This window comes from Cricetulus griseus, assembly GCF_003668045.3.
Source record: "Cricetulus griseus strain 17A/GY chromosome 1 unlocalized genomic scaffold, alternate assembly CriGri-PICRH-1.0 chr1_1, whole genome shotgun sequence".
NCBI classification, from domain to species: domain Eukaryota; kingdom Metazoa; phylum Chordata; class Mammalia; order Rodentia; family Cricetidae; genus Cricetulus; species Cricetulus griseus.
Genome location: NW_023276807.1, coordinates 32,548,295 through 32,620,383, shown reverse-complemented (window position 1 = coordinate 32,620,383; position 72,089 = coordinate 32,548,295). Strand labels below are relative to the sequence as shown.

General features: G+C 36.6%; 3 protein-coding genes across 3 annotated transcripts in view; 1 reads left to right on the top strand and 2 right to left on the bottom strand.

The window, feature by feature from the left end:
- Positions 1 to 949, bottom strand: part of LOC118239613 (MLV-related proviral Env polyprotein-like) — a 2,136-nt gene extending 1,187 nt beyond the window's left edge. The window contains exon 1 of the mRNA XM_035452161.1: positions 1 to 949. This exon is cut by the window's left edge and continues 1,187 nt beyond it. Within this exon, the coding sequence (XP_035308052.1) occupies positions 1 to 813 (813 nt within the window). The 5' untranslated portion in view covers positions 814 to 949.
- A 3,185-nt stretch (positions 950 to 4,134) lies between these two features.
- On the bottom strand, positions 4,135 to 6,478 carry LOC113832785 (bromodomain-containing protein 4-like). The gene has a single exon (XM_027391033.2). It carries the CDS (start codon positions 6,195 to 6,197, stop codon positions 4,347 to 4,349), a length of 1,851 nt encoding a protein of 616 aa, XP_027246834.1. The 5' UTR covers positions 6,198 to 6,478; the 3' UTR covers positions 4,135 to 4,346.
- Positions 6,479 to 37,623: 31,145 nt separating this feature from the next.
- Gpm6a (glycoprotein M6A) lies at positions 37,624 to 63,835 on the top strand. Its single transcript, XM_027391035.2, has 7 exons — positions 37,624 to 37,726; positions 40,708 to 40,900; positions 49,484 to 49,640; positions 55,006 to 55,159; positions 59,284 to 59,360; positions 59,973 to 60,038; positions 63,683 to 63,835. The coding sequence occupies exons 1-7, from the start codon at positions 37,624 to 37,626 to the stop codon at positions 63,833 to 63,835; spliced, it is 903 nt and encodes a 300-aa protein (XP_027246836.1).
- Positions 63,836 to 72,089: the final 8,254 nt, after the last annotated feature.

The following is a 72,089-nucleotide window of genomic DNA, read 5'->3' as shown; positions in this document are numbered from 1 at the left end:
AGCTTTAGGAACGGTAGGGGGTTTAGGGACTTGAAAATGGGTTGGGGATCTCTGGTCCGCTATTACTATGTTTGGCCCGACTGATTGTTGGCTTAGGGGAGTAATTTGTCTGTACAGGGAGAATAAAGTCACCGGATCTTTCCCTGCTCGGTGCAGCCTGAGTCCCCAGACCTTAGGACTATCCCAAGTAGTTCTTTTTCCAGCATCTGTGAACCTTAGGATGAGAGGGTTGCATTTTCCTCCGGGGGTGGCGCCTTGAAAACCTCCCCCTCCGGCACTATCATAACAAGGTCCGCAGGCTCTTTGCCCACATCTCCATGGTCCTTTCCCTGCGTACCCTGGGATCTCCCTCCGTTTGAGAGTGATGAAATCCCAAGAGGAAGAGGGTTTCCAGTAAGCCTCCCCTGTGGTTTCACATCCCCATCTTGCACAGTACCCTTCCTGCGGCCCCCCGCAGCCATGAGTTGGTTTATGGCCGGGGCAAACATAAAAATCCTTGCTTCTTGTTCCTATCCTTCCCCCAGGGTGGTGGCATCCGTACCCTGGGAATGGTTCCTGGTCAGAGGGATCCCAATCAGACCCTACTAAGTCACATAGGTCGACATAGAGAGGAGGGAACCCATCATGTAGAGTCCCTATATAAGTGCTGAGGTTGGCTATTTCCCCGGTCCCTAGATTGGCTATTTTCCAGGTGATATTATAAACCCTGTGGGGGTTAGTTGCTACATGGGGGGTAAACAGACAACCAATCAACAGGAGGGTGTACGAGAGAGTCTTATCTTTAAAGGATTTTGAGTGCGGTGTGCGGTCCATTCTGATGCAGTGGCTGAATCGGTGGGTCGGGCTGGCTTTACATGTGAAGCATGTATCCAAGCTGCAATGCCGTCTACCTTGAGTGCGGTGGGAGTGGTAAGCAAAACGATGTAGGGTCCCTTCCAGCGGGGTTCAAGGTTCTTGGCCTGGTGACGCCGGACCCAAACAGTGTCCCCGATCTGGTAGGAATGGGGGATGGTGGGATGGTCCCTCTGGTCTTTATAAGCTTGAGCAAGGGGTTTCCAGACCTCCCGTTGTACTAGTTGGAGGGCCTGTAAATGAGCTTGGAGAGAAGGGGAGTTAGCAAAATCTGAGACATCTTGATCAAGAAAGTTAATGATAGGAGTAGGTACTCCATACAGGATCTCAAAGGGTGTGAGCCCATGTGGTCCAGGGGTATTACGAGCGCGGTAGAGTGCTAGGGGGAGTAGGAGGACCCAGTCTCTAGTGCCAGTTGCAAGCGACAATTTTGTTAAAGTCTCCTTGATTGTTCTATTCATCCTTTCTACCTGTCCTGAACTTTGGGGTCTATAAGCACAATGTAATTTCCAATCAATCCCCAACAAGGTGGCCACTGACTGACTTACCTGGGAGACGAAGGCGGGCCCATTGTCTGTTCCCAATACCTGAGGCATCCCATAACGGGGAAAGATTTCTTCAAGCAATTTCTTAGTAACGATCTTGGCTGTTTCATGTTTAGTAGGGAAGGCTTCAACCCATCCTGAAAAGGTGTCTACAAAAATTAATAGATACTTGTATCCATATTTTCCTGGTTTAATCTCAGTGAAATCTATCTCCCAATGTGTTCCGGGCCGGTAGCCTCTGACCCGGTTCCCGGGAGGAAGCTTCAGTCTGGATGCGTTGACTCGGGCGCACGCATCACATTGCTCAGTTACCTGTTTTAGAATATCGTTCTTCCCCAAAAGGAAATTGAATTCCTCTTCTCGTTCGAGGAGCTCCCGCATCTTCTTGGAGCTCAGATGTGTCATCTTATGTAAAAATGTCACTAGGTACTTGGTTACCCGGTAGGGGATGACAGTCTTTCCTTCATAAGTCCAATCCCCGTTTGGTTCCTTTGCGGCTCCCAATTTCTCTAGGGTTTGGATGTCTCTTTGTTCATAGTCCCATGAGGGGAAGGGATGGTCGTTGGTGGGCTCTAGAGCCAGGAGGTTAGTGGTGTCTGTGGTCAGGGCCGCCTCTCGGGCAGCCAAGTCTGCCCTTCGATTGCCCCTTGCTTCGAAAGAATCCCCTTTTTGGTGTCCAGGGCAATGTATGATACTTAAGGCAGCGGGCAGATGAAGAGCCCTTAAGAGAGCGAGGATTTCCTCCTTATTTTTAATGTCTTTCCCTTCGGAGGTAAGCAGCCCCCTCCGTCTGTAAATTTCTCCATGTATATGGGCAGTGGCGAAGGCATAACGACTGTCTGTATACACGGTGAGCCTCTTACCTTCTGCCAATTTTAGAGCCTGCGTGAGTGCTATGAGTTCTGCCCTCTGTGCGGAAGTTCCAGGGGGGAGTGCCTGGGCCCAGACGACCTGATTCTCTGTGGTGACTGCCGCGCCCGCCTTTCGTTCTCCTTGATGCAAAAAGCTGCTTCCATCCGTGAACCAGATGTGGTCCGGGCTAGGTAGAGGCTGGTCAGTCAGGTCGGATCTCGCTCCATGGGCCTCGGCCAATACCTGTAAGCAATCATGAGCCTCGGGCTCCCCAGGGAGGGGGAGCAGGGTGGCTGGGTTCAGAGTCACCAAAGGCCCGAAGTGGACCCGGTCTTTGTCTAACAGCATAGTCTGGTAATGAGTCATTCGGGCATTAGTAAGCCATCTGTCTGGAGGCTGTCTGATGACTGCCTCTACTGCATGAGGGGCATGTATGGTCAAAGGCTGCCCCAAGGTTAGCTTGTGAGAATCTTTTACCAGCAGGGCTATAGCAGCAATCATTCGAAGGCAGGGTGGCCATCCCGATGCCACAGGATCCAATTTCTTGGAGAGGTATGCAGTGGGCCTTCTCCAAGGCCCCAGTTTTTGGGTGAGGACTCCCTTAGCATAGCCCTCCTTCTCATCTATAAAAAGTTCAAATGGCTTAGCTAAGTCCGGTAGACCCAGGGCTGGTGATTCAAGGAGAGCCTTTTTGATGTCGGTGAAGGCTTTCTTTTGGGGCTCTTCCCATTTAAAAGCAACCCCTGGCCGAGTGAGGGGGTAGAGGGGAGCCGCCATTTCGGCAAACCCAGGGATCCATAGGCGGCAGAAGCCTGCCGTTCCCAAGAATTCTCTCAGTTGGCGGGGATTTTGTGGGGTGGGAATGTCTAAGATGGCTCGCATACGGGCTTCCGTTAGCCATCGACGTCCATCCTTTATCTTGTATCCTAAATAGGTCACCTGTTTCTGACATATCTGGGCCTTCTTGGCGGATGCCCGGTACCCTAGGCTCCCAAGAGTCTGGAGGAGGGCTTGAGTGCCTTCCTTGCATTCCCCTTTGGTTTTGGCTGCCAGGAGAATGTCATCTACATATTGTAAGAGGATTAGAGCGGGGTACCTAACCCGGAATTCTGCCAGGTCCTGATGTAAAGCTTCATCAAAAAGGGTAGGGCTGTTCTTAAACCCTTGAGGTAGCCTAGTCCAAGTCAGCTGCCCAGAGATTCCAAGGGCCGCATCCTGCCATTCAAAGGCAAATATAGGCTGGCTGGTGGGATGCAGGCGGAGGCAGAAGAAAGCGTCTTTAAGATCTAAGACTGTGTACCAGGTATAGTTAGGTGGCAATCCACTCAGCAAATTGTAAGGGTTGGGGACAGTAGGGTGTATGTCCTCTATCCTTTTATTGACTTCTCTCAGGTCCTGCACTGGCCGGTAGTCATTAGTTCCCGGCTTCCTAACGGGTAGCAAGGGTGTATTCCAAGGAGATTTACAGGGCACCAGAATCCCTTGTTCAAGTAACCTTTTAATATGTGGCCGAATTCCTTCGCGGGCTTCTTTAGGCATTGGATACTGTCTGACGGATGCAGGAAGGATGGCAGCTTTTAAGGTTACTATAATTGGGGCCTGGTTAATGGCAAGGCCCATTCCTCCTGTTTCAGCCCAGGCTTGGGGAAATTCCGCAAGCCAGTGATCAAGGGTTTCCTGATTGTTCGAATTAGTCCTCTTTTCATGGAGTCTATATTCATCTTCTATGGACATTGTCAAGATGGTAAGGGGAATTCCCTCTGGCCCTGTGACTTTGACTTCTGACCTCTCAAAGTGTATTTGAGCTTTTAATTTGGTCAATAGGTCCCGTCCTAGTAAGGGGTAGGGGCAATCTGGCACATGGAGGAAAGAATGCATAACCTTACCGGTCGCGAGCTGGAGCTGCCGATTTGTAGTCCAATGGTACTGCTTTCCGCCTGTAGCTCCCTGTACCCATGCAGTCCGGTGACTCAGGGGTCCGGGTGACCGATTCAGAACGGAATGTTGTGCCCCTGTATCGACTAGGAAGGTGACCGGATGCCCCCCGACTTGCAGTGTTATCCTGGGCTCAGGGGGGGGCTCCTGGCCCCGACTCCTCTAATCTTCTAGGTTCAGGAGGTCAGAAACCCTTGGCGGTGGAAGCTTGGCCCGGGGGTTCTTAGGGCATTCTCTTGCCCAATGTCCTTTTTCTTTACAGTAAGCACATTGGTCCCTGTCCAGGTGGGGCCCCCTTCTGTCATCCCTCTGTCTATTCTGTCTCTGGCCTGTCACTACTGTGGCCAATAACCTGCTCATTTCTTTATTCCGCTTACGGTCTCTCGCAACCTCTTTTTCCTCAGCTTCCTGTCTTAGTCTTTCCTCTCTCTCCTGAGTTTCCTTCCTCCAACGTTCTTCTCTTTCTATCTGTGTTTCCCTCTTATTAAAAATACGTTCTGCTTCCTTCAACAAATCTTGGAGTGTATATCCCTGTAGATTTTCTAGCCTTTGAAGCTTGTTTCTTATGTCCGGGGCTGATTGCCAAATAAAGGACATAGAAACGTTGGTGGCCTGACCTGGATCTTCCGGATTATAGGGAGTATACATCCTGTACGCTTCTTTCAATCTCTCTAGAAAAGCGGCAGGTGATTCCTCCGCACCCTGTATTATCTGCTTCACCTGGGCCAAATTAGTGGGTCTGCGTCCTGCCCCCCGGAGTCCCGCTACCAGCAACTGGCGATAGAGACGCAGGTGGGTCCTACCTGCTTCGGTGGTAAAATCCCATTCAGGTCTTTCAAGAGGGCAAGCCGCATCAATTTCATTGGGCAGCTGGGTGGGCTGCCCGTTTACTCCTGGGACATTTTTTCGTGCTTCTAGTAGCACGCGCTGTTTCTCTTCCGAGGTTAAAAGGACCTGCAAAAGCTGCTGACAATCATCCCAGGTGGGTTGGTGAGTCGTGAGTACCGACTCTATGAGAGATGTCAGCCTCACGGGGTCTGCAGAAAAAGAAGGATTATTATTTTTCCAGTTATAGAGGTCCGATGCTGAGAATGGCCAATACTGAGGTTGGCCGTTCAGCCCAGTTCGGAGGGGCAGAGTGGTTGAATCTGGAACGGGCTGCTCCCTACGACCTCTTAGTCGATAAGCCATTGGTGAAGGGTCAGGGGCCGCTTCCGCCAAGGCAGCGGCGGAGTCCGCTTCTGCCTCTGGTGGGGGCGGCAGTGGCGGATATGGCGGGGGCTCCTCCGTTAATAGATCAACCAACTGGTCTTCTCCCGGAGGGAGTACCTTAGGTGTCTTCTTTTCTTTAGCCTTAGTGTCTTTCACCACGGTAGGGTAAAGGTTGGAATGGGAAGGGGGGTTGGGAGGAATCAAAGGAGTGGGAGGTGTAGGGGCCGAAGGAATGGGTCGGTTGGAGCGGTTAGAGGGGGGGAGGAGAGAGGGGCCCTTGGGATGTAAGAAAGGACGTACCCAGGGAGGGGGGTCCTGAACCAAAGCCTCCCAAGTGACGATATAAGCCACTTGATCGGGATGCCCGTGTGGTCCAGGATCCATAATCTTCTCTTTTATCTGGAATATAGTCTGGGGGTTAAAGGTACCATCTCGCGGCCAGCCTACGTCAAAGGTCGGCCATTCTGAAGAACAAAGAGTAATCCATTTGCGTTTACGCACATTAACAGATTGGTTATGAGCATATTCCTGTACATCTTTCCAGTGGGAGAGTGTTAGGGACAAAGGAGTGGTGACAGTTTGCCCCATAGTTTCTAGGCTTAGGAGGGCACAAATGACAGCTACAAGACAAAGACCGAATAACACAGAACAGACTTTCGCAGCGCGGTTTCGACAGAGAGTCGACAGAAGGAATTGAGAGAGAGTCGAGGAAGGGGGCCCTCCTTCCTCGTCCCCAGTAAAGATTGCAAATCCCTCAAGCCGAGGGCCTTCTCCAAAGAGACTGGGAAAATGTCCAGTCATAGATCTAAGTTCAAAGTACAAATCTCTCACCCTGAGGGCTTCCCAAGTTCAAAATACAAATCCCTCTTCCTGAGGGCTTCCCAAGTTCAAAATACAAATCCCTCTTCCTGAGGGCTTCAAACGCTACCAGGACGTCTCCTGGAGCCGCGGTCGGGAGTTCGGACCCGTCAGTCCCTCCTCGGATCCGCCTACAAATGTACACAGCTGTATACTACAAACGCAAGCGCAATTTCACAAGACAGACTCAGACCAGACAAGACAAAACAGCGGATCCGCACAACACTTACCTCCCAGACGTGGGTCGGTGGTCCCTGGGCGGGTCTCGATCCCGGACCGAGCCCCCAAATGAAAGACCCCGCAGGGATACTTTCGTAGAGGGAGACCCACACACCCAGGAATCAGCGAGGCCACGAACTGGATGCAAAAAAACAAGAGGCTTTATTGGAGATACGGGTACCCGGGCGACTTAGCTTCTGTGTGGCTAAGCGCCCCGAGCCAAGGGAAAAGGGGTCCTTATATAGGAAAAAGGCGCAAGCTAGGAGCAGGGATTCTATTGGATAATTCTAATGAGGCATTATACAGAGCTATTCCCATTGGTCAATGTATATGAGGCGCTATACAGGGTTATTCAAATGAGGCAAAGTACAGAGTTATTCAAATGAGGTGAAACACAGAGTCTTTCAAATGAGGCGAAATACAGAATTATTTCTATTGGATGGTTCAAATGAGACACAGAGCCATTCCAGATCAGCATATTCTCAAGGTCTGGTGTCTGGTACAGCAGACTCAATTCCCCCCCCCTTCCTGATGGCTGACCTTGGGGGCGGAGACCTTGGGACGGAGTGTTTCTCTTCGGGCGGGGCGGGGGCTCAGGGGCAGAGCTCCAGGCCGGCTCACTCGGTGTTTGTTCTCGTGCTGACCCACCTGGTGCTCGCCCTCGTGCCAGCCCACCCGGTGCTCGTTCTCGGGCTGGCCCACCTGGTGCTCATTCTCGGGCCGGCCCCACCCGGTGCTTGTTCTCGGGCCGGCCCCACCCGGTGCTTGTTCTCGGGCCGGGCGGGGAAAGGCCACCGGGGGTGGGGATCGGGGAAGCCGCCGACAGGAGGAAGAGGAGACAAACTTGAGAAAGAAAGGGCTAAAGGACAGGGGTCTTTCAGCCTTATCCCAGCTTAAGTCCATCAATTACAGTATAAGCAGTGAGGTCTCTCTCAAATATGAATTTATGGCAGTCTCTGCAGAAATAAAACTGAAATTCATCTCATGAAGAAGCCTTCCCAACCTAAACTTACACTTATCAAATCTCAGTTAACTTCTGTCTTGCCTTTAGGCTGTATACTCTGGTGATAATAGTGAATATGGTGTTTCCACCCATCACCATCTCCCTGGGTGTTTTATGTATTTGGTCATTTTTACACTGTATTCATCTCATGTATCTTGTGCTTATATAATTCCTATGTAGTCTAGAAATAATAAAGATCAAGTGAGTGTCCCCTCTTTAAGGGATTTCTGTGAACCAAGAATCCTCTCATTTTAAAGAGACTCTGTGGAGCCTCTTAGCACAGAAACACACTCTTGCTTTGCTTACTTCTACACAAGTCTGTAAAAGTGAAAATGAAATGTTTTATGTACATTTGGGATGTAAATGATCAATCATGGTGTGATGGATAGTTTTCTATCAGTTTGACACTAGCTAAAGTCATCTGAGAGGAGAAATAAAACTGAATTTCACCTCATGAAGAAGCCTTCCCAACCTAAACTTAGAAGTCGGTTCTACCTTTGTTTAACCATCCATTATTTCATGAACTGTATTCTCTGATGACATCATTTATATTTCAAAAAACACCTTTTGTTTATTTCTTGGCCTTATTTCAAATGCAACCTGTTCAGCTCTTTTTGGAAGCCATTTGAGCTTTGGATGTGTAAGAGCAAATTCTTCTAAAAGCAAAATATGGTAACATCAATTATAATGAATGAATTTTAAAGGAGCAAGAGATTTTCTAATATAATAGCTTCCCTGCCCCCCCCCTCTCTCTCTCTCTCTCTCTCTCTCTCTCTATATATATATATATATATAATATATATATATATATATATATATGTATTCCTCTTAGCTCTTAGCAAACTGTGGATCTTAGAGGATTTACCATTTGAAAGGCAGTTTCAAAGTTCTTTTAAATTTTCTGCTTCCTGGAATATATTTATTAACTAAGATTTAATGGAGAAATAAAATTATAGCAACAGAGTCTTCACTTTCCTTGGAGGAAATAGGATTAATTTCATTGTTTCTAAAATATCATTTACATAGTGTTGAATTTATAAGTTCAGGGAAATTCTTTTTTTAATAATTTTTCCTATACAATGTACTCTGATAAGTTTTCCCTCTCACAATCAATTGCCCACCCACCCAAATCCATACCCTTTCTCTCTCTGTCTCTGTCTCTGTCTCTCATTAGCATACAAACAGGCATCTAAATATAGTCATAAAATAAGATAAAATCAAAACAAACAAACCAGAATGGAATGAAGCAAGCAAACTAACAAAATAAAAGAGCAAGAAACACATACAGACACAGAGACACATCTGTTCAGACACACAGAACACGTGGCTGTTGAACATCTTCAAAATAGTATATGACTTAGACTTCTAATAGTTTAAAATAGTTTTCACATGAACCACTTTCTCAATCTTTTTGTTTTGTTTTGTTTTGTTTTTCGAGACAGGGTTTCTCTGTGTAGCTTTGGAGCCTATCCTGGCACTCTCTCTGGAGACCAGGCTGGCCTTGAACTCACAGAGATCGGCCTGCCTCTGCCTCCCGAGTGCTAGGATTAAAGGTGTGCGACACCATCGCCCGGCTCACCTTCTCAATCTTAACAATTAAACTTTAATGTTTTAGATGTTTAATAGCAAACTATACCTTAGGGAGACACCAAATAATAATAGATAAACAAAAATGAGTATGGTGGCATACACCTTTAATCCCAGGACCGCATTTAAATTTAGGAGGCAGAGGCAGGTGGATTCAGTTAAAAACCAGCTTGGTCTGCATAGTGAATCTCAAGTCATGAAAGGTTACAGACACTGTGTCAAATAAAGAAACAAAAATAACAGGTTAGCACATATTTTGCATAGTCCCTCGAAGAAGGGGATGGGGACAAGAACCCCTGACCAAATTGGAGCCCTGGGGGCAAGGAGAGGAAGGAGAGTCTTCATCCAATTGCTGTTTGAAGCAGAAACAGACACCCACAGCTAAGCACGGAACCATACTACTGGAATTCAGTTGTGGAGAGGGAGGAGGGTTGAGCAAAGGAGCCAAGATGAGGATGGAGAGACCTGCAGAAACAGTGGACCTGACCTACTGATAGAATGGAGACCCTATTCATAAGGCTGGGGAAACAACGTTGGACCAAACCAAACACTCTGAATGTGGGTACCAGCTAGGAGCCCAAGACAGTCAATGGGTCCTCTAGTCTTTATCCCTATAGCACAAATGGACTTTGGGAGCTCATTCCTTATGGAGGGTTACTATTGCAGCCCAGATACAGCAAGGAGGGTCTAGACCCTCCCCCAAACAGTATGACAGATTTTGAAGGTCCTTGGTAGAGGGCCTCACTATCTCTGGGGAGGAGTCAGGGTGTTGGTTGGGTGGGGAACATGGGAGGATGGGAGGGTGAGGGGATGGGGAGTGGATATGTTAATATGAATAATTAAAAATAACTTAAAAATAAATAAAAAATACTGGGGAATGCAACTAACAATCTAAGCAATAGTGGAGAGGCTACCTTAAAAGCCCTTCTCTGATAATGAGATTGATGGCTACCTTATATGCCATCCTAGTAACTTCATCTAGTAACTGATAGAAGCAGAAGCAGACACCCACAGCTAAACACTGAGCTGAACTCTGGAATCCAGTTGCAGAGTGGAAGGAATGATGAGGAAAGGGGTCAAGACCAGGCTGGAGAAACCTACTGAAACAGCTGACCTGAACAAGGGGTTGCTTATGGACCACAGACTGATAGCTGGGAAACCAGCATAGAACTGTCCCAGACCCCCTGAAAGAGGAAGTCATTTCTGAGGTCTGGACAATCTATGTGGCCATTGGTAGTGGATCAGTATTTACCCCTAGTACACAAATGAACTTTGGGAGCCCACTTCTCATAGAGGGATACTGTATAAGCCTAGACACACTGGGGAAGGTCTAGGCCCTGCTCCAAATGATATGACAGACTTTGAAGATCCTCCAAGGAAGGCCTCACCCTCCCTGGGGAGCAGAAATGGGTTGGGATTTGTGGGCCGGTGGGGGGCAGGGAAGGAGGGGAGGGATAGGGAACTGAGATTGACATGTAAAAGAAGCTTGTTTCTAATTTAAATAAATAAAAACATCGGGGGTGGTTTAAGAAACATTAAAATGGGGCTTTGGTGGCACACACCTTTAATACCAGCACTCGGGAGGCAGATCTCTGTGAGTTCGAAGCCAGCCTGGTCTCCAGAGTGAGTGACAGGATAGGCTCCAAAGCTACACAGAGAAACACTGTCTCTAAAAACCAAAATAAAGAAAGAAAGAAAGTAAGAAAGAAAAGAAAAGAAAAGAAACATTAAAATTACTTGTTTAAAACATGGTTTTACATTTTCAGCAGATTCCCACACTCAGACCTTTCAGGAAACAATGCCAGTGAGTGATAAGTTGAGATTATATGGTTGATGTGATTAAAAATAGTCAACAGAAGATTTTTCTAGAGCAATCTAGGCAGTTTCCAGGATAAGAAAATAGGTTTGATCCTATTCTGCTTCTTCCAAGAAAAGAAGAGAAAAAGAAAACACACACACACACACACACACACACACACACACACACACACACACACACACACACATTCTCCCAGGCTTAAATACAGAAAAAAATAAGACAGAATAGATCCAACGGATCAAGATTCTATGCTGGCCTATTTAGGATTTTATAAGTGCTTCTTCCATTAGTCCTTTTTGTGACAAGATGTTCTTTTTGTTTGAGGAATGTGAGTGAAACCATGAATTGAATTCAGAAAGAGGAATAATTGCCTGTGTATTTTCATGTGTGTCTATTTTAAATGACTATACAAACTAGATCTATTTGTGTTTTCAAGTATATAAGTACGGCTATTAGGATTAATCAATGATAATTTGTTCTGCTTTTGACTAATGCTTTTATTTATGGAATAGAAGCAGTGGTGTCATAGTTGCATTCATATAGTCAAGGCTTGATTTGTGTATTTGTCTTAAGAACCAAAGAAGGAACATCAAAAACCAATACTGAGAACTAATATTTGTTTCTGTTTTGTGGATTAGTAAGAATTTTGGACAAGGTGTAGCACAAGTGTAAAGTGCTTGTCTAGTATGTGCAAGGATTTGCGCACCAGAAAAAGGAAAGCATGGATGTTAGGATCAAGGATAAATGTAAGTATAGTCAGTTCCTGACTTTGAATTTCTAAAGTCTATGCTTATTTTAAACTTCTAAAATCTGCCCAATTGTTTTTTCTGCAAATTCACTCTTACCTGTGTGGGAGCAAAGTACACACACAAAGACACACACTAAATGTTTTTTAAAGCAAAAATATTATAATTATTTGTGCCAACATTTTAACGTTCCAAATTAAATAATTTGCATAAACTATTTTATTATTTTATACTTAATTTTAAAATGAAAATTACTCGTATTATACACCCTCAACTCTGATATATGATTGAGCTGAAAACTTGCACACATACAAAACTTCCATTCTTTCATCTGCATTTTGGGGTTCTGTTGTCTTCATAGCCTCTCAGCGGTAGAGTAAGTTATATTGATAAGCACTACATGGCAACTTTAAAATATGAGAGTGGATTAAGTGAGCAAATCTCCATCAGAGGATATTCTTCACTGTGGAGGTAGAACAACAGCAACTCAAAGAAAGTTGAATTTCATTTTAGCAATATTTTAAACAGTTTTATTAACTTTATTTCTTTTTGTTTTATCTTATAAGCAGCTTCATTTTTGTACAGAAGACTGTTGTACAGTAACAAAAGAACATTTTGTCACAGGACCATAAGCATCCTGAGAGATGAAACACATCAACTTCACTTATCTGTGTACTGTGACATGGGTCTGATACATAATTCATCTGGGTTATAACTTCCCTCTGCAAGCTGAGAGCTTAGGCCTTAGGCAAAGCAATTCATTTTTTCTGTATCTCAGTTTTCCTGGTTGTAAAACACAGATAATAGTACAAAAATCTTGCCTGGCAGTTGGTTTAATAGATGTTATCTTGTCAAAATTCAAACTCAATATAAATGTAAATCTGAGTATTATTTTGTAATATTCCTCTGAGACACATGACAGTAACTATCAATTCCACAAAGCAATATTATACAGAAACTACAAGTTTTTGTAGTGTCTGATAATGCAAGGTATAAAATATTGTATTATGGATTTGAGCTAGTTATAAGAGGGCCATAGATTGAGATCAGAGTATTTTCCTTATTTTTATATTATTAAAAAACATAGCATATCATGGATCTCAGTTGTTCTTGACAGAAACTTTCATCAAGTCTCCAACTCCTTTGCTTCCAATCATATGGGACAAAGGAAGTAATGAAAAATGCATGCTGGGAGCTCTTGGCAATTGATAGCTCCTAGGAAAGAAAGAGGCAAGTTTCATTATGAGTGAAGCTCCTGGTTAGTACACTATGCTCCAATGGAAGGCCATGCATTCAAAATCCCCCATGGAAGGCCTCACCCTCCTTGGGGAGCAGAAAGGGGATGGAATAGTAGGGGGTTGATGGGGAACAGGGGAGGAGGGGAGGAAGAAGGAACTGGGATTGACATATAAAACAAGCTTGTTTCTAATTTTAAAAATAAAAAAGTGAAAAAAGGACACAAAATTAGCTGAGAGAACAGATCTGGGAGGAGTTGAAGAGGGAGATGAATAAGATCAAAATATTAAATTCTCAAAGAACTAAAGTTAGAGTGAAAAAGAAAAATATGTAAAAATTATGAATTAAATAAGAAAAGTAAATCAAGGAACGAAGAAAAGAAAAGAAAGAAAGGAAGGAAGGAAGAGAGGAAGAAAGAAGGATCCACCATAGGCGAGTTGTTTAGGATGTTGAGGAGGTGCACCCTAGCTGAAGGAAGTGTGTCACTGCAGATGAGCTTTGAGAGTTCATAGCCTCACCCTACTTTCAGTTTATGCTGTCAACATTGTGCTAGATATGTGATTTCTTGCTTCCTCCTGCTCCTGCTGCCCGCTGCCATGCTGTCCCTGCCATAAGCCCCATAAGCCCAAATAAACTCTTTCTTCTATAAGTTGCCTTGGTCATGGTATTTTATCATAGAAACAGAAAAGTAGCTGATAGACACATTTACATAAACATGATTGTCTACACATTAGAGAAGGCATGGGAATTGTAGAATTTGAAAATTAAGGGAGAATCTTAGAATCATGCAGATATTTTGTTAGTCACTGGATGTAATCTGCACCTTTAAAAATATGTGGAGAATACATGAGCAGAGCAAGATTTTCCAAAATGTGTCATTTAATTGAAATGAACATATGTCCTAGATCTGGGGACAGTGTAAACTTGTCAAAAATATTATAATTCCTTGGATCTTTCTCTGTCTTAATTATTAATAAAAATCCCATATTCTTAAAGTGTTATGAAATTTGAAGATAAAATTTGCCATGATCTCATACTTATGAAAAGTTTAAAGAGAATGTTATATGTAAGAAAAATAGGAGTTTTAGATGGGGCAAATAGCTGGTTCAAATTCAGTTAACAAGTGAACGGCTAACCTAGGATTCTGACCAATGTGTTTGAATTTCTATATCCACTTTGCTTCCACTCTTCTCCTGCCTAGTCGTATACTAGCCAATGTACAACATGATATATTATTACACCTGAAAGAAAACTAAAAGAGCTTACTTATATAACCAGATTTGCCAAGACTCCAAGCCAGATTATTAATTATTGAAGTTCATTAATTTTGGTTATTAATTATTAAAATTTACATGTCCTAAATTTATTATTAATGTCCTAAAATTATTAAAATTTATATGCCCTAAATTTCCTTTGTGTTTAATTTTCATATAAAAATGACTGTGGATTCCCAAATCTATGTTTTCTTCTATTTATTTGTAAGTTTATATGCCAATGATGTTTTTGCTCCTCCTTTTGGGTTATTTTTGTTTCTTCTTGTAGAGAGGACATATACATTTGATTTACTTATCTAAAATGTAACAGCTTCACAATTATAACAAGAAAATAAATCAATGTTATTTCCTATAAATATACATTTCATCCATGTGTTACTGATTAGTTAAGATCCCTCACTATAGTAGTCAAGAGAGAAGAAATGGATTAAGTAGTAACTTTTTTTAATGAATCAACAAGGATTTACTGAATATGTATTTTGGACCACATACATTTCTAGGATCCAGAGATACTGTGCTGAAATTAAGAAAGCAAGAATTCTTTATGAATTTGAGGTCACAGACATACATGAACATGGAACTAAAAAACAAAACAACTCTAGAAACAATAGGGAAATTGTGGAATAATGAATATCAGAGGGTTTTGAAGAAGATACATACTACCATAGAAATAGCACTTATGTAAACCCTTGAAGGAAGAAGTCATATAGATATCTGAGGAAAGAGTATTACAAGTATGTGCAGTGAGCAACGCAAACTCTTGAGACCAGAATGTACCTGTTGTCTTTGAGCAGAAATAAGGCAAGTGAGGTGAGTTTCATATCAGTAAATGATAATGTCAGGGAGGTATCATGTGTTGAAATTGGAAAGGTCTTAGTTTACCAGATCCTATACTGTTTCTCTTCAATAGGCTAAAGAGACATTGGAAAATTCATGAAAATATAATAACTCACATTGTTTTGAAAATAAAAATAACTTGTAATTACGAACATGTATCTTCTAGAATACTTTTCAGATTCTTGCTAATTCAGCCAATACATTTTGAACATCTGACATAAGCCAAGCCTTACTCCTGACACTGCATAGAACATACTGGGCATAAGTCCTGTTGTGCCTTAATAAGAAGTAGCATTGTTTTTAAAAATCAGTGATCTTACCTTTCCATGAATCCTATAAACCAAAAACCCACCTACATGACAAGATATTCCCGCAAGTTTAGTAGTGCTGCATTAGCTGTAGAGGCAGGAATCTACCCTCTGCCTGGGTATTAGCCCCTGCTTTTCCAAAAGGAGCCAAGACTGGTACTATACATTTAGTAAAGAGCCTATGTGTTAGGCAGCTATAGGCCAATGGGGAGAAGGCGTTTAACTAAATTGACAATAATCTATTTCTAAATATGTATGATTATACCTATACACAAAACTACTTTCAAACCTTAATCATAGAATGCTTTATTTTTCAATGAATTCCAAGGCTAATGGCTGTCCAAATGCAGAGAATAATGATTGGGGGCTCAGGCTTAAGGAAAGCATGTAGACTATCATCTCAAAGTCTCAGAGAACCTGGGAGAAAAATGAGTGCAGGAAGAGAAAAAGAATGAAGGCTTTGAAATGTGAATCTCTAGACTAGATGCAACCATTACATTCATTAGCTTCCAGCAACAGCAATTAATTGAAATTAGTTGACACAAGACTGGAACTATAAAAAGTCAATGATGAAAAGGTAAGGGCCTCTTCCTTTTACTGTAGAAAAATTGGCTCTGATAGACTCTGGCAGATGGCTAATCATTGTCTTTGGCTGTGTATCCACCGCTGATCCTACCAAACTCCAATGGATAGCTCTAAATCTATGGTCATACAGATTCATCTAGTTAAATTTAGTGGGTCACAAGACACAATAAATAGACATGAATGTGAGAAAAAGTCGTGTGAAGAATGGGTCAGGTAGAAAGGGAAAATAGAGAATGGAAGATGGTAGTGAGGGAAAGTCATTGGTACATTATTTATGTGTGTGAAATGGTTAAAGAACTAAATTTAATTTAAAAATAACTTAAAAACAAATCAAACAAGCTTTAAAAATATTACATAATGAAATGAGCTATTGAGCAACATGAGAAAGTTGTCTCATTAAGATAATGCTAACTTTAGAAATCATAAGGATGGCTAAATAGATGAAAGTGGAAGTATATTCTACATGAGCATTCTATGAGGTATGACAGTGTTCAATAGGCCCTTGATCTTGGGAGAACTCAGGTAAGCTTAATATTGACTCCAACAATGGAAGTAACTCTTTACAAGCAGTGGTCTGAGAATGAACAGTTCTTGAAGCCAACTTTGCCTTTATTCACACATCAAGAATGCTCTGAACTATTCTAATGTAGGGTATTGCTATACCATTAGTTGAGAGAATGGGATAATATTTATGTTAAAAGCAAAGAATTAAAATATGATGATAAAGTTGCAGTCATACCTGTTAAACAGGCTTTTAGTAGACTAACAAAAAGGATTAGAGGATGGACTTCCAGTCATTCTTAGAAGTTAAGAGACAAAAGAGTAGAAGAACATGTCCTACAGCAAAAAATAAACAAGATACCAAGTAATTATTGGGTCTTTTGGTTCAAATTGAAACACATTGAAGAAGGAAGGAAGAGATAACCAGTGTGAGAACTGAAGCATGTAAATTTATGAATACAGGAAAGCATAAGACATTTCCAGGTCAAGTGGCAGATCTGGGAATCAAACTAGAAAAGTGGCTTGTAGAGTGAGACAGAAAAGACAAAGAAGTTAAACATAGAATGATCAATGAAGCAATTTTGCTATGAAACAGATTTATGATACTAGCTCCATTTCAGCTACCAGTGGGACATGCAGAAATTTTTAAAGTATTTCTTTTAAAAATAAAATGCTTTAATAATATTTGGAAAACCATGTGGAAAATCCATTGAGAAAAAAAGAGAAATCATGAGAGACACTGGTGGTCTAAGGGTTCAAAAAGTCTAAAGTAATAGAATTCACTTTAAATAGGCATAGAAACACACCACCAGAGTCTAGGGATTCTACACCAGCAAGACCTGAACATCCCAGTGCAGATGAAGCAGAAGAGAATGACCTTAAAAACAACATTATGAGGATGACAGAGGCCCTCAAAAAGGAAATGGGAGTCAGTGAGGAGGCCTCTGAAATCTATGGGGCCTCTTGTAGTAGATCAGTACTTATCCCTAGCATAGGAATGGACTTTGTGAGTCCATTCCACATAGAGGGATACTCCCTGAGCCTAGACACACAGGGGAGCCTAGGCCCTATCCCAAAGGATATGCTAGACTCTGAAGACCCCCATGGAAAGCCTCACCCTCCCTGGGGAGCAGAGAGGGTATGGGATAGGTATGGTGTTAGTGGGGGGGGGGCAGGGGAGGAGAGGAGGGAGAAGGAACTGGGATTGACATATAATCAATCTTGTTTCTAGTTTAAATAAAAAATGGAGGGAAAAAGATATTTGCTAAAGCACATGTTCATCTAAGACTGTAAGTAAATGAATCTGCTCGATGAACTTACTATGATTAAATGAAACTACAACCATAAAGAAAGAAAGAAAAAGAAACAAAAAATGCAAGAAATGGAGGAAAAGACAAACCAAAAAAATACAAGAAAAAATAAATTGCTTGAAGAAAGCAAGGAAAGCCAAGAAAAAACAAACAGGTGATGGAAACAATTCAAACAGTTCAATACACAAAAGCTGAATAGAGACAATGAAGCAAACACAGACTGAGGGAATGCTGACATTTTCACTTGTCACTAGCAAGAGGACTCTGACTTCTGAAGTGTAAGAGTCTAAAAACATCTCAACACTGCAGGGTTTGGCAGATCTTCATGTTTATCATCAGATAGAAGATTCCAGTGTGATGATTCCCATGTTTCATAACAGGGATAACTATACTTGAAAATAGTAAGAAATTAATTTGAGAAATTAATTGAATTAAGATAGGATGATTTTAGCTAACTGGAACTGACATCTAGTCTCAAGCTGAATTCTCCCATCGACAATGGGAGAGGCTGTTGACAGCTCCTATTGAGACCCATTAATTCTGATGCATATTTTGAGCTTATATGGTCATATTTAACAGGTAAAGGAAATATCAATAGGAAGTATAGAGAAGTAATAAATTTTTGAAAAAGGAAACAGATAGGGTATGCATTACAAAGTCATCCCTCAGCTAACTAGTGCTTACCCAGGTGACAAAGCATACAGAGTGAATATAAGCTATGAAGTAATATTAACTTCACTCTTTCAGAGATGCTGAGTCATTTATATTTAATACTTAATTTATATTTATATTTAATACTTGCTAATTGCTTGGAAGAGAGAGTTGGTTCTTAAGGGAGAACCAACTGCCCTATGCTTTCATAGTAACAAATTATTTGGGGGATTGAAGAGATTACCCAACAAGTAAGTCCAAATCAAGTAGCTATCATCAAAATAAGTGATGGAATAGGGGAGGTGGGAGAGTCACTAAAGTTTTGAGAATTGGTTTTGACATCTGGGGCCAGGATGATATTTGAGAATTAGGAGACAGCTGAAAATTTGAAAACAGTAATTTGGGAGATACTGAGGCCTCTGGAACACAACGAATAAACTTTAGTTAGTTGGTAGAAATGGATTAGTTTAGTCTTTACTAAAATTTGAAAGAGGAGGAGATACCAATGTGACAAACTAAACATTTATAAACCAATTATTAAAATGTCTGAGTTTTGTAGTCTTATTAAAAGATCGACTGCCAAAGCACTCTCCAGTTCTACAATGAAGAGTTTTAAATATTTTTAACATTTGTTTTATATTTTTGTTAGTTGGTGCTGTAATCTAAATATATATTTCCTTTCCTTTTTACTGAATTTTTTATGTGTGTCAGTTTATGCCACTTGTATACAGTACTCATGCAGGCCAGAAGGGGATGTCTGATCTCCTAGAGCTGGAGATACAGGTAGTTATGAACCACTGAAAATTGTGCTCTGTGCTCCCATCCTCTAGTAGAGCAACACAAGCCCTTAACTACTGAGTGATCTCTACCTCTAGCTGGAACATTCATAATTTGTCATTTTAAAGGGAAAATGATTTGACTGGAAAATAATTTTCTTATCAAATCATTTTAATATACTTGCATATGTGTGTAGTTTACAACCAAAAGCTATTTCTAAATACTTAAGTCATAATTTAATATTATAATCCTTTTGACAGCAATAATAAATAAATTTAATGGGTGAATGTTTGTTTTATTATTATTAGAAGTATTTAAGAAAGGAATGACCTGAAATTGTTGTTGATTCCTTTTAAAAATGTGGTTGAAAGGCTCTATAATATATTAATAGAAATGTTGACAAGGAGACATTATATAACTGACTAATGGGTTTTCTAATCAATTAAACATTAGGCAAAATCCATAATAAACCAGACTGTGTTAGTTAAACATTTTCCCCATAGATTGCTCAATACTCTGGTAAAGAGGTATTTAATTTAAAAGGCCAGAAATTGGCCTCCACACTCTCATATTTGTGAAAGGTTAATGATAGTGAGGGGAAACAGGCAAGAGTAATTTGCTACTTTCTTTTTATTATCATTATCCATGAAATTAAGTATTTTACTTTGTGTCTAACGTAAGTGATTCTTTGAGGGCATGTTTCAGCTTGTTTCAATCAAGTTATCTTTCAGTTAACAGCAACTGAAAATATTTCATGCTGTTTTCCTGTGTTTCAGAAAGTACAGGATTGGAACATTCTAATCAAACTTTTTGCAGGGGAGAACATTGGAACGAGGAGTGACAGCAGATTTTTTTCTTACATAAAATTAAACTAACATTTTTCTCTAATGTTTGATCTGTACAAGTCCCTCTATCATGAATTAGAAGATGCATTGGAATTTCTTATGTAGGAGCAAAATTTTAAAGTCTATCCTTGAATACATGTATCTAACAAAGAGTAAATATTAAGATATATACATCTCCAAGATGCTGTCTTAGTAAATTAACTACTTAAATATACAGTTCACTAAATACATTTCAGAAAAAAATCACACAACTGTTTACTGGGATACAGTCTTGTTTAGTTTTCTACCATATAGTTTTCTCTCATATAATCCTGGGAAATGGAAATATAATTCCCTACACATTTAGGAACTTTTAGCAGAATTTTTATTTAGATAAAGAGAGTAAATTAAACTGAGTCAACTAGAGATACATATAGCTTTGAATAACCAATGGTATGTTAGTTACCTTAAAAAGTATGAGATATTTTAAAAGTGTAATGTGATACATGAAGATAAATTTAGCATCTTCTGTTGCTGTAAAAGTTAATTATTTTCAATTATGTGTTTTATATTAACAAATCCAATTATCATTTGGAGGTTTATAGGTAATCTAATTATTTCATGGATTTTGTTTTATTTAAGTAATGAAAATAGAGAAGAAATATCAATTTGTTATATATATTGACTCAAACCTTAGAGTAGCCCAAATACCAAAAGGTTTATAAATTACCTTGTAATCATACCATGTTCACTGATAGCATTTTACTGGCTTTAATTATGAATTTGATCACTTAAGTATGAATGCTAGTATGATGGAGAACAAAATATACAATATAACACTTTATTTGGATAATAAAAATGAGCTTGCACATTAAAAATAACATAAACATGTTATTTGACAGATTATGTACTTTACATTCAAACCACTTCCTTAGTTCCTTCTTCACTGCTGTGATAAAATTCCTGATAGATATCCAATACCAAATGATCAGTTCTGAAAACATACACAGAGAAGTAACATTACATGGACTGAACAGATTATATTTATACATTGAGGTATGCATACATATACACAAAATATATGTAACAATAATTAGAGAAAAAGAGGCTGTGAATCTGAAAGAAAGGAAGGTACATAGGAGTGTGTGGAGAGGAGAAGGGAAAATAGAAATGAAGCATTTATGTTATAATCTTTTAAATTAAAATAAAATTTTAAAAAGAAGGAAAACAATTGAAACTTAGGAAGAATTTATTTGTATTATGGATATATATATATATATATATATATATATATATATATATATATATTGCTCCCTTTTAGAGGAGAAGTTGTGCTGGTGGTAACATTGCTATTTATTTATATCCTGTCCATGGGCAGGAGGAGGCTGATACTCATTTTCCTCTTTTTATTCAGTCTGAGATAACAATCCATGTGGACCAGGTTCTGTTTTCTAGATGATTCTGAATATAATCCACTTGACTGTCAAGACCAACCATCATAATGATGTTTCCAACTTCTAAAAATTTAGATAATTTCATTATATCTCAGATTTGCCCTGTGACCAGAACATTGCCTTTGGAGTATGCTGAGCAAGATTTCATATTAGTGGTAAACATTTTAACATTCTTATTTTTATTTGTGCCTTTCCTTCAAGATTTTTTATTATTATTTTTAAAGAGTTTTCCAGAAAGAAAATCCCTGAATGGATTTCCAGATATCAGTGGTTGGCAAAGCTGAGTGAAATGAGGTCAATAGTCCTGAGGTCTGGGTTGGTAAATGAAGCTTGTTTCTAATTTGAATTAAAAAAGTAAAAAAAAAAACAGTAGGCCAATGTTGGACAGACAAACAGTTATATAAAGACTTATTCAAAGCTGGGCATTGGTGATGCACGCCTTTAATCCCAGCACTCGGGAGGCAGAGGCAGGCAGATCTCTGTGAGTTCGAGACCAGCCTGGTCTACAAGAGCTAGTTCCAGGACAGTCTCCAAAGCCACAGAGAAACCCTGTCTCAAAAAACAAGAAAAAGAAAAGAAAAAGACTTACTCAAATTTAACTTTAAGATCTTACTTTTAAAATCCTTCCTAAGAAAACATACTGTCAAGTAAAGAGAAAGGAAGTAGTAACAACAGTTTAACATTGATTCAAATCCATTTCCAACAATAATATGTGCTTTTTCTTTTTTCTATTTTTACCATATTATCACCATTTTCCAACAAGAAAACCATGGGAGTCTATATCAATTCCTTTATTTTTCAGCCTAATACTATTTTGTGTCTTTTTTCTACCATTATTTTCTCTAAACTCATTCTTGTATTTCTTCTATTGCTATCAATTTAGACATTTTAAAATTTACATGTTTAATAATCATAACACTTTTTTACCTTTACCTCTGTTCTGTTTTCCTTAAGTACATTGTGTACCACCCAACTATATTAACAACCTCTCACATGTCAAACACCCCATGCTTTGAAGGACTAGCAAGTGCACAGATTATTAGAAAACAGTGACACACACACAATGTTTGTTCCACTTCTGATCAGATCTCTTCTCCATTGCCCTATTGCCACATGTGTGCTTCACAATTCACTTTAGTTTACCTTACATCCTTTAGAACATCAACCCTATTCTCTTTTTTTATAAGTACCAAAAATATATACAAGAAAGCACTTTGAGATTTTGTTCAGTCCATTTGAATCATTAACTGTTCAATGGAGGTTCAGAGACTAGCCTATCAACACAAAAGGTTGTTCTAACACTCCCCAAGTGACAGCTGGGTCCCTGCCTTTCACTTCACTCTTCAGCTATCATTCTTAAGTAGCTCTTGATTTGCTACCTACATATTAATTGAGTTCATAGTTCATTTATTCTTATAACCCATTATGAAAATGTTCTACAAAGAGAGAATGAAAATGTAGAAAATTATGCTTACTCTTCTGTATTAAGTCAGTAGCCATATCAATTAAATTTCATGACTGAAAAGCAGAAATAGAATCTTCCCACATGGACACCATTACCAATGCTGTCACCGTCTCCAGCAATTGATGCAATTTCCCTTTCCAGGGATTTTGTGATCATTCTTGTAATTTTTTTTGAAAATCAGAATCCAAGTGGCTTTGCCTTCTTTTCTTTGTGGTTATGTCACACCTCTTAATGTGAAATTATTGTTTATTTTATGATTTTTTTTCATAATTGAAATTTCAATTGATGTGTTTAGTTTGATTTTACATTGAATATAGTTATTATCCATAAAATCAAGAAGTGTGTTAATACCAAGAATCCACGAACAATGGGTATTACATAAACTTAATATATTTAGCTACTTCATTTTGATGTCTTTTTTGGTGACTGTGAACTATAAAGTTTAATTGTCAATACTTTGATCAGTTCTTTATAGACAAAATATAACATTATTCACAAAATATGAGTTGAGAACCAATTGTGTATTTTTCATACATAGCGTCCTGGTAAACTATATCAGTGAAGAATTTAGAATCAAAAGGTACTGAAAAGCTAAATCTTTTGCTAGTCACCACAAAAAAAAAATCAAAAAGTACAAGACAGTTCTGCTACTACTTTCTTCAAGGTTTTTTCAACACTACTCTCATGAAACTATGGAGCTTATTACCCAATGGAGTAAACAGATAAATACATAAACAATCAGTAAGACAGAGTGTCAAGAATATGGTGTGCTGTGACTGGAGAGATGTCTTAGCAGTTAAGAACACTTGATAGTTTTAAAGAGGACCGGAATTCTGTTCTCAGTACACACATGGTGACTGACACCTTTTTGGAATTCCAGTTCCAGGCATCTGCATGTGAGATACACACACACACACACACACACACACACACACACACACACACACACACTCACACACACACTCACACACAGGTGTGTGTGTGTATACATTTGTCATATGAACACATACACCTAATCCCCACACAAAATATATCTTGTAAATAAGAATGCAGAGTGTTATATTTAAACACTTTAAAGAAAGTACTGTGTGATGTAGAATTTTTAAAAAACCAGAGAAGTGCAGTATGTGTACAGTGGGTTGAATTTGCTAATGGGATACTTGATAAAATTTTAACAAAAGCATCTAAGAAGTAAAAGAGTTTAATGGATAGTAGATTTGTAATATGTTTTTTTTTCAATATTTGAATTTTAAACATACCAGAACCATTGCCCAGCCCCATGTGATATTCTATTCTTTTTTTTTACTTTTATTGATTCTTTGTGAGTTTCATATCTTCAAGTTTGATTCCACTTAAATCTCCATCTCCTCCATCCACCCTCTTCTCTTGCCAACCTCCCCTGCAAAATAAAACCAAATCTAAACAAAAAACCAAAATTAAAGCAAAATGAAACAAAACAGGAGAGGAGAGAGAGTGGAGGGAGGGACACACACACACACACACACACACACACACACACACACAGAGAGAGAGAGAGAGAGAGAGACAGAGACAGAGACAGAGACAGAGACAGAGAGACAGAGAGAGTAATCTTGTCATGGAAGAAGCTGTAGTGTGGTCTATTGAGTTACACTGTTTACTCTTTAGTCCATTCTTCTTTACTTTCAAGTGTTCATTGCTACAAGTCATTGGTGTGGTTTGAGGCCTCTGGCTTCTGCTACACCACTGATAATGGGCTGTCTCTGGGGCTCCTCTTAGATATTCTGTTGTTTTCCTGTGTTGTGGGGATCCTGCTTGTTGGATTTAAGAAAAGTGGTGCATGAGAGAAAGACACTATGGGACAGGGTTCAAGCAGAGGGTTTTTTTTAATTAGGGGAAGGGATCATAAAAAGAGGAAAGGGAAGGAGGGATACTGGCCTCTGGAAACAGGAGCAGAAGGAGAGTGGAGAGAGGAAAAAGGGGTAGAAAGAGAGAGGAACAGACAGAGAGAGGGACAGAGAGAGAGAGAGAGAGAGAGAGAGAGAGAGAGAGAGGATGGAGGTGGGCATCCACCTTTTAAAGGGAACATAGTGAATATGCACAGGTGTTGTTGTTAGTGGCTGCAGCTGAAGATGTATTCTGTCAGAACCCCAAGGACAGACCAGTGCAGATGACTGAGTACTAACACTGCTGTTTTGGATCTATAGGCTCGTCCCCTTCCCCAACTCCAACAACTCATAGATGAGGTGGATGTTAGTGTGGGCCAACTCATAGCCTTAGGCCTGGGTAGTAGCTAGGTTGGTCAGCCTGCCAACTTTCCCTCATCGGCACTACCCAGATGAACTCCCTAAGTGCTGCTTTGGCTAGCTCATCCACTGAAGGTTGCAGCAAGAAGGGGGAGTGTGATATTCTTTTTATTCATTAGCAGACTCAACATTTATAGTTAATATATCTTTAAATAAAAAAGGTCACCATGTCTTCACTATAGAAGGATATTCATTATAGAAGAACATTACATGAATATCTCTTAGTTAATTTTAAGATGATTAAAGTACAACAAGTTTTAAAGGTCAAATTCTGAGACTTCAGTTAAATACCATATTCTAGCAAACTTTCTGCAACATAAACATCAGCATCCATTAAACTTTCAAGAAAATATATCTCTGATTAATCAGCTACATCTATATAGTTTATCAAGTAATAGTTGAGACTGAAGTCATGATAACAGAAGAGAAAGGAATTTTGACACTGGCTTTTGCTTTCATTGTTTTTCTGAGATGATCCACAGCACCCATATTCTTGAGTTGTATGCTTCCAAGTCATAAGAGGACGAAGGTCAGTTCTGCTCCATATTTGCCCTGGGTTTTCCTAAATCTGTTCTGGTTGTGAAATACTTTAAATACTGAAACCTCTCGTGTGAAAATAAAAAAATCTTATCTGCATATGTATGTATGTCGGGAAAGCTCAACCCTATACAAAGAACTAATGGCAGCTAAGGAATGCTGAAAGCAAGAAAAATAGTCTTCCTAGAGAAGAGCACAATTGTTTATCCACTACCCAATATTCACGTATAAAAAACACATACAAGTTACATTATGTAGAGTAAGGAGGCTGTATTTATGTGTTTAGAAATTTGATTATATAAGTATACATATGTTTTATGAATATACAGTATATATGTATGTGTATATGTATATCAACAATTAATGAAAAAAGAGGCCATGAATTTGAAAAAGAAAAGAAGGGCATATGAAAGCATTGGGAGAGAAGAAATGGAAGGGGAAAATGATGTCATTATATCATGTTCTCAAAAAATAATATAAATGATTTTAAAAGAGAAATGGAAAAATTAAAGTATTACCTGATGCAAGACTCTCCCTATTTTTGTACAAGAACTCTATAGAGAATAAAACCAGCCCTGTATCCTTAAAAATTATTGGTATTTTTAAACTCGGTTTTGCTTTTTTTTCATTTAAAACAGGAAAAAAATGCTAAGGCATTTTAAATGGCTGCTAGTTGTTGGAAGAGGCAAACATGCAATATAGTCCTGCTATTTTCTATGAGTTCTTTTATCCTAGGTCAGCAACAAACCATGACTAAAGGCAAAAATGACCTATTTTATGAGACCTATACTTTAAAGATTTGGTTCAATTTCCGTGACATCAATCTTCTTTAATCCCACTGTGATTTGGGTGGACATGCTGTCCTTGATGGGCAGACATTTTGATGTTCCTTTCTACTTACCAGATAACCAAAGGAACAACAACAAAACAAATGCTGGACATTATCATGGGAGCCAGTCAGGTTTCCCAGCTTTCTGAGGAAATGTGTTTGAAATGCTGCATATAAAAGGCTGTGTAAAGCATGGCTGCTGGTCTCAGGAACATCAATCAAACCAAAGTGTGTCTGTTAGAGGTTATAAGGAATGAATATCTTATTTAATATTTTCACTTTGTCACATATTCTGTAGACATTCTTCTGCCAGCCTTACAGCAATTCTTGTTATTACTTTGCCATCACCAGAGGTGACTGGAAGGATCTCAAAATAAGCTTTGTGTGTATTCATGAAATTCTGGGGATTAGTAACTCGAATAAAAAGAACTATGTGGAGAGCAGATTTCCTCCATTTCTTAAAGATGTGCCCCTTGGAGAGCAGAACACAGAAACAGCTACAAGGCATGCTCGGCTGTGCCGTGTTCACAGGCTGCTTTGTAGTGCTCTCGTCTCTCTAAACCTTTCCTTTTCCGCCCACAGTGTCTAAGGGACACAAGGAATATGATCAAAAGAAGGAACCGACATCAAGCATTTAGGGTATGAGAGAAATTATGGGTAATTTCAGTATAAGAAAGCAGTAATAAGAAAGCGTACATCTGTCTTTTGTAATCACAAAACTCATTCAAATTTTGACAGAAGCAACAAAATGACAGTCTGAGGCTCGGCTCAGATAAAACCACCGTTTTCTTCAAACCTTAAAAAAGATAATGTATTGAATGCATTTTAAACATGGAGGCATCTGGCAAAAGAGTCTTTAGTGAGCGAAGGGAGAGGGGTGTTTTGGAGAGAGTACAAAAATATTATTCTGTTGATTCAAAATGCTATTTAGCTTTTGAGATGCTCTGATTCCTGAGAGAAGATAGTGTTTGCCACGGTACCTCTACCTTTAAGGGCTGCCATCAGCCTCTTTCAGGCTTCAGATGAACAGAGATTATTGTCAGGCTCTCAAGCAGGGCTTCAGTTAAGAGGAAAGGAGCTTGCCTCTTAACACAGATTGTGACGATTTCATTTTAATTGCACTAGCCCAGTTACTATGTCTGCAATATAATGTTGTTATAGCGCACCATAAATAATGGTCATCAGGCAAAATTATTTTCTTTGCTGTGTACTTGAAGTAATATTTGAAAAATTTAAATATAAGAAATACTTGAAAATGTAGGCTACATTTTTACCTGGTAGCCAGTTTGGATATATTGTAGTAACTATGAAAGAAAAAATCAACTACCTGCTTCCTTGAAAGTAATGGCCTTTTAGATTTGGTATAAATGTAAAAGTTCAAAAATTCCAGATTACATTAAAGGCATATTTGAGAAAAAATGGTTACAGTGAATCCCCTGTGCTATGTTAAAGCAACAAATTCTCTACAAGTTACTTATGCATTTAAAAGATATTCCATATTTTTAATTTAAAATTTTTCTTTTACAGCTTTAATGCATAGTCAGGAATCATTATGTTGCTGTTTAAAACACTAGATTCAAAATTTGTATTTTTATTTTTAAGAATAACTTCACAATATGCAGTGAAATTTTAGCCATACTCCAATAATTTAAACATGTTTACATTTCATTATTTAATGAGATAGTTTAACCTATAATTCTTATTTTGCATGTTAACAGTGTAATGTGGTAGAAAACTGATCCACAGATTTTGATCTCTCTCTCTCTCTCTCTCTCTCTCTCTCTCTCTCTCTCTCTCTCTCTCTCTCTCTCTCCTTTGTGTTGTGTTATATGGCTTAAACAATGACCAAGTCTGGTTTTAAGAATTTAAAGATTTTCTTAGGGTTAAGATGACTATGCTTCTAAGCAACTCTTGGGAACTAAAAAACTAAAACAACTAAAAAAAATGCCTTCTTTCACTGTTTGAAAGTCACTGTATGGGACCTCTGAGTTGAGGATAGAGGCACTCTCTGAGAGTAAACCTGAGTGTCTGAGTCTCAAACACAGAGAAGATAGAACCCACTTGCACGAGTTGTTCTCTGACCTACACACACACACACACACAAAGGATCATTGTTATTGATAAGTTCTGCTAACTTTCTAAGGTTCCTTGCGAAACATATATGCCAAAATATACATAGTGATCAATTGCTTTAATTAATCATGTATATGTAAATGTATGGGAATTAAATTTAAAGCCACTACTTCTCTAAAATATCATAAAATTGATTCAAAGAAACATTTTCTAAATCTATGGAAGCCCGCCCATACTGTAGAACAGAGTTAATAACTTAGAGTTTAATTTATATTAGTAAGTAATACATTGTAAGATGTATGGTAGTATGATCATGAGACGTCTAACTTACTACCAATGAAGACAAGGCTTCTGCTAGACTTTTATATAATAGAATGGTTGAAATTGTTCCTCCAGTGGCTGAATTGGTGCCATGTGGGATTAGACGAAGGACAACCATTTCTACAACGTATCTGAGTCCAAGAGACTCATCCCCCAGACGGCACAGTAATCTGGATCAATATTTATTAAGGGATTTCAGAATTATATAAAATTGTATTTAATACTAAAACATAACATTGCAGTAATAAATTCCTTTAGGTAAAAAATAAAAGATTTTTCCTAAATTAGCTATCTTATGAGGCAAATGTTCTTGGCTTTTATTGACACTTTTCTCATTTGGAGTTTAATCATTATAAGTCTTCAGGTCCTTTGGGGTGCTTTCTGTTGTCTTGGTGTGCAATTTTGTGCTTTAAGTTTAGTTTTGTGCATTAATACTAAAAATCCTCACTATGGTATAATTATCAAAGCGGCATTGTGAAAGCAAATGTATCCCAAAGAGGTTGAAATATTGACGGATACAAAGTATCTTATCTCCAATTTTTTTCTCCTATAAATTTAAGATAATGACATATTACAAGAAAGCTTTCGAACCATTTCTTCAGCACACTGGAACAATTATTACTGACAAGTCAGTTGAGGTTAAGTAACTATGAGGTAAATAAGTGAAAACTGGTATTTAAACTAAACAACAACAGCCAAAGTTTCTCATCTTTGGTTCCAAAGTAAGACACTGTCAGGATTCTGTTATCTCTCCGCAGAATGACAGGTTTGAGGCAATTATTTTTGAAATAAAATTTACAATTAATTTACTCAACAATATTAATTGATCACCTATTATATACATGATACCAGAATAGGAATTGAATGTACAGAAATTGACAACATACAAATTTTTGACCTTGACGCCCGTTGGTGGCGCATGGCTTTAATCCCAGCACTCGGGAGACAGAAGCAGGCGGAAATCTGTGAGTTCGAGGCCAGCCTGGTTAGGCTCCAGGGTAAGCTCCAAAACTACACAAAGAAACCCTGTCTCGAAAAACCAAGAGAGAGAGAGAGAGAGAGAGAGAGAGAGAGAGAGAGAGAGAGAGAGAGAGAAATTCTTGACCTCATGGGCTTTTATAATCAATAAACAAAATAAGTAATATATTGAATAATAATTAGTGTTGTGTAGAAAAAGCAAGTGACTTTGGAGAAGAGTTCAGTTTTGTTTTGTTTTTTCCTAATTTAACTTTTTATTGACTTTTGGTGGATTTCACATCATGCATTTTAATCCTCCTCATCTCCCTGTCCCTCTGTATCTCCCCTTTGCCCTTGCAACATCACTTACCCAAAGATAAAACAAAATAAAGTTTAAAAGAAAACAAATATGTCCTCGTGGAAACTGTGGTGTGTCACAGTGAGTCACACAGTTTACCATTTGATCCATACATTTTACTTGTAAGTGTTCATTGCAAAGTCATTGGTCTGATTTGAGGTATCTAACTGGTTTCTGCGACACTATCCATATACTAGGTCCTCACTAGGACTCCTCTCGGATATCCTGTTGTTGTCCTGTGTTATGGAGATCCTGCAGCTTTGGATCTGCAGGACTGGCCCCTGCATGTGCTCCAGCAGTTCATAGATGAAGTGGATGTTGGGGTGATGATTCTCCATCTGGGTGGTTTCGGGGTTTGGTCAGCCTGCCAGCACTTCCTCTTCCTCACCACCAGGGTGAGCTCTCGGGTACCATCCTTGCTAGCTCACCCTATGCAGTAAGCTACAAGAGGTGGGGCCAGTTCCTCTGCGTGTAGGCTCTCTGGGCCAGTTCACCTACACCTACAGCACCAGGGCCAGCTCTACTGTATTTCTCAGGTGAGATGCAGGGGCCACTCTACTGAGTTTTACTGCTGGTGAGATGGTGAGAGGCAGGGCCAGCTTTCTCGCTCTCGTGAACTCAGGGACTGCTTTCCTATCCACCATAGGTGTGTATGTGTGGTGGTGGTGGGGAGGCATTTTCTCTCCCTTTCCCATGTCACTGTAATATGGCAGATGAGGGGGCAGGACCATATCTCTCACTCTCTCATTCTCCGGTCCATCTCATCTGAACCCAGTCAACAGTGTCAGCTCTACTGTGCTGCCCAGATGAGGTACCAGGCTTGATCTCTCTAGTATTGCAGTTAATAATGGACAAGGCCAACTCTGCAACCCTATCCTCTTGACCATCAGTTATAACATGAGTCACTGATATCAAAACAGAGCATGGCTACTTCAGGGCCACAGACCCAGACATCATCACTGTGGCCCTTGGTAGCAAGCAGGTCACTCACCTTAGTCTACTCCTCACAGCCTTCACCTCTTCAGATCTACTTCTCTACACAGGAAATGAACCATTCAGTCTTTCTCTCTTCTATACCCCGCCATATATTTGCTCTTCTTAATAGAGGCTGTCTGCTCATTGCCCCCAGGCACTGGGTGGGACATGTTTTCTCCTTTCAGGCCCAAGGAAAAGATGGCTGGGTGGCCATGCGGATCTTTGTCTCCTGCTCAGTCTTTTCTAGAGTTCAGTTTTAAATGGGATAAACTCTCATCAGACTGAAGATAACTGCACACTCAACCACCCCTTACACATGGTGTTAATGCAAGTTGTTTGAGAAGCTCATACAAACACCTGCGTCTCCTTTGATAATAACAGGTGGCAGAGTTTTGCTCTGCCATTCCAGGGCTCAGTCTTTAAGTAGATTGGGAAGCTGTGTGGTCTCTTACTGTGTCGTAATTCATCTGTCTATCACAATGTGTCTTGCATTTCACATTGCAAGAGTGACAACTAGCCTTTTGTTTAAAAGGACCACAGGAAGAAGGAAGACCTCAAATTTTTAAGACAAAAAATTAAAGACCCAGAGACAGATGATGGGATTCAAGCTTCAAGCTGAAGATCAGAAAAGTGAAGCAGCCCAGCCAGTAGATCTTACCTCTACCTCAGCTCAGACCAAAAGAGGTGATCCTCAGACTGCTCCCTACTTCACTGCCCCTCAGCTTTACTCAGACTGCTATGCTTTCCTAAACATGGCTAGAGACTAACTCTCAGACTGAATGTCTCTCCCTTTTATACCTCTCAAATCCTGGGATTAAAGGCGAGAGCTCTGATTCAATCTCCAGTAGCCCAGGGTGGTCTTGGACTCAGAGATCCATCTGACTTTCTCCTGAGTCCTGGGATTAAAGGTGTGTACCACAGTTGCCTGATCTCTATAGCTTGAGGGTAGCTTTGCTTTCTGAATCCTCAGGCAAGCTTTAATAAATCATGATATATCACCACACTCAGACTTGCCACACATGCTAGCTCTGGTTTCATGACTATGGTGAAGATTTTCACATACATTCAGCTTAAGCTACTACACTCAAATGACTCAAAGACTGAGCACCCCCTAGCCACAGTGGTATGCAGAGAAAGCTGGCCTGTTGAGTTTAGTAACTCAAACTCTGAGACAATAGTAAATTGTTATTTTTAGCTAAGACATGTTTAAAAGAATGTTTAGTCAGTGGATGTTGTAACAAGCAAGCAAATATGTATGTACATGAATGAGCAATATTTTGAGGTCATGAGGGAGCAAGTCATTCAATTTAGGCAGTTTATATCAAGAATGAATCCATTCCAGGAGGAGATGAGAATTTTGACCCCATCTCCAGACACCATAAGCAATCTGTGACCTACCGAAACCTTACATAATGTTTGGTAGTAAGAACAGAGTTAATATGCTCCAAACATTTTCCTCCCCCAAAATTTTTTGTTTTGCTGTTGTTTTTCTGATTCTGAAACATGTCTCCACCTGATTGTTCCTTTACCCTTGGGGCTTATTTATCACAGCTAGAAGTGTATAGTCTAATCATTAATGAAGCAATTAGCTTTCTGCCTTGAGGAAACAAGCTAATTAATCAAAACATTTTTGCTAAGTCATGTTGACCAGTACAGAAAGTTCCATAATTTGTAATTCTAGAAAACTATCTGTATCTTAAATATTAATAGTGTTACCAAATAAAAAGGAAATGTTTTCTGAAAAAAATACACAGTAAACAGGTTTTGAAATACACTTCTTTGTGTACTCTCAATAACCATTTAACTTTTGTACAACTCTTATGGAGCTGAGAGGTTTCACATGTCAATGCACTGGTAGTCTTGGCCATGTTTCTGTGACATAAAAGGTATTCACAGAAAATTCGGTTGTATCTTTAGTTGTACGATGTCTATTCCAATCATCAAATTTTAAAAATTTCTCATAGTGATATTTGTTTAATCACTGTACTACAAATGTCTCATAGTATGCATACAAGTGTTAAAACATTGTGACAATTATATACAATGATCCGTTGCGTTCATGGGCTGCCATATCTGCACATCAGAATCAGCTAAAACGTTAGATAAAAATCTTGGGATCACAACAGTGGGAACCTTGGGTCTCTAACTGCGACATAATTCCTGGTGATTTTGGTAACTACAATGTTGAGAGGACAATAATTCCTGGTGATTTTGGTAACTACAAAGTTGAGAGGACAAGAGAAAATCCTGAAATTTGGAAGATACTTTTCAAGGTTTTTTTTTTTTTTTTAAGTAGTTTAAATGTAGTATTGTAGCAGTAACTAAAATTTTTAAGATCAAAGCCTATCATTGTAGCATGCTATTTTGTTAATGCCATGTACAGTCTTGGTATTATGAAATATCCATCGGGGAAGGCTGATTGTGCATAGGTTTAAGGCAATAGAAAATCTTCATTAGCCAGCCAGTCTTTATTAGTCTATTACTACCCCAGCATAGTTCTGAGCCATTTCTTTCTCATGGTAAGCTTTTAAGCACAAAAACCACATCCTTGGTTGACATATCATGGTTATCATGAACAGTTAACCAGGAGCAGAACTACAGAAGCTAAAAAACAATGTTAGTACTTTTAGACACTTTCCCAGAATTATGGTTTTGTGAATTAGGCTTTGTCTCATTGTGGTAGGCATTGTTGCCTATGACCTGGTTTCTAAGACCTAGTACTTTCTTCATGGAGTCAGTTGTGCTAAAGTCTGGAAACCTGTTACTAATGTGATGGCAGACGACAGATTTGGATTTATGAAAATGCTGACTTCTGTATATGATTTAAGGACACAAATATTTTTAAAATGTTAATAAAGACTTAATATTTTGAATTTTAGTTATTTGATTAAATATAGATTAATATATAATCTAGTATACTGTAAAACATGAGTTATCTCCTTAATTATAGTCATTAGAAAACATGAATGCTAACAATAAAGTGTTTGATAAGCATTTCCAGTGAAATTACTTTTCATAAGTTTAATTTTGAAAAATTATTGCTCATATTTCAATTATTCTATACTGTATAAATTTTAAGCCTACTACCAGTGATTGTGATTTGCTAAATAATATTGTGGCCACTATATATCATATTAAATAATACAGATTTTGATACGATGTTTTTTGACATTTCTGAAAAAGCATTAAATTTTAAAATTGTTATGTTATTAATATGTAGGAACAAGTAACATCCAAGTAATAGTTTCAATCCATTCTATATAAAAAGTATATAGAACTAATAGACACTCAAGAAATCTTTCACTGACTATTGAAATAATGATTCTCCCTGCTGTTAGGCCAAGTACAGAAAAGGGGTGAGCATATGAAATAAGCTTAGCCCAGTCAAGTCTTGTCATTGTTCTTGCACTCCTACCCAGAAGGTAGGTTTCCAACTATAATATGATAGGGGAAAATCAGATGGGCTCTACTCCATTAAAATTTCCAGAATTGACCCAAAAACTGAATTGGAAACTGGGGTGACATTTGTAAAATGGGCTGAAGGATGTAAATGTTTATTAATATTTTGACTTTAGCTGGTAATATCTCATTTCCCTTTTCCAAAGACGATTCTAAGACCCTTATTGATTACTGAGATTTGTCTAATACCGAAATTGATTTCTGGAGTCTTCCTTTTGAAATTGCATGAACCCTTGAAGCAGCATAAGCCAGCAGGTAGTTTCAAGGCCTTCTAGGTTTTAGCGTACTGCCCAGCAGCACTAGTGAATGGCTTCCGACCACCTGGGAAGCAATCATCAAAAGGAATTTTAATGATCCCTGCCTAGCTGGATGGAGGCTTATACTGTCAACTGCTAGCAAACTGTCTGTACTCACTATTCTATGAAATTCCCACTTCTGCCTTTTCCCTTGTAGAGCAATGAATGTTGATCTTTGGCCTTAAATCTCTTCAATTTCCATCTTTGACTTGGTATTCTACCATTGATCTTCTTATTTTGCCTTTTAGTCTTCTATTAAATGGAAGAATTGTGTTATGATGCTTTATTTAGTATACTGTCACATCTTTCAGATATTTTATAGGTGCAGCCTCATTTAGTCTTTCCCTGGCCTCTTTATCAAAATCTGACATCAGTACTTCAATATTCCTAATCTGTTTTCTCTGCCTAAGTTTTCTTCACACTTTTCACAATCTCACAAATACTATTTTAACTTGTTCATTATCTGTCTCCCACTTGTTTAATATTGATCACGCTAAATTCTGCATCTCCAGCAATTAGCATAATCCCTGGCTTCTCTAACAGGATTCTATAATTATATTCTTAATGGACTAAGAATAAGAATTCAATAATTATGTACTTAATGGACTAATGAAAACAAGTGTTCAATAAAATGCTAAGGTGAAATTTTCAGCTGCATACTAAATAATCAGCATGACTAATGTTTTGGTAATAAAAGTTTTATTTGGAAAAATTTGAAATGGCTGGTAAAAGTAGCATCAACTAATTTTGCATATGATACAGAGGCATGTCACAGAATTCAAAACAAAACAGACCCATTTAAATAAATAAGCCAACATTAAATTAATAATGAAACATATTTTCTCCCTTAGTATCAGAAACACAATGATACTTTGTCTCTTTACATTTCACTAATTTTGGAATAGAATAAGATACCAAAATTATAAATGAAAAGGCACAAATATTAAAAAGTCAGAGATAACACTTAAATTTTCATAGATACTATAATTATCAACAAAATAATTCAAACTTGCAAAATAATTCTTAAAATATAGAAAAGATTTTAAGGCTTATAGTTCTCCTTTTGCTTTTTATATTTATCTTTTTTTATTTTCGATATAAGAAGATACACATAATAGAATACTTGGAGAACACATGAAAACATTACTAATATGTTACATTTATGAATCTTCTGGTATTTTCACATACACACATTCATTTGTGAGGGCTTTTTTTCTGGAAAATGATTGAGAGGGTATCATTTATAGGGATGACTGAAGTTGTAGGGATTCTCTGCACAGTCTGCTAAGACCAACAAAATACACAGAACCTCTGCATGGAGACAAACTAAAAGCTAGCCTTAAGGTTTATAGTTCTAAAATAAGTAAGAAGATAGCTACAGAATTAATTTATGTAATCAAATGCTTTCTAAAATGGATATGACAAAGCAAGTGAGCAATAAATGGTACACATGAGGAAAATTAATATGTTGGAGCTGTTTTCTCTGCAACAAAACAAGACTGGGATTTGATATGGTAATTGATGTGTCGTGAGATGTGGTGGTATTGACAAGAGAGACAATGACTAATGGGGAGAATAGACGGTCCATAAACCAATGTAGCTCTCTGCCTACCTGAATATGACTAAGGCAGGACTTGTTCATACAGAAACAAGCATCTCCTTAGTAAATAATACTGGAAAAAATGCATTTGAGTAAAATTTTAGTCTGTGGTCAGCCTTGATTTCCAATTTATTTCCTAAAATCCATGTTTGCTGGTCTTTCTTTACTGTTGTCTAACATACTTTGTGTTTTAGTTTTGTTTTTCACTTTGAATACAGTTTGGGAAGTAATTGTAGGCAAATATTGTGCTTATTTGTCATTATTTAATCTGATGATATGCTGCATGGAACAATAAATGTACATCTTTTAAAAACAACCATATCAAGGGAATTTCTCAAATTTTACATTGGAAGAAGTCAGTTTTAAACCCTTGCTAAATAGTGAACAAAAAGTTAATGTTTTAGAAGGTGTGTTGAAAATAACGCTAGGTGGTTCTTTTACTGATTATCTTCACCTTGAAATTGACAACATGGCATTATTTCACTTGAGCGGATACACCCAGAAACTGGACATAATAAGTGCTTCTGTTTGCACATATGGATAAATGGCACACAATTCCCTGTCGATATTTGAACCTTAGCTTTATATGAGAATTAAAAGGCCCTTTTATCATATATAGTGTGGAAAATATACAAAGCAATCATTGCAGCTTTTATAGAGATTTTTCTCAAGAAATCTATTTCTTCCCTTGACAGAGCCCCACTTACTATGCTTCATTAATATTCATCTAATAGAGTGTTTTTGCACTTTCTGCTCAGTAAAAGCATGATGATGGGGGACAGCAGAATCCTCAGCCTTCAAGGGTGATTATTGGGAGTGCATCCTGGCCCAGGGGCACGGTTGCCATGGAGACGCTACTGATCTGCCAAGGCTGTTTCTCACTGTGGGTGGAAAGAAGCTCCCCTGCCAGCAACTATGTGGGATTCTGGCAGCTGGAGAGAATGCTGAGATGATGTGCTTCTTCTCCATATGCGAGTTCAAAGAGACTTCTTTAAATGCAGGTGGCAACTCTGCTCAAACTCATAGGAAGAATAGTTTTGATTAGTATGTAGTCTGCTACAAGCACAATATGTCCCCAATGAGATGCCTAAGGATTTTCACTTGAACAAGTTTTGCAGAGGGTCAATATTTCTACCCCGAACATGCAGAAATGGAAACTTAGAGGAACTTTTATTTGTCAGCAAAGGTAACATAATTCTGAAGTAAATTATATGACTATGTTTAAATGGAGAGGAAGGGTCTCTTTTGGAGATAATAAGCAAATTTGGAAATGTGCATTAATGCAGAGACTTTAACTGTAGTTTTCTCTAGTATTAGTGAATTATTAGACTTTATCTCATACATTTCTAAGTTTAAAAGCAACTCATGAGTTAAAATGCTATCTGATGAGCATATGGTTTCTTCTTAGGGAGATGGAGTCTAGCACAGAAGCTAATGTTGGTCATAGGAAAAATATGACCTCTAAAACCTAGCTCCACACTGGGAGTAAAATTAACCAGAAGTTCTAAGTGACCATTTTGGTAATGATTTTTATGTTTGTTTGGGTTTGGGGTTTATTTTTTTGTATTTTGTCTGCTCTTGAGTTTCTGTGATTTCATATTTTATTCACCTGTAAATTCTATGTTCTAGGATAAAGCAAAGGGGATGGCATTCATTATTTAGAATCTTCTCTCTGTGTTTGCACTTATAATCAGATGGTTGTGTTGAGCATGAGAATGTAGTTTTGACATTTAAAAATGACTGCAATAGAATCTTTCCTTGTCTGTATCAAATGTTTTGAGATTGGGAAGAGAGAGGTACCACAAAACTGGGACTTGAAGTCATTGGGACCATTTGGTAAACTTGACAAATTAGGGAATTCTTTGTTTTTTAAATGCTAATGTTAATTGTTTTCCCCTTTAATTTTAAATAACGAGTGAGTTGGGAATTATAGAGTATCAAAAGGGAATAGTCTAATTTTTTTTCTGCCACCCCGTTAGTCTCTACCCAAACTGGGCTCAATGACATTCAGATACTACACACACTGGTCTCAGCCATCTGTTGGTGAATTTTTTCTACTATATGAAGTTTCAAGCTGTTCTAACCTTTTCTACTTCCCCACATTTTGTGTGTGTGTGTGTGTGTGTGTGTGTGTGTGTGTGTGTGTGTGTGTGTGTGTTTGTGTAGAAGAAATGTTCAGGAATTGATTTTGTTGTCACAAGAAATAGCAACAAAACTGGTGAGGTACTCTGGATGCTTTTTAAACACTCCTGAGGGAGATGTTATGGGCTATAATTCTCAAGCCTTTAAAAAAACAATATCAAAATAACAGTCTAGTTCATTCTCCAAACATAAAGTCACTTCACACAGGAACTTTTAAATCTAATGTTTCGTATGTTATTGCATATATATATATATATATATGTATATATATATATATGAATATAGATTCATAAAGGTCAAGGATCTGTAACCAAAAAGTAGTACAATCTGGAAGCCAAAACATGCTCAAATATATAACTTCTTCAGCCCTGATAGTGCTGCAAGTGCAAAGCCCTATAATTAACTGTATATGACAGGACATAACTAGAATGCAGGCATGCTAAAATATTATATAATTACCTTCAGGAAAAGTACATAAAGTGTGTATGCAAATGAATTTCATGCTGAGCTATCAGTTCCATCCTCAAGCTATTTGCTTATATGCAGATATCCCAAAATTAAAAAAAAAATGCCTGCCAAATCCAAATCACTTCTAGCCTCAAGCACTCCAGATTAGGGATATTCAAGCTTCATGTGCCTTCTAGGTAAAGTAAATTTAGCTTTTCCGATGACTGCCTTAAAGTATAATAATCACAATCCACTTTAAATTCTCACTTACTTATTTTGGAAAAGGGGGAACTCAATCCATAACAGAAAGGGCTCCCTCATTCAAATGGGATTGAACTAAGAATTTTCAATTGGAAGGATGATGGGAGCCTTCCTATTTCTGAATTAGAGATGTATGTGGCAGGGCAGGGATAAAGCTGAACATATAACATCATTTTGGAGGCTTACTAAACCTCCAAGTTAGTAATGTAGCTTCAATTACCCAGTCTGAGCAGGGGTTAGCACAATGGTGTCTCACCAGTGCTTCTTGCTATCAAACATATCCATCTAAGATTTTCTAGTTTTGGCATTGCATTTAAGCATAAACAAATATGCTTTGTGGTATATCAGGTTCAATGCTCAAAACTCTCTTTAAATGGAGACATAAATGATGAAGTTCAACAACTGAAAGTGCCTGTTATGGTCAAAGAGTTTTTGACAACTATATGAAAGGATAATCATAATAATAACAGCTGAATTATGTCTTAATGATAACAGCTTACATTTATGGAGCAATTTTGTTGCACAGGTACTATTTTGTATATTGGCTCATTTTATATATTGGCTCATTTAATCACCAATAGAACAGCATGAAGGCATTCTCTTATTGTCACCATGTTTGCAAGATAATATCAAAAGGATGAATCTGTTAAAAGACACAGTGATGGGATCAGTATCAATCCCTCCTTGCTTTTTGTTTTCTATTGTGACCATGTCTTCCTCATTTATTTTAAAACCAAATCTATAGATTTTTTCATTATGAGTCACTGTATATAGAACATACATATATGATTAATTCAGAATTCATCTTTAATTCCTTTAGTAATTGGAATGCATTCAAATGCTATCTGATTCTTGTCTTCTCTGTTTTCAGAATCTGTAGGTAAAACTTCGGTTAGTTGAGTTTCCAGTTGAGTACTATAGGTTTCAAATAAAGATCAGAAAAAAATGCACAAATATTTCAAAGGAATAGGGATTATTTAAGCAAAGTTTTAATAACATGAAATATAACATCAATGAATTCAAAGCAGAATGCCAAGCATGCTTGTGTGGTCATTTATAGTGAAGGGCTTCTTTTGGACTAAGCATAGTGGATGTGATCATGGCTGTCTAAACATCCACAGGCCTGAGAATGGTTGTAACAATAGACATCTTTACTCTTTCTAAGGCACACTAGGACTTGACTTTAATATGGTTGACCTGGGGACATCTTTCAATACTAATACTATTTCCTATAGTGTTATAGTTGAGGTTATAGAAATACTTTACTAAGATGAATAAATAACTTGAATTTTCACTTTTTCTGTTGCTCTGATACAGGGTGTTTTGAGTGCTGTATTAAATGCCTGGGAGGTATTCCCTATGCTTCTCTGATTGCCACCATCCTGCTGTATGCGGGCGTTGCCCTGTTCTGTGGCTGTGGTCATGAAGCCCTTTCTGGAACAGTCAACATTCTGCAGACCTACTTTGAGATGGCACGGACTGCTGGAGATACACTGGATGTTTTCACCATGTGAGTCATCCTTTATGTCCACTTTTTGTATAGTGCTTTTTTTGCTTACATTCCTGTTTCTGTTTTCTAAATTAATAGATTGTCCAGCTAAGTAAGGTGATGATGAATGAAAAAAATCTTCATGAGGCAAACATGATTCAGAAAATCATTGATCCAACAACCAATACAAGGTGTTTTGTATAGATTATAAGGCCAAATTAGCAGAGTTTAACCTAGGCTTAGACATGAAATAAATTACCACTAAGCAGGAAATTTTTGCCTTGCTCTTCAGATTTGAGCATAGACTCCTCAAAAAATGGTGAAAAGACAGATGACAGGCAAGCAAAAATCTAGACTTTGGTGTTAATTCTAAGAAATTCATAAAATTCTAAGGAGATTAGACACTTCACAACTTTAATCCAGCCATGCAAATATTACCTTACTTTCCTTACCTCACAGAAAATATTGTCAAAGGTTCTTGTGATCTTTTGTAAGACAAAAATTAAATATTGAGAAGTTTATTTTCAGAAAACACCAATTATGTTTTGATCCCCTAAAATATTAACTTCTAGGATTATAAAATTATGATGATGTTGAAATAATGGTTTTTGTAAATGTAATTTAAGCAGTCTGGACGTGCAAGTCTTTTGTCCTGGTTTCAATCTCTTATTAATATTACAGAGAACAAGTACTTAGGATTCATTTATAATTTGATGTTAATTCTCACCATCTACTGGGTGATTTCATGATTATAGACAGAAATAATGTATTTATTATTTTTTTAAAACACTCATGTTTCATGCTGCTTGGTTTATGTGTTTGGAATTTTCTTTTTTTTTTCTTTCTAAAATACTTAATTGCTCTTACTGCAAGCTCATAATTTCTGGAACAAGACTATTTATACTTTCAAATATTGATGGTTATCTGATTAGCTATCGTACCATTGTTTTCTACTCAGATCCTTCTAGATAAAAGTAATCAACTGCAATTCTGATTGATCCAAGCAGGTTCCTTTGATCTTGGTGTCACTGGTAACTCCTTAGTAGAATAAAATGATCTTATAACTACAATATCAGAAGTATGCAACGTTACGGTCCAGGTATGGTGGCACACACCTTTAATCACCGCACTTGAGAGGCAAAAGCAAGCTAACATTTATGAGTTCCAGACCAACTTGGTCTACGTAGAATGTCCCAGAGCTACATAGAAGACCCTGTCTCAAAAACACTATATAATATTGCTAAATTTCTTTAATGTCCATAAACTAGAACATTGTTTTCAACAATAGTTTTAATAACTTGTATCCTAGGAGCAATTAAAGTTAATTCACTGTGAAAATGAAGAGAATGGAGTTGCACAGTACTGTTATATAATATAAACCACAATTCTCTGCTCTGAGGGGAGGAGGATATGTTGTTCCAAAACAGGAAACAGCAGAAATTTTAAAGAAAAGATATTTAGCTTTTATATTTATCTGTAATGTTTGAAGATTTTAAATATTGATAATTTCTAAGCAGTAAAAAAAATGAAATAGAATAAAGGAAACCTAAATACTTCCACCAGCAGTGAGTAGAATAAGAGGAGATTGCTGAATGAGTGAGGTCAGCAGAGATATGTGGTGCAGATCTGTGAGCACAGCTACTCATGATACTGGAGTAGGGAGAACAATGAATTCAAATCCCACCTGGGCTGCAGAGTAAGTTCAATGCCAGCCTGGCAAAATTAATATAAGTCTTTCTCAATGTTGAAAGCACAAATAGAGCTGGGGATAGAGCTCACTGATAGAATATTTGTTGTGTATATGCTTAGGTATATGTCATCATCATCTAGTATATGTGAGGTTCAATTCCCTAGGACTGAAAAAAAATAAGAAATTATTATTAAAAACTACAGTCCATAAATCTGATGTATCATTGTCTCCCAAATTTGCAAATGAATGTTTATTAGCAGGTTAAAATTGTCTATTTCACATTGTAATGTTATTTCACCAACCTTTTGTAAATTAGCACTATCCATTTAATTGAGTAATAAATATTCCTGTAATTTATTGTCATAGAGTTGAACAGTAGGAAACACATAAAACCAAAACTTGATAGTGATTCAGAACCTTAGATTTAAGTTTCCATAGGATCATTTTTCCATTTAGGAAAAATCACTTTGACTGTCAGGGAAGGCTTCAGATAGATTCCGAAAGTGGATTAGACCTGATTGAATTCATAGAAAAGGAAGGAGTAGAAAGAAACAGAAAAAAATAAATAAACAAAGCCTACAATGAGAGAACTCACATGGTTTCAAATCCATGGTTCACTTGCTGTATCACTGGCATACCACTAGTTAAAAGAGCTGCCAATCTTACCAGACCTTTGGGTATAGAAATATAGCCAGACATAGGTGTCATTAATTAAGCATATTTTCAAGTGGTTTTCTTCTTTTCTCTATATTTCAATTCAAAGGGTTTGCCTGTGCCTACCTGGCTGTTTTGAAACTCACTCTGTAGACCAGCTAGATTCACAGAGATCTGCCTGCCTCTGCCTCCCTAGTGCTGGTATTAAAGCCATTTGCCACATTGACTCCCTGTCTCAATTCAAAAGTTTTAAAACAAAATACCTTTATAAGTCAACTTAGTTTTAGGGAAAGGGCTCTCAGATTCTAAGAATATTTTCCTAAGGCTGTAAAACTGAATTTTGTTTTGAAACTGGCCTGTTTTCTCATCCAGTTTACTTTCTGTTGCCATAATAAACACATTATCCACAAGAAACTTGGAGAAGGAAAGGGTTTCTTTGGCTTACAGATTAAAGTCTGTCATGTAGGAAAGCCAAGAGAAAAACAAAAATAAAATTACTTACTTAATTATTTAATAAATTAATTTCCAGAATCATTATTTGTTTATTACTCATATTCATCATTCTTTGTTTATTACTCATGCTCATCATATGGATGTAATTAAACTATTTCAAAATCCAACTGGGTAGCCAGGTAGTAGTGGTGGATTACTTTACTCCTAGGACCCAGGAGACAAAAGTAGACTGATCTCTGTGAATTCCAGGACAGCCTGTGCTACTTAGTGAGTTCCAGGACAGCCAGAGCTATGTAGTGAGACCCTGTCTTAGAGAAAATAAAGAAGAAAGAAAAGAAAAGAAAAGGAAAGGAAATCCATCTGGGTTATTGCTAGTTAGTTCCGGAGAGTTTTAGTAAGATGATTTCATGGATATATTTTAATGTGATAAAACTGACATTTTCTTTTCAGTTATATCTCAGCATAGCTGGACAAAATATGTTCTCACTGTTCATTATTTTAAGCTACCACAGATGTCCTTGAAATCCACAGCTCTATATTTAGTCTGCATCCAAATTGCTTAATTCAGTTATAGCACATGAAGTTTTTAAGGAGTCATAAGTCTAATAAATGACTATATATATTAACAATTATAAAGTTACATGTTTGATATTTAGACAACAAACTTTAAAATATCACAGATCTCTGCTGAAGCTCTGTGGATACTCTCTGTGCGAGCCTGGGAAAGGGGATTTAGAAAAGACTTATATATTTTTATAATTTTACTTTTGATCTGTTACATGAGAAATTAAATGAAATTTAATGAATTTCATTTATATATTTGTTATAGGAATGCAGTGAATATATTTGTTATAGGAAGACAATTATACTGAATTGGGGGTCCAAAATTATTCCTCTTTTCATAGTTCTAATTCATTAAATTCACTATATAGGCCTCATGGAGTTTCTAAATGGAGTAAATCCTGCTCCTTGAAAAAAAAATCTTAGTGTGGTGAGTAAGAACTAAAAAGTTCATAAAATATGTGAAGATGTTGAGGTTGTGGAGATTGCACGCAGCAGGACTGCCTGCAGGGATGGGGATGTCAGAGGAATGGGATATGTAAAGAAGAAGCAGATGGTGTAAAATGAGAACTATATGGTACTGGGGGCAAATAATAGTTATATAGGTGATGCGTCTTGCTCATAAACTTTGTTTGAAAAGAATATGTTGGAGAATGATCACAGAGAAAGCATGTGGCCAGTTTTAGTGATTTACAACTTCTTGTTTCAGCCATATGCAAAAGTTTCTCACTTAAAGGAGAAAAGAGTCCTCTTTAGTTAGAGAGCTAAAAGATAATGATTAAAAAAAAAGATTTCTGAAGACTTATGATTTCACCTGTGTTCCTCAGGATCTGAGAGTAGCTTTTTTCTTTATCCTTACATTCATCTCTCTCTCTCTCTCTCTCTCTCTCTCTCTCTCTCTCTCTCTCTCTCTCTCTCTCTCTCTCTCTCTCTCTCCATCCCTCCCCCTCGCCTCCATTATTCTCTTCCTTCCCATCCTTTCTCCCTCCTCTACCTTTTCTACTTTCTCCCTTATTTCTCTCCCAATCCCCTAAATACATGCAAGTTCCTAAACATAATTCAGATCTCCAAGACTAAGGAGCAATCTATGAAATGCATGTAACCATGAAATGTTGCCATTGTGCTTTACTAGTCATCTTCCAAGCATGAAATTTTATATTTCACAGATAAGTCTGCAGTTGGTTTCTTCTTCTGCATTATGTTTCTATCATTGCTGTATTCTAAATCCTAACTTCCCAGTTACTGTTAAGCCATTTTGTCATGGTCCAACCACTGTGTTGAGCCCTTCAAAGAAAGAAGAGAGTGAATTTCTAAAAGCTTTTTGATCTATTGGTAGAATTTTTAATGTCTCTATCTATCATTATCCACTGGTATCCCAGAAGCCTTTTCAGCTGTGATATGTCAATTTGGTTCTTAAAATTCAGATCATGTGTTGGATCCAAACTTGTGATAAGTTTATAATTTAATCTACTTCTCCCATTATTTCCCCTCTTCAGCAACATCTACATATTAGCACAAGCACTTGGGCTCACTCACTCAAGAAGTGGCTTGTTATTTGTTGTGTAATGAACAGTAACTCTTCTAATTTGTGATTCAGAAACTTTTACCTGAGAAAAGTTTTGACAATGTATTATTGCTATGTTCTTTAATTATCATTTGACACCAAGGAAGAGGAGGCTAGGTATTCACCACTGCACAACACATTCATACAGGCAATGAAATGAGGAGAGTTGCTGAAAATGATATATAAAAAGGTGACCAAGATAATTAAATGATTTGGCCTCTTGAATAACTATCCTGAGGTCTGGTCGCATGCTAGCTTTATTCCTAAATAAAATTCCATATAATTTATTTCTCAAGGGTTGTATTTGAATTTTAAAAACTAGAAATAAGTGCTCAGGATCTTATAATATTGATTTATAGACACAATAGATTTTATTTTTAAAATAACTTAACTCTGATTTTATATTAATTTATCAAAAATTAATTTACCAGATTTATGACTTATTTGATACTTTAAAACAAACAAAGATAGATTCCCAAAATTTACTCCAATCACCATTATGAATTTATTATGTATAATTTTTTATTGTTCACATTTATTCTTTGGAAATTATTGAGTTATAAAAACACTTAGCAAAACACAAACCGTCTTAATGGTTTGAAGATAACAATATAACAAAGGAAAACAAACTGAGGCTTGGAAACCACAGCAATCTGCAAACTCTCTCTACTCACCTATAGAACAGACAGTTAAACCAAACATTTTGCCTTCTACATACAATAATGTTTCAAGAACAGGCAAAGCAGAGCTGATTGGTGATTACTGATTTGTCTTGGATATCAGAACATACTTTAAATCACAGTTAAAATTTTTGTTAGAAATCTTATTGAATTAATGATTTTGGAAATAACAGTCAAATAGGGTGCATTTTTTACTAAGCAATTTTTTTCAGGCTTCTAATCATTAAGAACTGCTGTTTTTAATCAGAAACTATTTTTCTTAAAACTAAGAAATTGATTAGTTACATAGGTCAAAATCCAAAGCAGGTCTTACTAGGTTTACTGCAATAGGAAGAAATCAAGATGTTGGCAAAACTGAGTTCCATCTGGAATCTTTGGAGTTGTTCCATCTTCCAAAAGCCACCTGCATTCTTGGCTCCTTGTCCCTTTCCATCTTCAAAGCCAGCTATGTGGCATCCTGAAATCTCTCTCTGAATTTTATAGAGACACTCTTATATCTTTCATTTTAAAAATCAACATGGTTACATTTAAACCACTCCTTTTCTCCACAATAATTTTTCTATCTGTAGATCATAAACCACATTCTGCAAAATCCCTTTGGCAATATAAAATGACTCACGAACCCTTTCTAGGAAGTAGGGTATAGATACCTTTGGAGATCCTTTATACCACTGCTAAAAGTAGGGAATTGGGTAAATGGGTCTCCATACTCTAGAATGTAGCATAACTTTTAAAGCCATAGAATGTGAACTTTTCTTCTTCTTAGTAACACTAAGAAGATGATTAAGATGATTAAGAAGCATGGGCCATTTCCTGCTTTTGAAAATTGCCACTTTACAACTCAGAAGAGATATGACACACTTTAGTATTACTGTCATATCGGTGCATTGTAATAAGTGACTTGCAACCCATAAGCATATTGTTACACAATGCCAGACTTAGATTAGTTGTATGTAGGCTTCATATTTGGGTATACAAATATACTGCCATAAAAATATAACATTGTGATTTAAAATGTAGGAAAGAGGCAGATGTAGGGCACTTATTTAGTAGACACAAGGAGACCTTGATTTCATTCCCTAGCAGTAAAGAAAAACATGAAGAGAAAAAAGGAGAGATAAAAATATATACTCTATCATATTTGGAAGGTTCATAAGTCTGGAATAAAGTTGTCATCAAAGGAGGACTCTCGTAGAGGACTTCAGAAAGCTCAGCAATTTGTCTCTTCCAGGTACTGGCTTGAAGCCACATCATTCCAATCTGCCTCCATTTTTGTAGTGATTTCTCCTCTTTTAAAACTTAAGTGGAAATCTTATTAGATAAATCAGAACAATCTTAATTTTGAAGGAGATTGGGAATCCCAATGAAGATGAATAGTTTTTGTAGAAGTGTTTATCTACAGCACAGACATTATAGCCATTCCTCAGGTATTTCAGTATTGATGTTGTCTTAAGGGTAGAATGATAAGCATATGACATAAAAAAGGCATGTAGTTAATACATTCCAAGTCTTGTACATGACTTATTCCTCAGGTTAGGTGACATAGGGTGCTGAATTGGTGTTATCTCCACATTTGCACTCCATTGGCATATTCAGCAGCTATGAGTACACTGAATGTGAACTACTCACTGATAATGACAGTGTACAAAAACAAGTCCTAATAGAATGTTTTTCAACTACAGGACACAATTGTGTTTACAAATATTTCCTTGGTTTAAAAAGATACTATATAGACCACAAATACAGAGCAAATTGTTTCAAAAAAAAAGAACTATAAATGGAAACTTACTTCACAAACATGCAAATTATTCTTTCTAAACATAATGAGTGTTGATCTCCTAAATACAGAGCTATAGGATGAAAAGTATCCTGTATCATCTACTGTCCATCATCTATCTATCCAAACTTATATCTAGCTGTTTTGTATTTATCAGTTCTCTGTTTGAATATGTTTATATTTCCTAAATGTAATTTTAGTATGGATTTTTAAACAATAAGTGTTCAACTATGATAAAAGCAAAATACTGTTTTAAACCTCTCAAGAATCACACTTTGGTGATTTCTGACTCAATTCTATTTAATATTAATTTGTGGTTCTACCATAAAAACATACTTGTGATTTTTCTGAAAATGACTTTATTTACATTATTAGTACTATTGTTGCCAGAAAATATTAGTGATGTTTATGATATTATTTAAATAAAGTCCATTTAAAACCAGTGAAGTGGCAAAGTATGAAATTTATATAAACTTATAAAAAACTAATAACACCCAAGCATTCTTCATCCTTTAATATGTTTAAAAGATTCAATGTTTTATCCATATATATGCATTTGATAATTTTGCCTATGATTACCCCACTTATCAAATGATTAGGCAACCTCTTAATTATCTAAGTAAGACTTCATTAACTTGACCAGAGAACAAGAGAGACTGCCAAAGAAGAGAATAAAGTCTACATATGCACAAATCTCAGCACCCTTGTTGATAAATGTTAAGAATACCAGAACAGAATATATATGCTAACATTACACATATAAAACATGTATGTTTTATAATTTACCTATCATAATGAATACCAATGTTCTTTTAATTTTCTTATCCAATATTTCATTTAATATAGCATTTTTGGATCCAGTTCAGTACATCCTCCTTTCCCTCCCCCATCTTCTTCTACTTTTCCCCTCTGAACTTCATGTACTCTTCCTCTGTTTTTTTTAATTTAATACTCACTGAGTCCATTTAGTGCTACCTGCATGGGCCTGAGCATGGGCATGGGACCATATACTTAGGGATCACATCTCTGAAGAAAAGTGACTTTCCCTCATCCAATAGGCATCAACTGCCAATAGCTCCTTGGTCCATGGAGAGATTTTGGATAAATGCATATCTTCTACTTTCATTTCAAAAGATCCATGAACACATGAGGATCAGTTTTTGAAATCAAATGACAATCATTTTAATAGATGACATTGTCTTTTGCTTTTCTTTTTTGTCTCCAGGATTGACATCTTTAAGTATGTGATCTATGGCATTGCAGCTGCTTTCTTTGTCTATGGCATTTTGCTGATGGTGGAAGGTTTCTTCACAACTGGTGCCATCAAAGATCTCTATGGGGACTTCAAGATCACCACCTGTGGCAGATGTGTGAGCGCCTGGGTATGTCATTTCTCTGCACTCTGCATGTAATGTGGGTGGATTTCAGTATCACATAGGTGTTCAACTCACGTGGAGAGAGTTAAAGCATTCTTCAGTGTAGTAACATTTCCTTCAATGATGGCAATCATGCAATTTTATAAGATTTCTAAATTAAGGGTATTTTCTGGGAAATATGGGTTTTAAATTCTAAAATCTTATGTACTGCAACTAATTTTATTTTACAGGAGAATCATTTATTGATTTATTGTTATTTATTTTTTAAAGGACCTAGAGTTACCATACAAAACAATAGAAAATCCTTCCCTGCTAACCTATAGGAAATGTCTATGCATCTAAGTTTCTGTCTCTTCTTTTAAACATACCTCTGTGTTAAGATATACATATATAAAAATTTTATAGTTGCCCTCATATATATATTCTGTTTTGTAAACTCACTAATGTTGGTCTTCATTCTTTATTGATGAGATGTTTAGAGGTAAATAAGACCAATATTCCTAACAGAACTAATTATATACAAGGCATATATCTATTAATGCATGAGAGTAGTAAAAATCAAATGTAATATAGTTCAATGTGGTGTTGCATGTTTTATGCAGAGTAGTTTTCCCACAATGAATCAATGAAGCACCATTCTTGGCTGGCCCTTCTTTCTATTTTGTCATGACATAAAAGAACATGTATTTAATTGCAGCACAATAAGTCACAAAATTAAAGTGATCAGTCACAAGGAATAATAAATCGCTTCAGTCTCACAGAAAAATTAAACATACCTGTTTCCAGCAAATCTTTATATTGAACAACTTGGAACCAATTCTATGATGCTACTTGGCTGAGTTGTGGACATCTATCTCTGACTAGGGAAAGCTCTTATTGCAATTGTTAACAGATAATATAAATGACTGGAGAATGCTGGAATTTCAGTAATGTAACTTAAGGACTTCAAAAATGGGATTTCCACCTAAATTCTTTAGATTGGTAATATCAAATTTCAGATCCAGAGGAAATAACATATATGAAGATCTTGGATTGATCTAAAATGTATGCATATTTACTTCTTGGTAACAGTCAAACAATTCCTCTACAAAAGACAAGTTTCTGACCTTGATTTAATATCTAGTTTGCAAATAACGTATGAATTCAGTGAATGACAAGCTCTATTGTCCAGATATTGCATGACAGTGTCTCAGTGAGATGTAGAAAGTAATTTTCTTCTCTGAGTCAGTGTTGACCTATTTGACAGCAATCAAACTCTGTTGCTGTAGTTTTCTTTCCCACCAAGTCCCACAGCTGACCAGCCCCAAATAAACACACAGATGTTATATTAACTATAAAACTATTGACCGTGTGGGTAGGGCTCCTTATGGGCTAGCTCTGTCTTAATTATTAACCCATTTCTATAAATCTGTGTATTTCTACGTGGCCTTATCTTGCCAGAGAACACTGGTGCATCCTATCTTCCCCATAGCTACATGGCGTGTCTTGGTGATTCTTTCTCTGTCTACCTTTCCAATAATTCTCCTCATCTCCTAGTCTGGCCTATCTTCCTGCCTCTATTGAGTAAACAATGTTTTATTAATCAACCAATAAAAGAAACATATATACAGAAGACCACCCCCCATCGAAGATCATCTCTGAAGTTCTGAGTCCACAAAACTACACAGGTGAAAGGACGAGAGAAAGGGGTATATAAGGCGATTTTTAATGGCACAGAATATCTCACTGGCAGGAAAATTAAAGTCAAATGTGATGTTCATTCAGAACAGTAGAACCATCACATAGTAAAAATAATCACAGAGAAAACTCACATCTATGTACAGATAATTATCTGCCTATCACTCACTCTCTTAAAAGGAATCTAGAATAGCTATTTTTAAATTGAATCATGAGCCACACTATTTTTCTACAATAGTAGCAATTGTGTCATCAGTCACACCTTACACACCAGAAGATTGACAGCAGCAGCTTCAATGGCTATGCAGCAGGTAGTCAGCCAACAAATGTGTGTCTGCCTATTCCTGTAACACCTGCTCTGGCATGCAGGTTTGATCAAAGCCGAGAGAAGCAGAAACTGTGATCTTCAACACAGGAAAGAGTGAGGCCTGTGACTGTGACTATTGTTGTATATATACTCAACAATATATACATATTCAAAATAAAAAATAATGAAAAATAAAAAAATTAAAAAGTGCCAAAACAAAAAGTGGACAAACAAAACATGAAATTTGCTTTGTGTTGGTCAACTACCATTCTGCATGGGACCTGCTCTGGTATGGCTGTAATACCCAGAGACACTCTATTATAGATAATTGACTTGCATTTGACATTTTTTTTTATTTTCTGGCTTGTATAAGTACTCTTTCTTCAATCAGAGTCACATTCTGAGATATCAATTTTCACTGTATAAATTTTGCAAAGGCACAGTTAATCCATAAACAGCCTGCCTTATCCAAACAGCAACATTGTGCCATATCCAGTTTTGAAAGCAATCAACTTTGTAACTGTTGTTAGCCCATTTTACACATGAAGTCATACTTTTACATTTGTTCTTACTCTTCTATTTATTCAAGTTTTGATATACAACCTTCTGCTAAAGCTTTTCCAAAGAAAATTTTGTAAGCCACTGAAATTTAAACACACATTAGTTATATCACCCAAATATAATTTCTTATCACTTGTGACTCTTTATGTCTTCATAACCCTACTTTAAATTTTTTAATTTTTATCAATTTTTTCATAGAATATTTTGATAGATTTTTTTTGTTAAAATAGTTTGAACTTTACAGAAATGTAATGACTTATGCAGTTGCCATATTCACCAATTCTAGCTTATTGATGCTTATAATAGCTAGTAAGCTGGTACTGATATATTGTTTATATCAGCCTATGCTTTATCCATTTTCGCTTGAATTTTGCTAAATGCTCTTTACATGTACAATATCCCTTCCAGGGTTTTATTCAAGTAATTTACACAATGGTAATAATTTTTCTGTGTTAAACTTGTCGTAGGGTTTATTTGCTGTGAAGAGACACCATGACCACAACAACTCTCATAAAGGAAAAACACTTAATTGGGACTGGCTTAGAATTTCAGAGCTATATTCCATTATCATCATGGTGGGACATGGCAGTGCGCAGGCAAACATGGTACTGCAGAGGTAGCTGGGAGTTCTACATCTTGATCCACAGGCAACAGGAAGTGAACTGTGACTCACAATGGGCATAACTTGAACATATAAGACCTCAAAGTCCTCCCCCACAGTAAATACTTCCTCTAACAAGGCCACAACTTCTAATAGTGCTACTACTTATGGGCCAAGCATTCAAACACATGAGTCTATGTGGGGCATACTTATTTAAACCACCACAAAACTTGACACATTACAATTTCAATATTTTAATGCTCATTCATTTTGTATTTAGAATGAATATATATATAATCCAATTTGGATTCTACAAAGAGGCTTTTATATGCAGTATACCCATGATACCTGTCTTTAACTTACAACAGCACTATTTAATACTGTATATACATTTGCTAACCTCCAGAGATGTTTCAAATATAGTTATAGTTGGCAAAGTAATGGCTTAAGCACCTTTGCTCTTGAATTATCCCAGGTCATGTGACCATGGCTATAAAGCAGTATCAGAAGCTATACTCTTTTGGGAGAGACCCTGGATGCCTGTACCGTTGGCCATGCCCCTTTCCATATCAGTACACAATGTCTACATGGGTCCAACATTCATTATACTTTAAGTCAGCCTATTTACCTGAAGTCCCACTCCATGGTGAACACCAGCTTCAGAAAAATATATTGAAAACTTTCCCAGGACAGGAACAAAAACAAAACAGACAAACTGTGTCTCAAATCATACAGATGACTCTCCCTTGAATTGTAGGTAGGGCCTTCTTCTACCTACAAAGTTCTGTTTCATGCTACTCTCTCACATTTATTGTCCCAGGGACAAAACACTGTTCAGGAGAGCATTAATTCCAAATAATAAAAATGTTGCAACAGCAAGGCTCTTACCCCCCTCCCCAAAAGATTTTTATTACCAGGACATCCTCACAGTTAAAGTGGTTTCTTATAATTTCTTAAGCCTTTTATTCTGTTGTGAGAAATGAATTCTGAATAATTTTAGTAGTTCTAATTATTTTCATTTCTCCCAATATGAAATTAAATACTCTCAAGTATTCTGTATAGACCTACTTAACTGAAACACATTGTGCTAGTGGTAAAAATCATAATTATATCATCAATAATAAAACCAGCTGCGAGTTGGTCAGAGCTTCTTATATGCCATTTCCTTAACTAAATGTTTCACATGTATCAGCTCATTTAAACCTGTCTGGGATGTATGAGGTCTATGTAGAGTTGTTATTTAACTTTGGAAGGAAGGGTAGAAATAGAGTTCTGAAAAAGAGCCCAGCTAATGTTAAAATGACTGTGTTTTTAAACAATATGCCGTATGTTTCCCTTTTGTGAAATAAATGTGATATTTAGATAGGGTTGTAATGAATTTAATCAATGTTTATTAAATAATGGAAGACTTAGTGGGTTGGGGAAAGGAACTTGCTATGTAAGCCTGACAACCAGTATTAAATTCCTGAAACATTTGCATTGGTAGGGCGATTGACTCAATAATGTTGTGCTATGACCTTTATACAAGTGCTGTAGCATGCACTGCCCCACACTCACACAAAAACAGGTGAAATACTATCCAACCTTTTTTTAAAAATTAGGGAATAGATTTTTGTCTTTTATATTTGAACTAAACTGGAAACTAATGTGCATGCAGCAAGCAGTGCATAGATGGAAAGGCATTGCCATGTCTGTGATTGGAATCTGCTGTGATGCTTAGCTGACATTTTTAACTTTTGGTGTGAAAGGAATAATGAGACAGGTGTACATAGCTTTATGAACTGGTCCTCTTGTCACACAAAACAGTGGGATGTATCTGTTACTGTGATTCGTTTTATATACTCCAGGAAGGAAACACACACACACACACACACACACACACACACACACACACACACACACACACTAGATAACCACTTCCTTTCTCTGGTAGAGACAAACAAAATGTTGATCACACACAGTAGTCAACTGTGTTTTAAGACCCAGAATTGTCTGTATTCCACATAGAATATTCTATTCCTTTGATCAATCAACCAAAGAGAAAGAATTAGTTCTGATAAAGAATTTATGAGGAAAATTCTCATATTCTAATATAATTTCTAACGGCATTTTTTAGCATTTAAGCACCAAGAGTCTAAGGAGTGTGTATTTGCTGAGAAAATTGAATGCAGAATTGTTTGTCAACAGCTTACGTATTTTCTCTTTCCCTGTTTTCTCTGCTGCAGTTCATCATGCTAACATACCTCTTCATGTTGGCCTGGCTTGGAGTCACAGCTTTCACCTCACTGCCAGTGTACATGTATTTCAACCTATGGACCATCTGCCGAAACACCACACTAGTGGAGGGAGCAAATTTCTGCTTGGACCTCCGTCAGTTTGGTAGGTAGATAGTGGGTCTCGAAGTAAAAAATGCTTTGATTAGCTACCCCTAAAACATTGTAAATTGCTTTGGAACCACCAGAGATATGTTTATCTAACTACAAACTTCAGGGAATTATGTAAATTTAAATAGGTAGGAATTCAAGAGTGAAGGGAAATTGCTGCCATTATACATCTACATTCATATTTGAATAGGCTGTCAAAATGTACAGTGCAAAACTGGTTTCTTTTTCCTAGTTTTAGCTAGACATACATACATACAGGCAAAACACTCATTAATATAAAATAAGTAGAATTTTAAAAATACTAATTCATATTTGTAGATACTGTAAGTAATGTTCTCTACTGACTCTTCTTCACACTTCTGCATAATAGGAATATTTTCTGGAGAATAAGGCTCTGTGGGGATACTATAGACAGATTAGTAGGGTACAGTCTAGCTAAGCTTTTCCTACAATGTAAGTTCAGAAGTAACCCCTCCACTAGCCTTCCAGATGAAGTTCTAAGGCTTCGTGTATTTTGATATAAATTTGGGAGCTGGAAGATATGCTCTGTGTGCGAAGTTCTTGGCTAGAGGTACTATTGCTTCTACTGAGATTGTAGTCTAGGAATCAAAAGGCATGTGAACACACATAAAGGAAAGACACCACAATAGACCATGACAGTTGCATGAAAACCTGACCCTTGCTGGCTTGAAATCAATGTCATTTCATTTTCCCACTCCTAAAAGTGAAATTTGAATGAGATATAACTGCTCTGGCACAGCTGGCAGATAAGATACCACATGCCTAATTTAATTTGGATTCCAGATAAATAATTTTTCAGTAGAAGTCGATGATAATTGCATGAGACATAATTATACAGATATTATTCATTCTTAATCTGAGATTAGAATTAATCTGAGCTATATTGAAGTTATTTTTATTGTCAAATGTATTAATCCTATTCTTAAACCTGATTTGTTGCTATAAAACTGCTGCCAGTGAATTAGATCAGGCATGAAGTGTCTTTCATGAATGTGTCTGTGCTTTGGAATACTTGACAGGTCAGCATTCTTTTGATAGGAAAAAAATTTTCTCAGTGATAAGGGAAAAGAAAGTGTGTGGAGTAGAGGGCTTAAACCAGGGAGAAACAGAAGGCTGTGGCTCTTACAAACATAAATGAAAAAAACAAGTGGGATGAAAGTACAATCAACTATGCCTAACACTATTGACTACCAAGCAATGGGAAGAATACAGGTACAATGCATTTGGATCAAAACCCTTACACCCTTCCTTCCATCTACTCCCATACCACCTACCAGCATTTCTCCTTCCCAATTTTGTTTACTTTTTGAAAAATTTAATGCTTTGAGAAGTCCATGCAATGTACTTGGGTCATGTTCTACTCTTTCCCCATGTCCCCTCATATCCATCCCCCTTCCCTACCTAGGAAATCCAATGTCCAGTTTGTGCTGACTACATACTGCTGGGTTTATCGCTATCTAGTAAAGCATGGTCAGCCTACCAGGGTCCACACCCTAAACTGACTCTTCCTCTCCCAATAGCAATCAGTTACCAATAGCTCCTCAGATAGGCATGGTACTTGGTACCTACCTTCCCTCTACATGCTTGGACTTGAGATTGTGCAAGTCTCGTGTGGGGTATTATTGCCATAACTTCTGTGAGTTTCAGAAAGTTTTTCAGATCCAGGGGTAATAGATGATTATGAGGCAATAGTGTTTTCTAGACAGTGCAGAGCACTTGTCCATATAGATTCATAGTTGTTGTGACAGCATGAACATTTTTTAAACCCAGTCTACTTAGTGCTGCTCGTATATACAGGAGTGTATGGCCATCACCAGAAGCATGAGTTGCCTATCTGAAACTACATAAAAAAACAGACTAACAAAAATTTAGACTCTCCCTCCATCAGCAGCCATTAAAGTTACTAATAGTGGCTCAGCTAGGAGTGGGACTTTGTGAGCCCTTCCTTAAATCATGATGGAATTTTTGTCTGGCTTGGTATTCTGAAGGCTTTCAGTCATACTCCTGTGAGTTCGCGTATGCAAAGTCTTGAATGACATATTACTATGCCCATAGATTAGTGACTCTCAAAATTCACTAGAAAAGCTTGTTTCAGTAGATGGACATTAATGTAGAGACCCACAACTCATCTACATGCAAAATATATGATATCACAAAATGTTCACCCCTACCTGCAATATCATGCCACCTCTGGGGGTTGAAAGATTGTAAGAGCCACAAGCAGTGGATTACTACAAGAATACAAGAATACACTGTTTTCCAAGTGCAACAGGACAGAATATATATATATATATATATATATATATATATATATATATATATTCACAGCAGTTATGATAGCACTTACAGTACGCGTGTATGTAAGCTTAAGGTCAACAAAATACCAATGTGGAAGGGAGGTGTCAAAACAAAGTCCCACCCTCAGCTAATGAGCTACTGGCAATTTATAGCTTCTGAGAGGGAGAGTAAGTTTTCCTTAAGTGTGTGGCCACTGGTAGCATGACCACATGCCAATTTATGGACATATACCAAAAGTATATGGGCAGCACAAATTATATTTGATGACTTTAGAAAAGAAATGAAGATGCAAAGTTCAATGGGTAGGACTTCTTGGAGGGGCTCGAGAAGAGAAGTAAACATGATTAAAATGCATTGTATAAAGTTATCAAAGAATTGATTAAATATTAATAAGAATGTGAATATATATATATATGTATATATATATACATATATATATGTATATATACACACACACACACACACCAAGGCTAAGCAAGGAACATCATATGCTAAAAGATGAGATGTTAAGATGCCCATAATTTATCATACATTATTATTTCATGCTTGTAGTTTTTAAAAATTCAGTATTTATCAAAAAAAGTAAAGACCGAAGGTAGTGTGAATATAATTTCTTCCATTCCCTAAAAGGATATCTAAATCCAGGGAATAAGGACAACAGAGATGACTCAGAGGGTAGAAAGGTCTTGCCACAAAAACATAGCAACCTAAGTTTTATTCCCATGCAAAGGTAGGAGGAGATAACCCACCCCACAATGTTGTCTTCTGATCTGCACATGCCTTCGGTGGTACATGCAGTTTGGTGCACACGTGTACACATATGCACACATACAAAAAATCATGCTCATGTACAATATTAAACGCATTTAAAAATTTTAGAGTCCTTCTTATTAACTACTCATGTTGAGGGAGAGAATGTGTGTTCCTATGTACATAGATATGAGCATGCATGGGAGGTCAGAAGACACACTTAGGACTCAACTCTCACATACTGTCCAGTTTCTTTGTTTGTTTGTTTGTTTGTTGTCTTGTAGACAGGCTTACTCACTGTTGGGAATCCTGAAACGAAGATCAGGCTATGTGGCCAACATGCCTCATGGGCTGCCTGTCCCCACCTTCTCAGTGTCACTAAACCCAGATTTTTGTAATATGATCCTTGGGATCAAACTTAAATCACTGTGTTTGTGAGCACAATATTCCTGAGCTATTTCCCTATTTGCTTGCTGACACCTTCCAGACCTAAATTTCACAGATTCCATGCTAAAGATGTGTGTTACCATCTAGAAAAACAAGTATTTGAAAATTCTTCTGGGTAGTTGGTCTATGAATCAATAGGCAAGTGTCAACATGGGGGAAATAGCAACTTCTTTTAGTTCCTGTTTTCTGATAGCACTGTGTTTGATATCATCATAAAACAGGCCTCTCTGTTGAGCAATATGTCTTTAGAAACGAACAAAAGCCTTGAACAAGCAGAGCAAACTTGACCCTGACTTAGAGTCTGGGGCAAAATCACTAAAATAGTCATGATCCTCCCACCATCACAGCAATGAACTAGCTACAATCAAATCAGTTCAGTCCTCATGAAAACATGGTTAAATTGCTCAGTTAAATTTATACCTCCTACTCATAATTGTAGTTACAGTTATGATGGACAATAAAAGCTGAGAAGAATTTTTTTACATTGTAGCTCAACACAATTTAGCATGAAAGTTGCTAAGGTTTGAACAGCCAAAAGTTTTTTCTCTTGAGGCTCCTTTAAAACATATTTAATGCTAACCTATAATTTTCTACACAATGTAGGGATTGTGACAATTGGAGAGGAAAAGAAAATTTGTACTGTCTCTGAGAATTTCTTGAGGATGTGTGAATCTACTGAGGTGAGTATTTTTTACACTCTAATTTTGTTAAAATTATAGCCTACAGTTTTCTACTTAAAGAATGTTTTACAATTAAATATATTTTGATTTTTTTCTATCAGAGATTGTTTAGCTTGCAGTTTTTTCATGCAGCCTACTAGAGAACAAGTATAAAAATTATTTTGTATATTTAAATGCCATTATTATAAGTGCTTGAGGTATTTCAGAAATTCATTTTAACAAAAGTTGAAAATTATAAAGATATTTTATAACTTTATGTTGTTAGATCCATATGTAAAAAATCCATCATTTTCAAAGGCAGTCTAATCTTTATAATAAAATTATAGTAAAATGGTTCCATTGTAGTGATTTAACTGATTTGATTTGAAAGAGAAAGACTATTTTAATGCTATTGTGGATGAAATGCATGAATTGTCAAGTGCTACCACTTATTGATGATATACTAAGTCATCTTTATATGATAGTGACAGTCCCAATCTCTCTTATCTATGTGACTGACTCACCTTGGGTTTTGTTTGTGTGTGTGTGTGTGTGTGTGTGTGTGTGTGTGTGTGTGTGTGTGTGTGTGATGTTTTGTTTTGTTCTGTTGGATGTTTGTTTTGTTTTTTACAGCTGAACATGACCTTCCACTTGTTTATTGTGGCACTTGCTGGAGCTGGAGCAGCCGTTATTGCTATGGTAAGTCCCTCCCAGCTCCTTTATTGACTTAACAATTTGAATTTCAAATCTATTTGCTTGAATATGCAATTTGCTCCCCATATAATTTCCATATAAGTTATTATTGTCAGGATAGTTAGAGAGGGTCTGAGGATATGAATTAGTGGTTAAGAGCACTGGTTGCTCCTCCAGAGGAACTGGGTTCAATTCCTAACATCCACATGGTAGCTTACAGCTGGGGATCAGACACATTTTTCTGGCCTCCATAGGCACTAGTCATTCATGTGGTACACAAACTTGTAGGAAAAAAAAAACCACTCATACATATAAAATAAAAATAAATCAGATTTTAAAGATAATGAAAAGTTTTTTAATATATGTATTGATTTATTTGGCAGTGGGTAGCAAGTGGGCCAGAGTGAGTATGTGTGAATGTCAGAGGCTAGTTTGGGGGAATATTTTATCTTTTCTACCATGTGGGTCAGGGAATTTGAACTTGAGTCACCAGGCTTGGCAGCAATCTCCTTTACTCATTGTGCTATCTCACTGGCCCTATACATATTATTTTGAATAGAAAGAGTGTAGAAGATTGTGCTAAAATATTAAACTCTATTTTAAGGATAATTTTCTCTGGCTAGTATCATTCTAAGATTCTGAGTTACCATAAATAATTTTCAACAGTATTTATGACTTTTCCACTTTAATGATAGTTTAGGCCATTAGAGGCAGGGTTAAAGTAACTACCACTACTGTTTCTGGAACTAAAAGTTCATTACTTTAAATATTCTCCTATTTAAAGTACTTAAATGATTCAATATTTATAGGAACAGTTCTTCATACTATCTCATTCTGTATTTATAATATAGCTATCATCATTATTTCTATCAAATAGATGAGAAAATTCAGATGATTTCTATTCTATCAAAATATTGATGGCATCATCTGTAATTTAAGGCATGGTTACAAGGATTTGTGTTAAAAATAAGCAGTTTCTCTACCTAGTTATTTTGTAGCCATGTTAAGAAGGATGCTAGAATAGTTTTGAGACAACTTTGTAACCATCAGTCAGGAGGGAAGTACAGCAATAGCATGACATTAAGATTAAAACTGTCCCCGGCTTCAGAACTAAATGGTCCTGAATTTCTTTCCATTATTTTATTCATATAACTTTAATTTAATAAATAACATAAATGCAGTAAAATACTATGTTTAGTAGTTTAGGAATAACATTTTCTCACATAACAAAGAGTAAGGTTTTGAACATTTAAAATTACACATTTATTTACCAGTTATTCTAACTAGCACTTGATTTTGTTCCTGTAAATTATTTGCTTTTAGAAGTTGACAGAAATTCAATATATTTATCTTATTAAGGACTTTGGAACTCTTTGCAATATGAAATTGCTAAATTAAAGCTAATGAACATGTATATTACCTCATTTGCTTTAAGGTGTGAAAAGATAAATCTACTTTTCTAAGTGATATTCAAGGATACAATACACAATCATTAACTATATTTGCCACATCAGAGAACAGATCTGTTTATCATATATACCTCCTATGCAGGAATTTTTGTGTCCTTTGACCAATATCTCCCCCATATTCTCCTTAAACCCTGGGTCATTCTCCTTCCTACCACAAGTTGAATTTTAGTTTGAGCTTATGAATAGGATCATGGATTTTTTAAATCTTTGTGGTTCTGGATTGTATCTAAATATAATAAAATCCAATAACATAATTTTCTCCTTTTATCAGACTTAATATCATTTCATGCTGAATTATATGATCAAAACATCACAGAAACTTGAGCATGTGGAAGCTCTCTTTGATTTACATGCACTGACAGAGCTTAAGCTCCTTAAGCTTTCATAATAATGCCATAGCATAGTATGCAGGAATACCATTCAAAGCCCCTTCTCTCAAGACACAGCTTATACTAAACAAAAGGAAAATTTTCAAGAGAAATAGAATATCCTGAAAAAATGCCAAAGCAGATTATACTTTTTCTTACACTTTTGTGTCACAATAGTTAGGATTAGGAGCTGTTGATCTAGAATACTTGACTAGCATGCACAAGACCTTGGGTTGATCACCAACATTACTATTAATTGATTAATTAATATTGTGCTATAAATTAAACATAATAAATACACTGTAATATTTAGCCTTTAGAATGATTTTATTATGTATGCACATCTGTACTTTCCTAGTGTCAGTTGGTCTCATGTCTTGTTATTAACTTTCAATTAATGACATCACTTACCCCTACCCTTTTCTCCCTTTAGTCCCTTCCAGTTACCCTCCTTCAGACACCTTCCATGCCCTGTGTCTTAGCTACTTTTCTATTGAAATGACAAAACACAATGCCCAAGACAACTTAGAAGGCATTTAATTGGGGGACTCACCTTTCCAGACAGTCCATGACTGTCATGGCAAGGAGTATGGCAGCAGACAGGCAGTCATGGCATTGAACCAGTAGTAAAGCTTAATGCCTGATCCATTAGGCAGAGAGAGACAGAGACAAAGACAGAGACAGAGATAGAGAGACATAGAGCAGTAACTAGGAATGGCATGGACTTTTGTAGTCTCAAAGCTCACTCCTAGTGACACACCACCTCCAACAAGGCAACACCTCCTAGTCCTTCCCAAATAGTTCCAACATTAGCAGATCAGGCATTCAAATATATGAACATATGGGGGTCATTCTCATTTAAACAGTAACATGTATCCCTCCCAAATTGCTGGCCTATTTTGCCTTGATAGTATTTATGATCGAGCAATTAGGTACTTAGTATTTACTTTTCCAAATGTTTAATAAAAAACATTGTCTACTTTTTTTAATCTCAAAAAGTGCAACTTAGCTGTTAATTCATCCATCAAAAATTACTAGGTTGAAACCTTTCATTTTGCACATGAAGGCGAAACCTAGAAACTTGTGAATGCTAGGCAAGTAGTTGACCACCAAGCTAGACAAGGGAAGGGTCTAAAGAAAAGGCTCAAGTTGACTTTGCACTTTTATCCAGATTAACATTAAAACTGTGATCCTCCCTCTGCATCTCATGAGTAGCTGTGAATACAGGCCTATCCCACCAGGCTTAGCTTATTTGCTTCATTTTTTAACATAATACCTTCCTGGTTATTGAGTACATACTAAAATAGATGATCCATATGACTGTTTTATCTTCTAATATACCTAATGTCATCTAAAGGCAATCGAAAATCAACGTTAAAAAAATTGCTTGATAATGAAATATACAAGTTTACTTTCGAATTTCTGAGAGCATTCCTCTTGGCACACTATAAATTCAAAATATGAACCACATAAGAGAGTAATTCTGCTTATGTATCATACAGCATGATTCACAGATACATGAATATGAAGCAAGCAGTTTTAGGATTTGGGTAAGTGATGATAGCATAGGCAGGAAACATTAAAGAGCATTTATAATCAGAATTGGATTTTTTCAGATTTGCAATAGGGTGAAAGATATTTAGCTGAGTGAGGAAATACATTGTAGCCATAGTGTCCTTAAAACACAAATGTTGTTTATTTTTAAAATGTGAGCTTTCTTGCATAAATACATAGTTTGGTTGCTTATTTCATTGTAACAACAATATACTCATAGTGAACAGACTGCCAGTATAAATGATGTTATCTCCATCAGGTCCACTACCTTATGGTTCTGTCTGCCAACTGGGCCTATGTGAAAGATGCTTGCCGGATGCAGAAGTATGAAGACATCAAGTCGAAGGAGGAGCAAGAGCTTCATGACATTCACTCCACTCGCTCCAAAGAGCGGCTCAATGCATACACATAAATAAGTTTCTCTGTTGCTTACCATTCAAATGCATTGGTGTTTAATTAAGGGCCATCCAACCATCCAACCTGTGAAAAGCAAAATGCAAGTGCTTCTCATCAAAGATATGCAGGGTGACTAATGAATCACCTGAGCATAACTCTTTGCTGATTAGCATTTAATCTCCTTATTTGTTAAATTGGAATAACCAGATCTCTTCTACAAGCTCCTATTCAGCCTTTTTTTTTAATTTCTCAAACTGATTTCATAGTTCTGTAAGATCAAAGGTATTAACATTGTCAAATGCAAATATTTGGTTGAATTTTAATCATCTCCCACATATCACACACAACACTTTTTGCATTTTTTCTTATGTTTTGAAAAGAAAATAGCTTTTTATACTTTTTTGGTTTTGATTTCAGTAACTAGTTTAACTACAGGTAACCTTCACAGGGACCATTGTACATTATGAACAAGAGACAAAGATGGCATCACATTGACTCTTCTTGAAATAATGGAAATCTAGTCTGGAGATCAGTGGCCACATAGCTATAGGCCCTGGTTAATGTTTTCATCAATCTAAGGTGCAATTTCTAAATTTATAAGGGTAGGTTTTAAAAAAAGTGCTTCTTATCTTTGTTAACATTGTATTTTTTTTCTTGATGTACTTCAAAGGTATTTCTCTGAGTACTCATGTTTATGTTGTGAGCATGTAGAAACAGTGATGCTAATGCATGGCCAGTTGCCTTTCTAAGATTGTGACACCAGGCTTACCTTTTAAAGTTTAGTGTAGAAACAATTATCATGGAAATAACTACTGTGGACTGTTGGAGAATGATCTTTTTGTGATTTATGCAGTGGCTGGATTGGATCTTTTAATATGCTAATGTGGAAAATCAATTACCTTTATGAAGGTGGTATATTAAACATAAGCACACTAATCCCTCAAGACTTGTTTCACCCACTTAAAACTTTTAATGGATTGCACCTCTGTAAGCTATTTCTTAAAATGTGTATGATATATTTGAAAAGACTTCCATTAATATAATAGCTTTGCTTGCAGCCTTCCAATCTATGTTGGTTTACCTGTAGTGTTTTCAAAAGAGTGGTCAAAGGCCACAATAGAATGTATTGTTTGGGAGTGTAGTGATATATTTGTGTTTTTATTTCAAGTAAGTCATTTTAACCGAATGTTCATTCATATTCATTTATAAGAAGTACCTATATCAAACAAATTTTAAAGAAACAAGCAATCAGTATTACTGGACCAAATTTGGTGTTTATTTTAACCTTGCCTCTCTTTGATTATTTCTAATGCTACAAGAATGCTGTAAAGTGTCATTTAAAATAATGATGTAGCCTGACAAGAAATATTGTCAGTGTATAAACCTAGGTAGTATTGTGCACTGATTTGACCATTGTGAAATCCTCCCTCAGTGTAAGTGCATTCCCAATAAAATTTATTGAGTGAAACAATCTTTGTACAACTACTAGTCATGCATCATCAGTAATTTTACAAGTTCTTGTAGTAGGTAGGGGGTATTACTAGCGTTATCTGTGGCATGATTATGCATTCAGTACTATTAATTTGGGTGTCCTTTTGCTTTTTTAACACTTAGATTATCTTACTGGTTCAACAATTTTATCGGATATATGCAGTATTAAAGATATTCAGCAAAAGTATTAATGGGCTTCTTTAAATTCTATATTATAGTGTTTCAGTTCTGTGTCTACAGTTTGTGATGATTTTTAAAACTGTCTTTTAAATTTATGTAATGATGTTGACATTTTGGCTTTCATTTATGGTTTTAGGGTTTGTATTTTCACGGAGTGCTTTGTAGCAGGCATTACAAGTAATCTGTTTTGTACATAAATGTGCCAACAGCTTGATGGTGGCGTTTTTGAAATGTAGAACAAAGTGCTTGCAAAATGTAATAAATACACTTGTGTACTTTGTGTACTTATTATTCGTTTCTGCAGTGCTTTTTGTTTGTCTTGTTGATTTCTCCTCTTGTGTGTGCAGTGTTTTCAAATGCAGCAAATGCCGTCTCGGGAAGATTCTTACTTCAGTTGAGGAAATCTGAAACTTCAACACAATAAAAATTCTGTGTGTGAGTGTCCACTGGGGGAAGACTGACAAAAGGTCAATGAATAAATTCCTTGGGGGGATTATTTGGTATTGAAAATGTTGTTTGCCCAATTTATTTTTGTTTTCTTGCCTGATTTCTATTCTCTATGCTTTCTCTAGGGCTTCACAGACTCAGAGAAAAACAAAAAGAAAGACTAATGTAATTCAAAATCAAAAATGATTTCTTGGTTTCCTTCCAAATATGAAGGTGAGAGCAATGAAATGGAAAAAAATGTATTTTCTTGAATTTTTGGTGTAAATCAAAATTATTTTTCTTCTTATGACCAAATTCACATAAAAATGGTGGCATCAGAGTTAACAACTAATTTTATAAGATGTAGAAAATTACAGTTTCTACTCATGCATTGCTACATGTTGGCGCCTGAAACCTTCATGCACTTCCATGAAGAATATGTGTACTATTTGAAAGTACATCTGTACAAGTAAAAAGAATCATTTTAAGATAATAAGAAAGCCATTACTCCATGAATCCAATTAAATGATACTTATACTTTCATATCTTCCAAGGTCTATTAATTTTAGTATAGCAATAAGATAAATTGTCTTGAATTTATCATGTGAACAAAACTTTCATAATACAGTCTTCCCAGTTTACCCCTGGGAAATCTGTTCTAAGATTCCACAAGGACATTTGAAAATGTTGAGTATGGAGCCTATACACATTCTGTTTTACCAATGCATATATATACCTATGATATTCAAAGCATGTTATATACATTGAAGAACTTAGTGTGAATAATAATAAAAGCACAGTGATAGCAGTATATTAGTTAATATAATCTCTCTCACCTCTTATCTCTAGCTGAAGTCTCCTCTCCCTTCTCTATCAACTGCTGTACTGTTGGTAGTATATATAGTATGAATTCACTGGACAAATGGGTAGTATGTACACTGTGCATACACTAGACAAATAGGTAGTATGTACACTGTGGATACATTGGACAAATGGGTAGTATGTGCACTGTGGATACATTGTACACATGGGTAGTATGTGTACTATGAATACACTGGACAAATGAGTAATATGTTCACTGTGGATACACTGGAAAAATCGGTAGTATGTACACTGTGGTACACTGGAGAAATGAATAATATGTACAGTGTGGATACTGGACAAATGAATAATATGTGCACTGTGAACACACTGGACACATGGGTAGTATGTACACTCTGGATACTAGGCCAAAGGGTGATTCACAGTGGAATGAGGATCATCCTGGTACTCATAACAGCAATTTAAAATTCATGAGTTTCTGACATTTTTCATAGTTATTTTTGGCTATGATTGAACATGAGTAACTGACACAAAACTCCATAAAAGAAGGGACTGTTGTGATATACTTTTCAAAATCCAGTTTCCATGCAGCATATGTTTTAAGACTTTTTTGTTGAGATTATAATTAAAACAGTTCCTTCCTTTTTCTCACTCTAAACATTCCCATATACCCCTCCCCATTCTGTTTCAAATTTGTGGCCTCTTTATGTTATTGCAGTGTTTTTTAAATGAAGCATCCTTTATTTTTTAATTAAAAAGAACCTACAAAGCTTATCTTTAAAGTATAGCAATATGTAGTTAATGTTAATGTTAAGGATGTTAGTAATTTTAATAATAAAATCTGTACAGCCAACTTAAAGTTAGACTTTATGTTTAGTAATATTAAAAGTTAGAAAAAGATTTTCTGTAAAAGCAAATAAATCCAATTTTATTTTTGTCTTTACAAAATAAGCGTAGAGAAGTTTAAAGTGCATTTATTTTAATCAGATGTGTAGCTTAAAATATAATTCACTTTAATGAAATTTGAATTAGGCTATAATATCATAAAGGAACACTTTAACATATCTTAAACACTTAAACATATCTTAACATATTGTATTCAGACAATAAATCATTTTTAATCACTGAAAGAAAATATTCATGAAATTCTACCATGGATTAAAGTATAATCCAGATGATGAATTTCTCAACATGAAAGGAATTCTAGGGCTTTTTATTGTTGTATAAGAATTTTGAGTTATTAAAACTAAAAAACATTAAGGGAAATAATATCTTAATGAATGAATCAAAAATTTTGACTGAAGCATCTTGATGTGTGTATTTATAACCTGTGAATTCTTTCTTGACAATGTGTGGAAATTTATCTATATATGTGTATATACATGTGCATTTGTTTTTGCATATATATGACTTTGGCAAGGAGATAAAAGCCTAACTCTTTAATATGTAAAGAAATCTAATTTTCAGAAACAATAAATTGATGTTAAAAAATTCCAGCTTCATTCAAGGGCTCAGAGAAAAGCTGGAACCATCCACTAGATTATGTTAGCAAGGCCATCCATTTCCGTTCCTGTTTCTCCACTGGTATCTGCTCTTCAGTGACTCACCCTGCAAAAACAATTCTGACTTACTTGCAGTTGAAATTATAATATACATTTGCTTTTTCCATAGACACACAATGTTGAAAATAATTTCTAATTCATCATCTTCCTTAAAAGCTTTATTTTAATAAGATGCTATCAAGCCTTTGAAATCAAGTACAGTAACATTTTGAAGTGAGAACTGAGTGTTCTAGGTCTGTGAATGAAGCCTAACAAGGCAGTAATTTTCCTGAACAGCCTCTGCGGCTTTAAAATAGTTTTTTTTTTTTTCCAAATCACCTAGAGCTTAAAGTAGATAAAACTGATTCTAGAAAACATATTTTCACATACTGTGTCATTTGCATAAGATGACAATCGGTTTTAAGGTTTCTTTTTTCCTCTTAGATTTGCAATGTTCTTTACCTAACACCTATGAATCACCAGGTAACTTTCAGACATTCTTGAATAGGATCCCTCTATATTTATGCAAACATAAGCTTTGTGCTTAAAGTAAAAGAAAAGAGGTGTTTGCTGAGCCAAAAGAAGGCTTCTAATATAAATATGATCCTGATGCATAGTATGCAGAGGGTATAACTTGGCCCTATCTCCCCCAGCTACTCAAATCTCTAAAACTTATAATTTCCAACCACTGCAAACCATGTCTAATTTTTGGCATCTCTTTTTAACTTCAGTTTACTTACTGTACTGAAACCAAATACCTTGGTCTTTTACCGTTCAAGGTCCTCCCCTATCATCTTATCCTGTTACAATCAGACTACTGTAGATCTTCAATCACTTTGAACCTTTGTCTTTCTTTCATGGACATGGTAATATAATAACCCTTATTTAACTCATCTTCCCTAAACTTCAGATATAAACCTAACTAACAAAAAATGCCTAGAGAAAAATACATTGCTAGCTCAAGCATGTAATCTTAACTTTGATCATGCCTTTTGAGCTGCCATTAAACATACTCCATTTGTCCGAAAGAACTTTTTCTATAAGTGACCACATATCAGATGTTTTAAATTTTATGTGTTATAGCTACTTAACTCTGGGCTTTGCAGTGAAGAAAGCAATAACAGCAATGTTAGTCTCTACAAATATTAGGAGCCTATAAATATCAAAATTCAGTTGTACTAAATTCTCATGTAACATTGTACAATGGCTGCATATAACCTATGCATACCAACATTACATGTCACAATCCACTATAAATTCTGTTTAAATAGTTGCCAAACTGTTGTTTAGGGAAGGCTGGTAAGAAAAAATGTGTGTGCATGTTCAATATAGACACAGTTGCTTTTTCCAAATCACTTAAAAGTTAAAATACAAGTTTAAGGTGAGAAATATAATAGAAAATTATTGATCATGTAAGACACTTAAGGGATGTTGCAGAGTGAGGGAATTTCAAGGAGATTTTCTAGAGAAGGGAAGTTATTCAATAAAACATAGAGTAACTCAGATCATACCCTGTCTGTTCTCACCATCTATCTCTTCTCTACTCCATAGGCAAAACTATACCCCCATATAGTAAATAAAATCATGTTACTTCTTCCATACACCCTCTGAAACAGGTGTGCCCAACCGGTGGTCTGCAGGCAACATGTGTCCCAAGATGAATATGATCCAGTACATTCATAAATGACATCAAGTCTCAATGTCAAGTGATTACCTGTTCCTATCCTTATGTTTACTGCTGTATACAGAAGTAAAAGACAAAGGTCTCCTATTTCTCCTCAATCAGCTTCCAATGCTTTCTAAATTTACTTCAGATCTACACCCCTTCTTGATATTCTTGATATTCTTTCTGTGCACAAGAAATTCTTTCCCTGGCACCTTGGACTTGCCCTTCTCTCTCCCTAGACTGCATTCCATCAAGATCCATCATCAAGTTATGCACGCCATAACTTCTCTCCTTGCTCAATATGGCTCTTCACCTGAGTTTCCCTTCACACTCAGTGAATAAAATGCTAATCTACCTAGAGGTTTCATTTTTCATATAGTAATTCCTACCATTTTACATTTACTAATTCAGTTTTATTATCCAATTTGCTTCACTGACAGTCCAAAACTGGTAAGTATGCAAGTGTCGCTAAGGATTCTGGAAGACCATGGCCCTAAGTACATTCCTAAACTCCCACTCAACACTACACATTTGTTGTCCAGCTCATACTCCTCCTTGTGAAGTCTTCACTGATGTACTGCTACAGACACCCAGCAAACCTCTGATCATACTTGATTATGAGTCCTGCATTTATCCTCCTTACTTAGCTGTTGCCCAAAGTACATGGGAGAAAATTCTGGGGCAGATATCCACTAGTTATGCAACAGCATCTAATTGCCTGAAACCCTGAAAATGCAGTTAACCTATGTGACAAAAAACAAAAAAGAAAGTAAATTGATTTCTCAGTTAAGTAGCCAATATAGGCCTCCAGCTTCCCACTGAACGTATTCTCTTGAAAGCCACAGTAACTTGGTCAGTAAAATATGGACTTGTAATCCGTTCCCATTTTCCTATCTCATTGAAGGAAAGGCTTTAAGCATACATTCACTATACCTGTTTTACTCTTGATAATGTCTCAACACAGATAGATATAATGTTTCTTTTTAAATTTTCCCAATATTATCTATTACAGTCCATCTTCACAGTTTTAATCCATTTTTAGAAACACCAATTTTCTCTACCTTGAATTTCTGTAAAAGCATCCTATCCAGTTTCTCTCTGCACCTGTGTGACTATCTTGGGTCTGTTAAGCAGATGAGTAAGTCCCCATTAGCTTTCCTTTGTCTCTAAAGGAGGAAAACCTTCAATAACTTTGCTCATGAAGGGTTGCTTGACTGTGCCCCTAAAGAAGCATTACTTTCCTTATCTACAGACTATTGGAACCACAGACATGCAGAGATTTTTTTCATTCTTCAAATCCATCATTGTTTTGCACCCAAGCTGACTTTATATCTTGTCTACCTCGAATGTTCCTCTCCTTTTCTTCATTTAACTCATTTGTATGCAGTCTTCTACATACTTGACTATCTTTTTTTAATTAGTATTGTTACATGTGTATACAAATGTGTACTGGGTGTGATCTTTTACTGACAGTTCAAGTTTTACCTTGGAGACAGTTTGGGGATGAGTTAAAATTTGAGATTATAACACTGTAAACAAACTTTCCCACAATATAATTAAGTGACTTATTGGGAAATAGTATTGTATCTCCTTCATTTGAGAAAAATGAAATCCTGGAACGGCCACTATCTTATTCTGGACTCTATTCCCAATACCCTCTACTATGTTTGATACAGATTTTTCTAAAAATCTGTAGAAAAAAATGAATTAACTAAGATTATAATAATTACATAAATAATCATGCACAAAAATCAGATGTAAGGTAAGTAATTTTGCTTTATTTAACGTGATTTTGAAATTTGGAAGATAACAGAAAATAAAATGTCATTTATGATATGTTCAGTTGATAGGTAATATCATAAAATTTATTAAACAAAATTAGTCATGTATTTATATTTTATTTAATAATTTTGATTTCAATATTAAGCACTTCATCAATAAATGGGGTAGATTGTATTTTATATTGTTTTTTTCACAAGGCCACTTATACCAAAATGATTTAATATAATAATCATCATATTAGGAAAACTGTAGATTAATTAAAAGAAATTTGTCTAATAATTTGAAAGGGATCTAGTTTTCCTAAATTTGAATTTTTAAAAATAAGAATAACGCACATTTATTGGTTGACATGTCAATATGTT

Excerpts from the sequence above, each read along its gene's own strand:
- LOC113832785 (XM_027391033.2), bottom strand. The coding sequence starts at position 6,197 with ATGACTGGACATTTTCCCAGTCTCTTTGGAGAAGGCCCTCGGCTTGAG.
- Gpm6a (XM_027391035.2), top strand. The coding sequence starts at position 37,624 with ATGCCTAAGGATTTTCACTTGAACAAGTTTTGCAGAGGGTCAATATTT. Across the intron at positions 40,901-49,483 it reads ACACTGGATGTTTTCACCAT|GATTGACATCTTTAAGTATG; the intron begins GTGAGTCATCCT and ends TTTTGTCTCCAG. Across the intron at positions 49,641-55,005 it reads GCAGATGTGTGAGCGCCTGG|TTCATCATGCTAACATACCT; the intron begins GTATGTCATTTC and ends TCTCTGCTGCAG.